Source organism: Eubalaena glacialis, chromosome 17 (genome assembly GCF_028564815.1).
Source record: "Eubalaena glacialis isolate mEubGla1 chromosome 17, mEubGla1.1.hap2.+ XY, whole genome shotgun sequence".
NCBI lineage: Eukaryota > Metazoa > Chordata > Mammalia > Artiodactyla > Balaenidae > Eubalaena > Eubalaena glacialis.
This window is the reverse complement of record NC_083732.1, coordinates 5,676,936-5,749,024: the sequence shown is the minus strand read 5'-3', so window position 1 is coordinate 5,749,024 and position 72,089 is coordinate 5,676,936. Positions and strand designations below refer to the sequence as shown.

Below are 72,089 nucleotides of genomic sequence, written 5' to 3'. Positions count from 1 at the left end.
GTGAGGCCTGTAAAGCTCTGGAAGGAGCACTAGAGAGAAGTAAAAGTACGGCTCTGGCCCATCCCCCCGCCCTTTCTTTCCTGGTGTCATGCAAAGAGGGTAGCCCGTGGTGCCATCATTATATATATATTTTTTACTTTCATCATTTTATTTACATTTCCCATCATTATAATTCTCTAAGCGTGTCTGAGGTACATAGATAATACCACATTTGCCCAATCCATCACAGCACTTTATGATCAAAGTGCAACCTCAGAAGGAAGCCTGGCTTGCTGCAAACTTTCCATGGAAAATTCCAATGTAAGAAACCTGGGGGTGGAAAGCACAAGATTCTTGATTTCAAGGCAGTGAACCTAGAAGGCTGGTAAGCAGAGTAAACTTGATGGGTGGGGCTGGTATTCAGATCTGGATATTGCCATCTATATATCCCTCCGGTATTTTAACAATGACATTGCCAAGCTACATAGGCTACGTCTCTCTGAGGCCTAGAGGGACAGGCTCATTTTAAATAGCAAAAGGAGACTTGATAGATTATGATGGGTGATAAAGTCATATTTTCACGTGCAGTCTTTCTTCTGCTCTGATACTAGGTTTCCTGGCTTAGGGCCCACATTAAATTTCAGTGGAGCCTCTCTGTGAGTTCTTTCCTGGGAAGGGGCTGGGTCCAGATGGGAGGGTAGGACACTGTGAGGGCAGACTTGGAGGCAGAAGCTGGACCAGCATCTGAGTGAAAGCTAAGGGCTCAGGAAGACTAGTAAACATGAACAGGGCGACAAGGTGGCACAGACTGCCAGCAGGTATGTGTCGAGGGTGGAGCGCTCTGCCGGTCCTAAAGGTCACACCAGCCAGGGGTCCAGAGACCAGCCATCAGCCAGGCTCGAAGGATCAGAAATAGCATCAAGGCACCTGGGGAAACAGAACAGGCAGAAAGGACCAGAATGAAACAAGAGGCCAAGAATGCATAGAGATGGTTCAGAAAACACATACAGGGCACTAACAAGAAGGAAACCTTGACAAGAAATCATCCCTAGCTCAGAAGCCCCCACGCACTTTCTACGAAGACAAGAACCAAACCCTGAACCCAAGGAGCCTGGGGCTGACAGGTAGAGATGAGTGAGTGCAAACACCTGGCTGGGATAAAAAGGTGAGTTACCGTGGGCACAGCACTCATTCATTCCTTTTTTCATTCAACAAGCAAAACACAGCACTTATTACGTGCCACAAGGTGTTCTAGGTGATGAGGATACTGCAGAACAAAACGGACATTTCCCATGAGGAACCTACATTTTTTTTGAGATAGATAATAAGCAAGTGACAAATATAATGCAAAGCATAACTTCAAGGAGTGATAAGTGCTAAAAAGAAAACTGAATAAGAATCAGAGGATGGAGGGAATGGAAAGGAAGCCACTTTGAATATACTTACCATATTAGAGGGACAGCCTCTCCGGAAGGAAGTAAGCTGAGGAGAGGACAGAGTAAAGTCAGGGAACTTGCTCTGTGAAGGTCCCATGGAGGAGTGTTCCAGGGAGAACAGAAAGTGCAAAGGTCCTGTGGCAGATCTGAGTCTGACACGTTTGGGAAGCAGCAAGCAGATCACCGTGCCTGAAACAGATTGAGCACGAAGACTGGTGAGTGATGAATTTGGAGAGAGAGGCAGTGCGCAGAGTTTGGAGGGCCTTCCAGGCCCCGGTTAGGAGTTTGGATTTTACTGTTGAGTTGTTTTTCTCATCCACTCTCTCTTCAAATTAAAGGCCACCATTTCTTGGTTGCCACAGATTTTCACTCTCAGCCTTGTAACTTTTCATTGTTGTCACAGGCAGCATAGCTGCACCACGCAAATGGTCAAAATCAGCATCCCTCACCCTGTGGGGCTCTTGGCAACAAGTCCATTTAGCTCTCTCCACACCCCACAGGGGTTCCCAAGTGACAACACCGGAGCCCAGCATGAAGCAGCTAATGCTACGTTCCAGATGCAGCTACAAAACACAGATCCAGTCTAGATAATCAAGTGGGCCCAAGGGGAGCATCCCTCAGATGTCGACAAGCACACGATTCCCGCAGCCCATTTTGTATTCTCAAGTGCATTCCTCTGAATTTAAAAAGAAAAAGAAAAAAGTGAAATTGTTTTGGTATCCCAGAGTCTTTCTGTTTAAATCTATGGGGACAAAAAACTGATTTATATGTTCTCCTGCTGGATATAAAATATAACCAGAAAAGTAAAGCAAAAGCAAAATCAATTACCTGCCAGGAAAGGAAATTCAGAATTTACACATCCTACGAGGAAAGTTGGGTCGTAATTAATAAACAAACATTGTTAGATTTGACTAGCAGTTGTGTTCTGGTTTTGCTTTGGAATGTCTGGCTGTGGAGACATTCTGGACCTGACACTATTTGGCCACCATTTTTATACACTCAGCTGCTGTCGAGAACTTCTACCTTGAAAAAAGTATTTCAAATTCTAGTATTCTTTTGCTTTCTTATCAGAATAATGACTATTTACCAAGTGGTGCTCAAGGGATTGGGCACAGTTCTCCAGAGAATCAAGGGTAGACGTAGAAATAGGTGTGAAGAACAGGATTTGTGGAAGCAGATAAACCAGCTTGAACTCTCTCCTATTGTGGTCTTTGTTGTCATTTTACATTCCAAATCCTTAGTTTACTCACCTGAAAAACAGGGATAAAAGCTATCCACATCATAGAGTTTTGTTGTGAGGACTAAGTGAGATAAGATGGGAAAAGCATTGGAACCTAACACGGAGTAAGGACTTTACCAATGGTAGTCATTGTATAGAGTCACGGGAAGGTGCAAAAAGGGCGTGGAGAGGTCCCCGGGCCTTCCCCCAGTTTCCCTCAATGGCTCCATCTCACGTAGTTTGATAGGAAATTGACATGGGTCCAGTGCGCTTGTAGAGTTCTGTGTCACTTTATCACATGTGTGCATTCATATGACCCCACCACGACGATCAAGACACAGAACTGCCCCATCACCCGAAGGTCTCCCTCATGCCACCTCCAGCCCTCACCATCTCTAACCCCTGAAAAACCTCTCCTAGTCTATTTTCTGTCTCTATAATCTTGTCACTACAAGAATATTTTTTATAAATGGGATAATACAGTATGTGACCTCCTGAGACTGCCTTTTTCTCACTCAGCGTAATGCTCTGAGGTCTACCCAAGTCGTTTCATGTATCCATAGTTTCTTTCTTTTTATCCCCGAGCAGAATTCCACAGTATGGAGATAACCATTCATTTAACCATTCAGCTTTTGAGGGACATTTTGGTTGTCTCCAGTTTGGGGCTATTACAAATAAAGCTACTTATGGACAATCCCAAACAGGGTACTGTCTGGATAAAAAATTTTCATTTTTCTGAGATAAATGCCCAGGGATGTGATTGCTGGGTTTTGGGAACTTTTATAACAATTTCTCCATTCTGTTATGATTATGAGCCACAAATTTGCAATTGTTGCAATGCAAGAGATTATCAATAAACCCCAGGGAAGACAAGGAGAGGAAGTTGAATAAAATCCTTGGGTAGGACTGCCAAATTATATTAGGATAATTAATGACAGTCTCTCTAATAACCATCCTGCAATCTCAGTAGCTCAAAACAATACCAGTTTATTTCTTGCTTGATCAATATCCCATGTGTATCAGGCTGTTCTTCTAGGTGGAGTGCTTTCTATTCCGTGACGCCTATTGTAGGGCTACAGCATCTCTGCCATCTTTGCTTTTAGCTGGGTAGATGGGAGAGGGAAGGAGAGGCTATGAAAGATAACTGGATATTGTAGGCATCAGGCCTGCATGAGACTCCATTGCTTTTGTCTACACTCCTTTGACCAAAACTGGTTACATAGTCTCTACCTACCTGCAAGGGAGCTTAGGAAATGCAGTCTTCCAAGAAGAGGTGATGGGACTTCCCTGGGGGCGCAGTGGTTAAGAATCCACCTAACAATGCAGGGGACATGGGTTCGAGCCCTGGTCCGGGAAGATCCCACATGTCGTGGAGCAACTAAGCCCGTGCGCCACAACTCCTGAGCCTGCGCTCTAGAGCCCACGAGCCACAACTACTGAGCCCGCATGCCACAACTACTGAAGCCCGTGCCCCTAGAGCCCGTGCTCTGCAACAAGAGAAGCCACCGCAATGAGAAGCCCATGCACCGCAACGAAGAGTAGCCCCTGCTCGCCGCAACTAGAGAAAGCCCGCGCACAGCAACAAAGACCCAACACAGCCAAAATTAAATTAATTAATTAATTAATTTTTAAAAAAAAAGAAGAGGTGATGGAGCATCTATGAATAGTGAGAGGTGTCTGTGAGAAGATGGAAAGATAGAACACTTCCTTTCTGCTATCAAAGCATTGCATGTTGAACTAAGTCCGGCTTGAGGAAAGCTCAGCAGCAATTGCTGAATCACTTCCTATGACGGCAAGAGACAGAGTTAAAGGAAAGGCATTGACACTTGCACCAGTGAACCCTTAACTGGTAGTTATAAACATCAAAGCAGTTGATGTGAGACAGGCTGGGACCTGGGACCCTTTGCTGCAGTGCCTGCACCTGGACACATCTCTCCTCCAGGAACAAAATACAAAGAAGCTATAAGAGACTAAAAATAACTGCATGCATGGGCAGGGGCAAACTCTGAACAAGATACAAAGAGACCAAAAAGCCTAACTGCCACTTCTGAAGAGCCCGGAGCAAAAGCAGGGGGTCTGGAGGAAAAAGCATGCCCCCTGCACACAGCGCTACCTAAGGGGTGGGCAAGCCACCCCTCCAGCCGGACCCCTGGACACACTCCTGCCCTCACCCCCTATAAGGAGCCAGCTTGCCGCCCCTCAGCAAGTGAGCAAGCAAGGGAACCTGTGGTTTGTTTGCCCTCCCCCAGGCGCCCCAGTGAAGCCTTGCCTGAATTTCTTGTTGGGCCTCTGATCAATTTCTACTGATTAAGGAGACCAAGAACCCTGGCCGGTAACAGGTACACACTGCATATATTAAACTCTCCTGCCTGGAAGCAAGTAATCTTTGGGAAGTACAGGAGTGGGGAGGGGATGCAGAAAGAAGAGAAGCAGGCATGCCAACCTCGCCTGCTGGCTCTCAAGGGCTGTGCTCGTTAAACATGCCACGGCCGAGCTGAAGTCAGGAGAAGCCAGTATCAGCAGGGCACGGCCCACGGACCACGCCCCGGCCTCTGCCTGCTTTTGTATGGCCTGTGTGCTAAGGATGAGACGTGTATGTTTAAATGATTGGGGAAAAAAATCAAAGGATAGTATACTATTTTGTGACGCTGGAAATTATATAAAATTCAATTGCATTGTTTGTAAATAAAGTTTTCTCACAACACAACTTCCTCATTTGTTTATGTCTTGCCTGGCTGACCTCACACTACAGTGAAAGAGTTAAAGAGTTACAGCGAAGATGGTCCAAGACCTACAAAGCCTAAAATATTTACTCTCTGGCCCCAGTTTGCCAACCCCAAGTAGAAACCAGCTGGACCTAATAGTTTTTCAATGGTTTTGAAAATATTAAGTTCATGGAAAACTGTGCCCTTTTCAAGCCAACTTCCTTTAATGACTTTTTCACATTGGAAAAGTAGCATTGTCATTTTTAAAAAATCCACTTTTAACAGACCTGCACCATCTACTTGTGACAAGAGCAACCATCCAAGAATTAACAATCCTATAGCTGAGCCTGAGGGGATAAGGTATCATCCGTGAAATCCATCAGCGTTGACCCTTGAGTCTTCGGTCTGGAAAAAGAGATGCAACGTGTCCAGCTTTGGAGACTCCTAAAGTCTTACATAACTGTAGCACAGTCTTATCAGATGACTGCAAACCTTAAGCATGAAAAAAATTTTCCTCAGGCATAGAGTGTACAAGTTTTTAACTGTCATCTGTAAGCTGAAATCTTCAGCTTTTTATTTGTTCCCCTGCGAGCAGCCAAGTTCAAAAGAGTGTCAGCAAAACACAAAGTTTTCTTTTAAAAAAGTTCCCATATTGTCCATGTTGTGAAACACTTCATCTTTTAAAATAACCTGCAGAGATGAAGCATTAGCATCACAATTTACAGAAATGAACAAATGGCACTTGGATTATTTTGATATCCAAGGAAAAGCACGTGCATCTTTTCTCCTAACACCTTGGGAAAATTACCACATTTCATGCCTTCTTAACAACTCGCTAGATTTTTTTTTTTTCTCTACATCTGATTCTGCTTTTTTAAAGTGTGTCTTTGATAAGCGCACCGGCTTAAAACTCAGACTGCCCAGGATCCAAATTCTCCTTTGGTACTTAAATTGTGTGACTTTAAGTAAACTACCTGAGACTCAGTCTCAGTTTCCTTATCCGTAAAATGACTTCAGAGATTATTGTGCGAATAAACGGAACATCGCATGGGAAGTGCTTAGCCCAGTGCCTGGCACCAGAAAATGGTCCATATTTTCTATGTCCTTCATTGTCTATGATTAAGGATTGTTATTGTCACTGGAATATCTCACTGGACCAATGAGAGTCTTTCATTTTGATGTCATAGCAAACACTGTGGCTGCAGGGTTAGAACATGTAGAAACAGTGTCAGAGACAAATAGTGTCATTGTCAACAAAATCATCTGTCAATGGATTAAGCAGATTCAAACAGAGAGAGTCTCTCCTGTTTATCAAGGCACAGAAGAAAGTATATTAATTATGTGAACAGAAATATCACAGGTATTAACTTGAGTCAACATATTTATTTTGCATTTAGCTCTCTTCAACTCCTAGGAAATCTTAGTATTTATCCAGTTCAGCCACCTGTCTGATTAAGTCTTTCTGCCCCTATTTAAATCCTTCCCATGGTGAGGAAGACATCATCCCTTGAGACAACCTATATCAGTGTGAGACTCTTCCTTAGATTGAGTTGAAAATGATGTCCTTGGTGCTTACAGCCTTTGGACCAAGTTCCATGCCCTGGGGCCAAATCTGCTATCTCTCACCCTTGAGAGCTCTCAGGATATTTGATGAGGACCTCTACACTTCTGAGCTCACTTCTCCGGTTCCTTCAACTCTGCACCACATGACAGGATTTGTGGGGTCTTCACCATCCTGGCAGCACATCCTGTTGTGCTTTACATACAACACAAGTGCTTTCTTTTGAAAGCAGCTCACCTCTCCTGGACTCTGCCCTCTGGCAAATGTACAATCGTATAAATTCACCAGGCCATGGAGCTAGATGAAAGTGTTCTGAATATGTGCTCAGGCCCGCTTCTCATGTTTAAGAGCAAATTTCACAGCAAAATTATTTGAGGTCTTCCCTGGGTTGTGTTCTACACGTCAGAATCCCATAGCAGTAACACGGAAAGGCAGCATGAGAAACCAGAACCTCAGGAGGTAGCATCTAGAGAATTGAAAACTGGGCATCTGGTTTATTCAGTTCTCCATGCCTCTGAAGGGTGTCGGATCAATAGAGAACCCAGCAATTAAATGACTGTGCGCTTCTTTCCAAAGTTAAGCCAAGAATGGTGAAAGGCGTGAGGGTTAACTCTACCTGCAAGAGCTAACACGTGCGCTGGCCACAGTGTCGCGTGGATGCTGCCGGAAGACATGAGCCTCCTGGGTCAGAGACGAAGGAGCTTGTTGTCCAAGGCTCAGCAAGCAGCCTTCAGGATCCTGTTGTTTCCACATCCCACGGGGAGAGGTAGAATGAGAAGATGCTGAGAACTCAGCGTGTTTGCATCACAGCTGAGAAATTCTGAGCTTAAAAGTCCCTCATTCTTTCCTAATGGGCCATATCAAATTTTTACCCTGAGAGAGATATTATCTTTACTACATGGGACAGCAAACAAACCTGCCCTCTGCTCCAGTGGGGTCACTAACTCCATTTTCCAAGGAGGTTCACTGTACAAACATCCTTGAAAAGGGAATCTAGAATAAAAGCTGTTAGAGCCTCTGCTCGTAAGACATGCAAAGCACAAGACACCCATGATGAGAGACTTCCAGGACACTGTACGACTCTATTAGGGGAATACTCAATTTCTCCAGAACAGTAAACCAATCAATAAGTATTTATGGAATGACCACTGTGTGCGCAGGACTTCCCTAGGTATGGTGGATGATGTAAAGTCCATGGTCTCTAGATTCAAGGAACTTAGAGTTGATCAGGGACTACTTGGCCCCAAACCATAGGGAACAATACAAGATAAGCTACAGTTAAATTAGGAATGATTCTTTCATCCACACAAATAAATATTAAATGTTTAGTATAAACACTAACTTTACTTAGTGGTGATTATATTAACAGGTACTAATCTAAGCCCATTACATATATTAAAACAAGCATATGAAGTAAATCCTAGTATTAGCCCCATCTCACAGATGTGGAAATAGAGACGAAGCGTGTAAAGGTGTTCATCCATAGTCACACAGCTGGAAGCTCGTCATTGTGCTGAGACAGTGGCTCCAGAGACTGAAGTCTTCCTCCCAACACTACGTGGCCAACCCTGGCACAGACACTGATAAAAGCTGGAGCTCCAGAGTCAGGGCAGGGACAATCCCTGTCCCCATAAGGCTTATAATCTTCTAAGTGGGACACACTTTGATAAAGGCATGGGGCATTTTTGACAAGGAGACCAACTCGGAAGGAATCACAATAATGCAGGTGAGAAATGATGACAGCCTGACCTAGCAGGGGCAGAGAAAATCGAGAGGAGAAGCAGAAGAGATAAGATACGATGGAAATATAATTAATGAGATAAGGACCAATTGGAGGTCAGAGGTGAAGGTGGGAGAAGTGTCTGTGATGAACCCCAGTGTCTGGATTGGGGGCTACTGGCCAAGGTCAGTGAAAGCAGGAGGAGGAGGAGGGTTGTGGGAAAGGACATTGATTCCATGTCAGACATGCCAAGTTGAAGGTAACAACTGTTCCATGTCCAGACAAGATGCCAAGCAGACCCAGAACACGATGGTAGTTGCCACCAGAGATGTGGGTGATTTGGCCCAAGGTAAGTGTGGAGCCTGAGAAGAATACAGAGCCCAACTGGACAACAGAAACACAGTCTAGGGACAAGCAGAAAAGAGGAGGGGGTGTTCAAAGGAAGGAGAAATCAAGCAAGGTCCGGAGAAGCTTGGGGATCAGGGCTGTGAGTGAGCACTGACACTGACACTTAGACAGCCCGAGGGTGATGGGAGGAGCCCGTGTGGCCAGAGCTCGCATGATGCTGTCATTATTTATAATTCTGAGTCCTGGTAACTGGAGGGTCCTCGTTTCCTCAGTGCCCAGAGGGTGGAGGCATGCAGGTTTGAAGGTAGAAGCTAGCTGATTGTCAGGGATGGAGGGATGTCACATAGAGTGTGTCCCAAGACAGGAAGCAGGGAGGAGAGCGATGGCAGCGTGGGTTTGAGGAGTGTGCCCCAGTATACATTGCTCGTCTCCCTCACGTATCTCCCTTATAAAACACACATGTGTTTCTAATGCTGAACTCTTTTGGGGTAGTACAGGATGCAAACCGTGGCTGCAGATGGGAGCGCCAGCTTCTGGTCATGCTATGAGTCTCTTGTCTGGGAGCCTTGGATTACATCCTGGGTCCCATCACCATCCTGGTCCCCAGCCAGGCATCCTCGTGACTGTCAACGTGCTGGACCTCACTACAGGGAAGCAGACTTACACGGAGGAGATGTGACCATCCTTACACTGTCGCCCCAAAGGCAGAGTGAGGTTATGGTAACTGAGAGCCCTCATCCAGGCCACACTGTGCTCTCAAAGCCCATGTTTTCCCCATCCAACCACCTGGTACAGGGCAGGAATTAGTGACACAGTGTCGTGGGGAGGGCATGTCTGTAAATCACAGTGGATGCCTGAGAGTGGGGAGGGAGAGGATGGGTCAGAGCCCAGGGCACCCAGCAGGGGCACCAGGAGGAAGGAGGGCGAGAAGGAAGCTGGCAGGTGGCGATACTGAGACTTCCAGCCTCTGGCTGACACAGGCTCTGTCCCCCTAGCTTCCCTTCCTGCTCTTCTGCCCTCGGAGAGCCGAGTTAAAGGACATTCAAGTTCACATTAAGGTCATACTTTTATCCAAGCAGGGATATTGACATCTTCAAATACCTAAAAATCCCTCTTCCGGGTCACAGGCAATGACAGTGACAAGACAGAACTGAGGACCCTCGACTCCCAGGGTCATATACCCACCTCCAACCACATTTCCCCTGAAGGTTCTAAAGGGTCATCATTCATCAGAACAGTAAACTCACTGAGGGTAATTTGTTATATCGTTCCCCAAGCCAGAGGCCAAGTGTGTTAATATTTTTTTAAAAAATTGAAATATAGTTAATTTACAATGTTGTGTTAGTTTCAGGTGTATATCAAAGTGGTTCAGTTATATACACATATATTTTCAGATTCTCTTCCATTATAAGTTATTACAAGATACTGAGCATAGTTCCCTGTGCTATACAGTAGGTCCTTGTTGTTTATCTATTTTATATATAGTAGTGTGTATCTGGTTTTCTTTTTAATATTTATCTATTTATTTTATTTTTTGGTTGCACCAGGTCTTAGTTGAGGCATGCAGGATCTTTCGTTGCAGCACACAGGCTCTATTGTTGTGGTGCACAGGCTCAGTAGATGCGGTGCGTAGGCTTAGTTGCCCCGAGGCATGTGGGATCTTAGTTCCCCGATCAAGGATCGAACCAGTGTCCCCTGCAATGCAAGACGGATTCTCAACCACTGGACCACCAGGGAAGTCCCAGTATCTGTTAATCCCAAGCTCCTAATTTATACCTCCACCCCACTCTTTCCCCTTTGGTAACCATAAGTTGGTTTTCTATGTCTGTGAGTCTATTTCTGTTTTGTAAATAAGTTCATTAGTACCATTTTTTTAGATTCCACATATAAGTGATATATGATATTTGCCTTTCTCTGTCTGGCTTACTTCACTTAGTATGATACTCTGTAGGTCCATCCATGTTGCTGCAAATATTTTTTTCAAGGCTGAATAAATCCCTGTTGGCTTTTTGAAGTGAAGATAAGAATGCAAACCCAGTAGTGAGGGAAAATTTAAGACTGAGGCAATATTAATAAATCTTAATTGCTTTATTATTCATATTGACAAAGCCAGCGAAGGCCATAAAGAAAAATACTGCAGGAGCCATTGTGTTGTTTTGTGCCAGTCTGCGTAAAAGCTGTCGCTGTGGGTTTTCTGGTCGCTTTCAATGTTTAGCTACACATCCGTGATGTCTCAACAAAACCAATGTCTGCCTCAGACTTAGTCGGGCTTTAAAGTGATTTTCCAGGTTATTCCAATGTGTCTCTTAGGGGGAGTGCAATGGTGCCTAATCCGAGGTTTTCCTTCAGTTCATCACTGCAAGTTTTTAAATTCAATTCCTCTCTCCCCTTCACTCCCCACCCCACGAACTCCTGACCAGTGATTTCAAAATATATAGGATTTTTCCTGGAGGAGAAGCAACATTCTTGGAATGTAAATGAGAACAAAATGTCAAGTTTTAAAAATGAAAGTATGTCTTCTCAAATATGAAACAAGGGGCATATCCAACAGAACATTTTTCTTCTCCTGACCTTTAGTTCCACGACCTACTGGAGGTCATTTCATTTAAAGCCCTTGGAAGTGAAAGTGGCTGCATTTTTACAGACCTGCATGCCCAGGAGCTAGAGAGGGAAACAGGCAACACACCTAATCTTTTCCTCAAAAACTGCTCCAAATAGCTCTTGAATGATTGTGAAGACAACTTAACAGTAGATTATGCTTAAAGAATGTGTATATATGTATAATTGAATCACTTTCCTGCACAGCAGTAATTTACATGACATTGTAAATCAACTCTACATCAATAAAAAAATTAAACAGTAGATTATGCTTCCTTACAATGGAGTACAGTAATAACTGCTCAATTCTTAGAATTCCAATCCTCATATTTTTCCTGAAGGAGAGCATACAAAATACAAAAATGAGGAATAATGATGCATTTTAAATAAATAATCAAATAGATCTCTCTCCTAATTTGACTACTTAAAATTATAAATTGGATATTATATGTAATCACAAGAGAAAATGTATACTACTTGGTGTTAGTTTTGTCATATTTTATGACAAAATTTCATTGTCAGTCACTCACTTGGCATTTTGTCCTGACTAATTAAAGCAATCACTTCATTAAAGAATATACTGTTAAAGAAACAAATGATAAGGGCAGGGTGGTCATTTTTCTAGTGTTTATTCTTGATTAAATCTACTAGTTTTACTGAGTGAGCCACTTAAAATGACCAAAAGAGAGAAGCAGTATTTATTTTACCAACTACTGGTAGATCATTTGATTTTTAAAAGATACTCGTTAAAAGATGTATATGGTGTATGTGCATGTGTGTGCTCATAGGTAGATGTGTGTGTGTGTGTTTGCATGTGTGTGTATACACAACTTGGGGGTACTGTCTGATTAGTGGTTGCACTTCTAAATATAGGAAGCTCTCCAAGTTCTCCTGGGACCCTTCTAGTCTCCACAGACAGAGAGATTGCTTACCGCTTGGCCAAAACCAGGAATGAGAATGATTTGCTCTACAGTGGACAAATGATCTGCAGTAAAATAAAAATAACAGTATTGACTATTAAGACAGTTGTCATAGGTCATGCTTTATATTTAAAAGTTAGTTTCTGGCCACATACTAATAGCAGTAATATTAGCTACTCACCCAGAGTGAACATATTTCAATAAACAGCAGTGATGATAAGACAGTATCATAATCATGTACAAGGAATTAATGGGTGAACAGGGCAGCTAAAATCCTGCACTCTTATTTGTTGTAAGTTCTCTGAAAATAAGGACGGGGTTGGTCTCAACTCCGGGCCGAGTCTCAACTCCTACCCAAAGCTGAAGTACCAAAACATTTTGGTAGTAGTAGAAGATCATTGGTTATTTTTAAGGAAATGTTAACTCCTTGCAAGATACAATTCCTTACAATGTCTGAGAGCACATTCCAGAAGGCTATGATTGTAAGAGTGTCTCTTTATGACCAAGACCACCTTAGCTGTCATCACAGCTATTTCTGTGAAGGTCTGAGTGTGGGCTGTGTCCGGTGGTGGTCAAGGGCTCCTGTGGGCTTTACTGAGCATGTAAGTCGCTCACACTATCTTCCCGCACTTGGCAATGGGAAAAGAACATCTCAGATGTCCTCTTCTGCCACAACTCTACTACCTGACTGTTCCACAAACTGCCAAGAGGACGTGTAATTACCCAAGATTAGCAGATGCTGACTGATGGCAAAAAGGACAGGAGCCCATCTCAGACAATGTTGGCTTAGCTGCTACTCTGCTATCTTATACCAAGAACACTTCATAATTTTTTCCCTATCCTTCTCTTTGTTTGCGTAACCCAGTTTTGTTCTAACTGTTGTAACTTGACAGGAAGCAGGAAGAGAGCTACCGCAAAGACTACAACAGAACAGAAATGTGAACGTTTTGGTCTTCGTCCCAGAGAAAGAGTAACTGCATAGATTCACTTGTTGCCTCTACAGAGAAACGACTTATTTCACTGCTATGAAATGTGAGTAACCGTAACTAACACAGTATTAACCTGGCTACTACAGAACTGCAGAACTGAAATGCAGAACTGCAGTTCAGGTGTGGTTTGTTATACAGCAAAAGCTAATTGATAAAAGCAGTAGCATTTTCTTCAAGTAAAAGGCTTGAAAGTAAATATACTGCCATATCCTAAATTATATTCTTCATAAACTGCTTAACTTCTCACTAATGTAACTGGTTCATAAAGTTTAGTAATAAACTTTCCGGAGAATATAGAATATATGCATGTTAAATGTGAAGAGGGCAGAAAATTGAGAATTAAGATGAGATGCATTTTTGAAAAGCCAACATGATAAGATACATCCAACAAGTTGAAATTTATTAATATAAAATATGATGTCCTATATCTTTGGCTATATTTACAGCACAGGTATAACATGTCTTCTTGTGTCTTGACTGAAGCATTTGAGGATAAACATTTAGGGCAATTTTTCCCCTCAGTGCAGAGGAGATAAGGGAAAAACACAAGGACATGCCAAGATCACCTTGAGGACACCATTGGATATTATATTGGTGAAAGCTGGCTAACTGGGCAAGGCTGGGAAGGTAAGCAGACTGACAGAGTGGCCCTCTTCCATACAATCCGTAGGGAATCCAGGCTGATGCAACTCTGTCATCTCCAGCATGTGGCACCATTATCCCTTGCCCCTAACATCCAATTCAGTCCTACATCCCTTGTCTATTTCACCGGGCTAGAGGGGGAAGGAGCGTGAAGGATCTTGTGTAGCAGATACTCATGTAGCTTTGAAATAGCTCAGTCAACAGCTTGTACTCAGTTACATGGCTATCCAACTTTAAGGGAGGCTGGGAACTCTAGTCTGACTATGTGTTAGGAAGAAGGAAACATGGAACTTGTCAAGTAGTCAGCCTTTCCCACCACAGCATCTCATAAGTGTGCACTCTTGCCCAGCACTCCTTCCCATCCTCATCTTCTGAGGACCCACTGCTTTCCCTGCTCCAATCTTTCACTTTGAGTGAGTCACTGCCATTAACGTGCAGGAGGCTGCATTACTCAGTTGCAGAGAAAACTGTTGCAGAGAAAAAATTAACTCAGAAAGCTTTATTCAGTACAAATCAATAGTGGATATGACTGCAAACAAGCAAAAAAAATTCATTGATATCAACATGACAACCAGAATGAGAGAGATGTGACACTTGTTCTTCACCGGTTATCTCAAACATAAAATATTTCATTCAGTTGTTTTTATCACACTTGCAAAGGGATAAGGTGGGTCACAGAACAAAGCCATAGAAGAAGAGATAAAAGAACTGGAGTTATTCAGGTAGAAGAGCAAAGAAGGATTAAGGAAGAGGCTATCATTGCCTTTAAATACATATTCTCAAAACTCATCTTTTTCCGACTACAAAACTACCAAAGTGAAAAGAGAAACTTCATCCATATTCCCACCACCCCAAGACAAACACTATTAACATAACTTTTTATATTAATCCTTCTGGACTATTTTCCATGCATAATCTCTTAAGATATTCTTGCATTTTATCTATTTCTCTAACTTTCGTGTGCTTTGGTCATTTATATGGGCATAGCGTTTGCCCATGTTTTTAAAAGGTCTTCACAAACACGTTTTCTAAGAACACATACTGTTTCACTGTGAAGATATTTTATAGCCACTCACTGCTGAAGATTTAGATTGCTTCCAAGTTTTCACTATTTTAAATATCACCTGGACGCATCTTTGTGTGCGTCCTTTTTCCAATTCATTTAATCAAAGTACTGTCTACAAAATCTCTTCCTACATATGCTATATTGTTTTTTAATATTTTTCTCCCACTGGTAAATGGGAGGCTAGGAATCCATATTTCATCAAACCTTCTCTAGCATTTGGTATTGTCTAAAAAAATATTTTCCGATGGAGAGAGAAAATTCATATCTTATTTTGTTTAATCTGCCCGGGTCCCTGCATCCCCTCCACAGCTTGATGAATGCTCGTGGGACTGAGTATATGCTTGTAAACTTCCCCAAAAGAGCTCCCTTGTAACATGGTACTGTGTTGCTTTCTTCCACTAACACTCCCTACCTGGTGCCCAGCGTGAGGCAAACACAACTTGTCTTGGTTGTGGACCCTCCCAAGGTGGAGGAGGTGGGAGACATCCCCACTGAGGATGGTGACAAGTTATCTGGATGGGGCTGGCTTGTTGAGAGCCATGAGATGTATGTGGCCTTAAGTCCATAGATGGTGGAAGCCCTGGTAAGGGATCCAAAGTCCCCTGCAATTCTATCCCCTGCAATTCTATCCCTTGACTTGACTCCAGAGTTGGTAAATCCTTCTGAGCCCTAAGGATAAAAAGAGAAAAAAGAATTTCCATACTATCCCCAGGCGGTCTTTGGAGTGGCTGTAGCAGTCTAACCCCTTAGACCTGAAGCCTTATGTTATGCAGTGTAACCCAAGGACCTTCTGCGGGAAAACAAGTATAAGTAGAGTGTGACAACACATAGAAAGAGAGCTGCACTCCTCTGAGTGTATTATACCCAATACCTGGAGGAATTAAAGATAGTTCGTTTTAATGATGAAGTACTTAGATCAATGCAGTTGATGGAGACCCCATATTAGAAAATAGGAGATGATTAATGCAGGACCCTCAGTTGCTGAAAGAATTTTCTAAACTGACTAACAAAATAATTAGGGGCTCTGGGGAATCGTGTTCACATTATCAATCCAAGGATACTTCTCCAAGAGTTTAGGATAACAAACCCACAGAAATCTCAGGAGTTTAGCATGTAAATTTTAATCATTTGCAGTTCACTGGGAGCCCATTAGCTCTTTAGGGAAGCTGCTTTTTAAGCAGTGACACAGGGATCCAGGCTGATTTTACCTGAGGCTGTAGCTTCTCAACTGTGGCCAAGCCAATCAACGTGGAAGGGAAAGTGGGAGATAGAGGAGGCACAGGGCTCTCTGACATTTAATGGCCAGGATGTGACATAGTTCACTTCCTCCCATTTCCCGCTTGCCAGTATCAACTCGTGGTACCATCCCAACTGCAAAGGAGACTAGGAAATGGAGGCCAGTCCTGAGTGTGTAATAAGCATTAAATGTCTCTGCTGTAACACTTTTATAGGTTGGGAGAAGCTAGAAGAGATACTCTGCCATAAGAAAGTCAAATTTGGTAATGTTAGACTTGGGTACCTAACACCCATATTCTGTGCAACATTAATCCGGGATACAGAAGAAAAGAAGATGGAGCTGTTTACATATCAGTAGCTAGAATTATGACCTTTTGACAGCTGCTATCTAAGCTCAGTTACATCCATTTATGTCTCCTGTTATAAATGATAAATTTTATTGGTTTTCCTAATCTCCCTTATTTTATGTAGAGAGCTTTAACAGTCATTAAGGCTGATTATAAACGTACTTGTTAATGTTTTCAATCCAATTCAAGCATGAAGTGGGGTTTATGATATTTCTACCACAAATCTCATTATTAAGTGATTGTTTCTTCCATCCAACATTCTTGTTTTCCTTGTTAGTTTTAATTAAAAACCCATTTGAGCCACAACCATAGCCTGACTAATATAATATGTCAAAAGCTCTACACTCCATGAGAAATGCAAGAATCAACTCTCCAGAGAGTCTCATGCTCCCATCATAACGCTGTGCCTTTTATGAGCAGTACTTAAGAATTCAGGGAGAAGATTCATGGAGCTCATTCATCAATTCACATTGAATCATATCGTTATAATTTTAGAAGTGTGTATGTCGTTCATAAAGTGGGTGATGAGCTTTCAGTGAAACTTATTTGGGCTACTTTCAAGACAAATTGTGAATATAAAGCAATGACCCTTAAACAACACCCAACTGGCATGATAACAAATTAATACTATGTCAAGTAAATGATACAATTAACTATTACTTGCTTTCTTTTCTCTGAGAAACTTTTCTCAACTGTACTTGAAGAGCTTTTAGTTTGCTCAAACTTAAACAGAAAACTCTTCAAGAATAAGAGCATTTCTAACAACCTATCTGGGAATGGTTGTGAAGCACTCCATATATACATGTATATATAATGCCCCTCGAAATAGAAAGTCATATTTTGGTATCTGTAAGAAAAGCAATAGACTTAATATATTTAGCCCAGTTGTAAATCGCAGGGTATTTCAAGGTCATGTAGTTGACCCTCCTACTCACTTTGTCATTCCTTCTATGTTGCCACCAGGTAGTCACCTGGCTTCTGCTGGACCGCCTTTAACCAACAGGGGTCCATGATGCCTCTAAGCTACGCACTGTTAGAGATAATTGTTGGACAGAAGCTCACCTTCTTTTGAACAAAAACTTACCTTTATATAACTTCTTCCCAACTGATCTTAATTGTACTCTAATACAGTAGTAATATTATATTATACATATAATATTCTATAGTAATATAGGGGGCTTCCCTGGTGGCACAGTGGTTGAGAATCTGCCTGCCAATGCAGGGGACACGGGTTCGAGCCCTGGTCTGGGAAGATCCCACATGCCGCGGAGCAACTAGGCCCGTGAGCCACAACTACTGAGCCTGCGCGTCTGGAGCCTGTGCTCCGCAACAAGAGAGGCCGCGGTAGTGAGAGGCCCGCGCACCGCGATGAAGAGTGGCCCCTGCTTGCCACAACTAGAGAAAGCCCTCAAACAGAAACGAAGACCCAACACAGCCATAAATAAATAAATAAATATAGTAATATAATATCTCTCCCCCTGACAGCTATGATGTCTGCCTTTAATCTTCATCTAGTCTGAAGCCCGAATATAATTAAATCCCCGAAACATTAACATGAGATGGTCTGGCCACTCCCACATAAACAGACTGTCCTCTGCATTAGTGACCCGCAGCTGGTGATGGGTATACACACCGGTTGGGGTGGGGAGAGGACTCGGGGTTGCCTGAGAGGTGAGGAGGGTTTTTTCCCCGCATGGTTCCCTCCCTCCAAGATTTCTCCCTGAGGAGAAATGCCCTTTCTTCTGTCCAGGAATGACTGCTGAGTGAATCCCCATAATTAATGGAGTTGGGGGAAAAGATTTCCTTAAAATGTACTCTGCGACTTGTTCATACACTCTTCTAATATAATGTCCAGATTTTAGTACAGAACTCCAGGTGTAGTTTGATCATTACAAAATATAATAAAGCTACTCTCTCCCACATTATTAAGTTTCTACCTGTAGTAATTTAGCTATGACCTGAGTTTTCTCAGGCTTTACAAACCTATACATATAAATGGTTTCTTATTCATAGTAAAAATACACTGTACTCAGTACTCTGTAATGACCTATACGGGAAAAGAATCTAAAAAAGAGGGAATATGTGTATATGTAGAACAGATTCACTTTGCTGTACAGCAGAAACTAACACAACATTGTAAATCAACTATACTCCAATAAAAATTTTTTAAAAATAAAATGAATAAGTTCTGGAAAAAATAGTAAAAATATAATTTCTATTGACTTTTTTTTTTCCTCTCTTTTTTTTTAAATTATTTAATTATTTAATTATTTATTTATGGCTGTGTTGGGTCTTCGTTTCTGTGCAAGGGCTTTCTCTAGTTGCGGCAAGTGGGGGCCACTCTTCATCGCGGTGCGCGGGCCTCTCACTATCGCGGCCTCTCTTGTTGCGGAGCACAGGCTCCAGACACGCAGGCTCAGTAATTGTGGCTCACGGGCCCAGCCGCTCCGCAGCATGTGGGATCCTCCCAGAGCAGGGCTCGAACCCGTGTCCCCTGCATTAACAGGCAGACTCTCAACCACTGCGCCACCAGGGAAGCCCCTCTATTGACTTTTGATCTCTACCTTCTTACTCAGCTATTTAGTGCCTCCCCTCCCCACCCCCTGACTCTCGGACACACACCATGTATTTCTTGGAGTCTCACACATGCAAGGAAAGCCTTCAGTCAGGTGGAGTGCTGGCTTTTTAAAAGTCTATTCCATCATTTAATTCCCTGCTCTGTGGGTAGTATCTTTACAAAGCAAAAAAAAAATGACGGAGAGAGGTTATAAGTCATTTGCTAAGTTTCCAGGTCTCCTAAATGGTGTGTTGCTGTATAACTGTGTAAATAATTACAAGGAGTTATTATGCAATAGGACCACAGACAGTACAATTATTTAGCACAAGGGCTTTAAATTATTTTGTCTGAAATTCCTAGCAACATGGATGACCATTTCGAATCATTGTTGTTTCCATGTCCTGCATTTTCATGGAACTGCAGACTCTCCATGGTTCCCTCTGTGTTGTCCTCAAGTTCAAGGCTATGGTCAGTGTCGTTTCCCAGGGTGGAGGACTTCAGCACCCAAGTTCCTTCAACGCCCTCATAACTGCCTCAATGTCCTCAAACATCACCCAAATTTCACGTCAAGCTGAGCGCAGTCTCTAACCTGCCAGATCACTGGCTCCTACTCTTTCTGTTTCCAAGAGGTCATTGCCACTGCAGGTGGAGGGTGACAGCCACGGACATTTCCTGTCTGGGCTTCCATGACACACAAGCAGGTCCAACTGATACTAATGGTGGGGAAAACGCTTCAGTGTTTAAATTTGAATACGCTCCTCACGATTGCTTTCTAAATCCCCCCTCATGCCCAAGCAGCTTATGACTGAAGTCTCTGAAAAGTCAGACAAAATGTCCTAATTTTTGGAATTAAAACCACCTAAGGAACAAGGCCAGTTGAATGACTGGTCATGAGCCACCCCAGGAACATCCTGAGTCCTTTGCCTTGAGCTTCAGTCTAAAAGTGTCTCATCGGGGAATTCCCTGGCGGTCCAATGGTTAGGACTCCACACTTCCACAAGAGGGGGCACGGCGCAGGTTCAATCCCTGGTCCAGAAACTAAGATCCCACACGCTGCATGGTGCGGCCAAAAAAAAAGGAGAAAAAGAAAAATTTATGGGCTTCCCTGGTGGCGCAGTGGTTAAGAATCCGCCTGCCAATGCAGGGACACGGGTTCAAGCCCTGGTCCGGGAAGATCCCACATGCCGCGGAGCCACAACTACTGAGCCCACGTGCCACAACTCCTGAAGCCTGGGCGCCTGGAGCCCGTGCTCTGCAACAAGAGAAGCCACTGCAATGAGAAGCCCGTGCACCGCAACGAAGAGCAGCCCTCGCTCACCACAACTAGAGAAAGCCCGCGCACAGCAACGAAGACCCAACACAGCCAAAAATAGATAAATAAAATTTAAAAAATTTTTAAAGTAAATTAGAAAAATAAAATTGTCTCATTGATGGAAGCTTCTACTTCATGTAAGAAGACATTCCTCCAACCTTCTGGACTAATTTCTCTTTTTGGACTAGATTTCTGCTTTATAGATATTACATTTCTTTTTTCTTTTCAACAAGCTTACTTCTATACCATTATTAATGCTTCACTTTATGCAATTAGAAAAAAATCATATCTGGATAAGACCCCATTTGCAGTAGTAAAAATAATAATTGTATTAATAATAGACTACCTAGGCATAACTTGGCATGTCTAATACCTAGATGAGGAAAATTTTAAAACAATCCTGAAACACAGAAAAATAGGCTTGAGCAATAGAGTGATACATGCCTTGTTTGGGAAAAGAAAGTTCAATATTATCAGTATGCTGATTCTCCCTAAATCAGTTTATAAATGTAATGCACTAACGACAAAAATACCCTCATGTTTTCCAAAGCAGGCTGAGTTGACTCCAACAAGCGAGAAGAGTTGAAAAAGAAATCTTTTAAAGAGGAGAAATGAGAGGAGGTCAAGGAAGTTAGCAACGTATCTAGAAATTACTCCATAGCATTCGGTAAAGGTATCATCTAATATTAACACATATGACATTAAAGAGGGTCAGATGAATGCTTTCTGAGGGCTTTGAGGGGGCCGCCTGGGGGACTCAGGGAGGAAAAAACACACATGTAGATCATTCTTGGGACAGGCCGACAAAATGAAAGGTTTTACTTCCAACCCGCCGCACTTTTTATGAGTTGGATTATAATTCTCTCTCCAAAGCTCTCTCTGAAGATTCCTTGGTGTCCCGTGTGTGTGTGTGTGTGTGTGTGTGTGTGTGTGTTTGCCCACCTAGATAAGAGAGGTCAAGTATCTTGCCTAAGATCATACAGACAGTAAATGGTGGAACCTGGATTCCCACTCAGACAGACGGCCACAGAGCCAGGCTCTTAATCCCTCTTCTAGAGACTGGTTTTATTGACTCCAAGATAAGGGCCATGATATCTGGGATCCATTTTACAACAGCAGCTAACATCTAACAGGTAAGCACTGTGCAAAGTGCTTTATATAAATGAACTCTCTTAATCCCATAGAAAACTCAACTATGACCTTGTGATTCCATACGAGAATTATTCCAAGAGGCTGAGCAATTTGTCCAGGGTCTCAGTAGTAGCAGAGCTGGATGATGTGTCTAATTCCGTCTGTCCCCAGCATCTCTCCTTTCACCTGCCTAAGGAAACTGTCTCTTCCTGGAAAGGTGCTTTATGAAAAGTCTTTTATTTCTGAGACATCCTTTTCAGTTCTTAAACTTACACTGCCTGCTTTTTTGTCTCATTAAGTGGATGAAGAAAATTTAATAAAATATTTTAAAACATAAAGTTCCTTCAGTAGGTAATACGCAAACTGGAAGGAACCTTCTTAATGAAATATGAGTGAATATTGAGAGTTAAGAATTGGTAGTCTAGATTGAATCTCGGAATCTCAGAATTGGTAGACTAGATCAAAAGGCACTTAAGCAAGAAGTCAAGGAGTTGTATTTCAAGTAAAAAGCCTACTGGTGGGACAAGGGTGAAGGTTTTGGTCCCTAGTACAGGGGCCAAGATGGAGGCCAAGAAGTCCAGATGTTAGGATCTTGGTATTGAACTTTCCAAGGCCAGCTCTTGTAGGAATAGCCAAGAAGACATATGGGAGCAGCTTCTATCACTTGATAGCATGAGGGCTTCTGCATCAAGCAACTCTGGTCTCCTAGACTGACATTCACAAGCTCTCTGATGATGTGTTCTGTTTAAAGCACACTGTCTGGACTTAAACCAGCTTCCCTTTCTGCATCAGTGACCCTGAAAGAAATAAATCTCTGGGTTCATCCTGATCTCTGGGTGTTGTCCTACTGAGGAGCGTCCTTCCCAGAAAGCCTGCCATATACCAATGTTACTAGAAGCCAATTTACCAGAGCAAATATGGCATCAAAAATATGTTCCTGGGCTTCCCTGGTGGTGCAGTGGTTAAGAATTCACCTGGCAATGCAGGGGACACAGGTTCGAGCCCTGGTCCAGGAAAATCCCACATACTGCGGAGCAACGAAACCCGTGTGCCACAAATACCGAGCCTGTGCTCTAGAGCCCATGGCACAACTATTGAGCCTGCACGCCACAACTACTGAAGCCTGCGCGCCTAGAGCCCACGGTCCGCAACAAGAGAAGCCAAGACAGTGAGAAGCCTGCGCCCTGCAACGAAGAACAGCCCCCTCTCGCCGCAACTAAAAAAAGCCCATGCACAGCAACGAAGACCCAACAGAGCCAAAAATAAATAAATAAAGTAAATTTTTAAAAAAATAAAAGCTGTATAATGAAAATGCGTATAGTGAGGTACAATACTTAAAAAGAAAAAAAAATTCCTATATTGAGAATAAATACATTTTAAAAATAGGTAAAGCTACCTGAAAATTTTAGAAACTTATTTATGAGAAATGCATAAATACCCCAACAAATAAAAAGATGAGGACAGAGAACTTGAAAGGGCCTGTCTCCCGGCCATGAAGAAGACAAAACCATTCTCCACGTGGGAGATTTATGTGCTAATCAGGTGTTTCATTTTAGCCAGGATTATACTCTATTGTGTTTGTTAATCTTATGATCAGTAGTGGACTATCCAGAAGAAAAAGAAAAAGGCCCTGAACTTTCTGTATTATTTTGTAAAGTTCAAAATATTTTTACTTTTCCCTGTTGCCCTGGACCTGTCACACTCACTTGCCTCTTTCTTCCAGCCACAGACGTCACGTTTCTTCCATGGAGTCCTGGTGTTATGGATGCACTTGGGATGCCTCTGGAAATGTCTTCTGTATCAAGGTGAACTACTTAGCTTCACCAAAGCAGTTGTGTTTAAAAATTGCAAAACCAGGTCCACAAATAACTGACTTCGGTAGAGATTACAGTTAGATCCTGCCCGTCTTCAGTTACAATCATGTGAAATGGGCCTGCTGAGAAGCATCATTATAATAAATGGTGAGGCTCAAACCGTTAGCTGAGCCCAAAAGCGTTAGCTATAACTCTCACCTTCCTACCCACTTCAGTCTCCCTTTCTTCCCCTCTCCCCCTCTGTTTTGCCTTTCTTCCTTTTCTCCATATGGTCTCTATCGATGTAAATGAAACATGGTGCACATGTAAACCTATATATTTAAAAATTTTTAAATATGTTTGAAATGCATGCCGGCCAAATAGCTCCTCCGTATGTGGATGAACTAGAAAATGTGCATCCAAGGAAGTGCTTCTTGAATGAGGTTAACCTCTCCAGTCCCCTGAGTCATGCCGGCTCCCCTGGGGGACCTCAGGTGGACTTCATTCTCCGACCACTCTCTTGGGGCAGAGGGAGGAAAAGCAGTGACATAGAGCAGCGTTTATATGATGGTGTCCTGATCTGGCGCTGCTGCCTCTGGGTGATGGAAGCCCAGATTCTGGCTCCGTCTCTCCTGGGACACTTTTGTGGGTTCTCTGAAGCTTCCCATCCCCCCCCCAGCAGGGGACCTTCAATCGATGTGTTCCTTGCTGAGCGTGACATGCTCTCCAGCCCCTGCCTGGGAAGCTTCATCTCCCAGAGGCCCTCTGTCATGGTCACTGTGGCCTGACAAGCAGGCAGGCCTCACGGACAGTCTCACCTCCAGTCAGCCCTGGCCTGGCCGCTTTCTGGGCAACCACGTGGTCTAGGGCAGAAAACCGGCCCCTCGCCTGCCTGACTCCATGAGCTCAGGCTGCTCTGGGCAGGCCTCACTCTCAGCCCTGGTGTCCCAGGTCTCACCACCAACCTCCCATCTTTAGATGTTTCTCCTCCCTGGGCCCTCACACTCTAGAGCACAAATGTTTTTTCTCTCTGAAAGGTTCCATCCAAACTCCTACCATTCTGTCTAAGGCAGAGGTGGTAGAAGGACAGCCTCCAGCAGAGAGCTTAAAGGAATCTTCACCATCCCCTCCTCCGATCGTGCTCCTGGTCCGTGTGAAAGGGAAGGTCAGTCTGGTTCCCTGGGGACCCTGGCAGTAGGTCTGGGGTGGGGATGAGCTGACCAGCCTCTTTCTTGAAACCATATGGGCGCTTCATTCCCATTGTTCTCAGCTTTGGAATCCGTCAAAACTCCCAGACAGTGAGAAAACTTACGTCTCACCTCCTGTTGCATGTGGTCAATGCCGTGGGACACTGCCCCCTCTTTTTTTCCAGGCACCAGGCATCATGTCGTCAACTGACAATCACTGTTGACCTGGCCAGGTCTGGGCCTGGTCTTGAGGAAGTTAGAAAGGAAGATGAGCTTACAAGCCTTTGAGAACTAACTGTCGACTGAAAAAAAAAAAACAATGCACAACCTAAAAGTTGAAAGTTACGTTTTATTCACCGGACATTCTGAGGACTTCAAGTCCCTGACGCAGCATCTCAGATAACTCTGAAAGACTCCTCAGAAGAGGCAAGGTGGTGGGGGGAGGGTGGAGCCAAGAGATATAGGAGTTTTTGCAACAAAGACCAGGTAGTTGGAACATCTAAAGATTACTGTTAATTAAGGAAAACCAGATATCTCAAGTTAAGGAATTTAGCGCTTTTTTATGTATGAGAAGATGCAAAGTCTGGGCTCACTGAAATCGTTCCTTTGACATGCACCTCAGCTCTCTGGGGCCAGTATCCTGTGCTTTCTCAACCTGAGTTTCCTCAGGGCTCACCATAGGGAGTGGCTGCAGTCTGATGGCTGCTAGATGGCAGGTGTTCTTTCCTTCCTGAGTTTACTCAGAGCTCACCATTGGGGCGGCTGTAATGTGACGGCTTGATGGCTGCAACATCCTTTGTTTACTGATATGGCAGGCAACATTTTTCATTCACATAATCATCCCAATAAATAAAACAAATGGCTTTGATTTAAAATACATTTGGTCAACAGCAGACCTATGCCAGCTGGCACAGCCCGATTAGGCTGGTCAGACCAGGCACAGGAAAGCAGGGGTGAGGAGCTGCCTCCGAGGCCAGAGCCCCTGGAGGGGATTTGGTGGGAGCTGATGTCAACCCCTCCTCGAGTCTTCCTCAGCAGCCACAGGACAGTGGCCTAAGGCCAGAGTCTTGGAAAGGGAGAGGGCATGGGGAGGGAAGGGTCTCGGAAAGGGAGAGGGCATGGGCAGCTGGCCCTGTCCCACAGGGGAGCCTGGAGAGTGCAAACACAGGGACCTCCCTGTGTCAGCCAGTTCAGGGGCCGGGGGGCCCAGCTGCCCCACCCAGGGTTCCCAGTCCTCAGTGAAGGAACTTCCTTAGCCAGAAACAGCCCAGGAAGTCGATGTCTGCCAAGCGCCTGTAGCAAGTGGATGGAAGCAGAGTAAAACGTGGTCTTCACAGTGTTGAGAAATGCAGGTAAAGAATGAGAATTCTTGGTGGCCAGAGTGTGTTTCTTTGATTGCATGAGACTGCATCATGTTGGTGGAGAGTTATGACTATTATGCATAATTAGGAAGACAACGCAGTTCTAAAGTGAGCGGTAAAGGTGAGGCACACCATAGAAATTCAGAGAATGGGCTGACGGAGGAGGCTGGAGGGGGATGAGGGTCACCTGTATGGGTCCGGGGGGCTGCTGGGAATTGGGGCACAGCGGAAGGGAAAATAGCTTCAGCAACTGAAAGAAACACCCCCTGTAACAATCTCATCCTGTTATTCCACGGAAACAAAACACTGTGCTTTTCTTTTGCATCTTTGTTCCCTCTAGTCTCAGCCCCAGGAGCCCTTTCCCCGACATCGCAGCTTTGGCTGAAGTCACATTAAGCACTCGGTTAGGATGCCAGGGGAGCACCTTTCCCAATTCTGGAGTGAGCATTTGTCCCCTCCTTCTATGTGGCCATAGCCTTGCTGGGATTAATGTAGACAATTGGCTTCACTTTTAAATGCTGCCCTAGTTTTTCTTATCCAGGTTCATCTCTGTAGGACCCCAGGTCACAAATCCACCAGATGGGGGGACTTTATCACCAGCATGATTGATACTCATTTGCCATGTGCCCCTTTGAAAGGAATACGGGGTGACCCATTCCCCAGTCATCTGCATTCTTGGTTGACTAAAGGAAGGGTTGTCTTTTCTCTCTCGATTATTCTGTGTTTATTTCGACCTTCACAAGTCAGTGGGGAGAATGAGCTTGCAGATTGTGCAAGACAGGAATTGAAGATATTCTTGCCCTCTTAAAACATTCCACCAGAGCAATCTTGTTGGGACATGCAGTATGGCATGCCCATGACCATGGCAGAAATGCCGATGTCAGCTCTACCCCCGCCCTACTTTGTCTCGAAAGGGTTACATTGGCATAATACGCACCATCTATTTCTTGACTTGGCCTGTTGGTCCTTCCTTCCTTCTTCCCTCCCTCCTTCCTTTCTTGCAAAAAATCAGTTTTATAATGTATAATTTATATACCATAAAATTCATTAATTTTAAGAGTTTGATTTGCTGAATTTTAACACATGTATAGAATCAGGTAACCACTCCCACAATTAGAGAACACTTCTGTCACCTAGGGGTCTCTTGCAGTCAACTTCCTCCTGCTAGCCCGCCCCCGGATGTGAGCGGTGTAAAAAGAGCATGGCGGCATAAGGTCCCCTAGGGCTTCCTATTCTTTATCTACAGTAATTGCATTTTGCCAGTCATTTCCTAATTGGTATCCCGGAGAATCAGGAATCCTGAAAATCTGTCTACCTTTCGCCCACTTCTTCAGAGGCACCCGCTGAACTCACCACTTTCATTGACTTGCCGCATGTATATCAAAGATAAGTTTGCTCCATGTTTCCAAAGGTATGTCGCTCCAACTGACATCTCTTCAGAGGCTGAAAGAGAGCAATCTGAGCTTAAAGAGAAAGAGATGCACATCTGAAACGAAATCAAGTAAACTCTACCTCCTCCCTTGCTTCCTATTACCCTTTGGCCTGATTTGGATAAGGTTTTATATCTGAGAGATGGTTACCCTTATTCTACTAACCTACGGGAAGAGGAACAGATAAGAGTTGAGAACAAGGCCCAGTGAAGAATCGGGGGACAGGTAATGGCCGCGAAAATGTTGGCGTGGGGAGGTGAACAAAACACATAATAAATTCTTTGTTGAGTATGCGTTAAGTGCAGTGCTGGGTTCTGGGACACCAACCCACCCCGAATAGGCTGTGGGTCTTGCCCACAAGGAGCTAACAGTCCAGGAGGGGAGGCAGCCAGGTCACCAGGCAGTGATGATATGATGAAATGCACGAAATGACAGAGGCACCCCGTTTGCTATGGGAGCGAGCGCACAGGGCATGAAGTCCAGGGACGCCTCCTGGGCACTGTGATAGCTAAGACCAGGCTTGAAGAACATGCAGAGTATAAAACCCGAGAATTTGTTTTTCAGGGTTGTTCATGGTAGTAAGTGACTCATAGTGTAGAAATTGGAAAATATTTAAAATTAAATGGTATCATTCAGAAGCACTCAAGAAGTGACAAAAAATTTTAAGTGCAATCTGAATCAGATGATATGCAAATCTAAAGTGATTTAATTAAATTCTAAAAGACATGGCGGGTGGGGCAGAGGGAGATCCTGCCCTGTAACGGAGCAGGCGCGGTGGCAGGGGCTGAGAACCCAGGCCCTGCATTTGACGGGCTGAGGCTCTTGCTGCCTTCCCAAGGAGGGAAGAACTTGTAACTTCGTAATGACATATGAGGATGTTAAAATGTTACTTGAGGGACTGTAGCAGATGGGTCACGATGGCTATAGCTGTCCATGGCCCTCCGCAAAGGGAAGCATCGGGCCGTTGTTTTTCAACTAACTATGGCTTTTACCAAGTGCGGGGATGTCAAATGAAAGTAATCTTGCTACCTTGGCTAAAATGACTCAACTAGTGCCAAGTACACCCACGTAGATGCATTACAGAACTACACCATGAGAAATAACTTGGCATGAAACACTGCTAGTATGAGTGACCCTTTCAGGCTGGTGTGAACATGATGCAGGCAAGAAAAAGCAGATCACTGGAGCTGCCTTTGTATTCTACATGACTGTGAGTCATCCTTGAAGTACTCTGTGATCTGCTGAATATTCCAGTTTTACAAGTACTGAGACACAGAATGACTCTAAGTTGCTGAGAGGGTCCTGGGGTTCCTCGACTGCAGATATTCTTACATAAACCCTTATCACCTAGAGCAATCTGGTGTGTCTCACCTTTTCTAACTACAAAAGCCTTGAGGACAGGCAGGGTGAATGGGGCTCTAGGGTAAAGACAGATGAGCAAGAGACTTAGTTCTGCTAATACGATAGGTGCTTCTGGAAGACACTTTGTAGCAGAATATAGTATCATTAGTAAGTTTGTGCTGCAGAAAAATTTTCTATTTGCTTTGGGACTTAGATGAAGAAATCAAGTTGTGAAAATTGGCTTTATGACTTAATTGACGATGTGGGGATATTGACTGTCAAAAGCGGTGAAGGGTCTGAGATTTCACCCTACTGGCAGCTAGTAAGTTAGCCTGCCAGTTTCATGGAAGCTGGCGGAGAACACGACACTCCTGGCTCAGAGACAAAGCAATTGCGGCATTCAGAGTGTCAGCATTCCCACTTGTTTCTCAAGCCCCAGTTCCCACGGGATGACACTTCGAGGGTCAAGACTCCTGCATGCATGCACGGTGGCTTGCCTAACAGGAGAGGAACTTTGAATTTAGGGACCCTGAATCTTTTATAATTGGTAGTAAGCGTGCCTGCCATTTTTTTTTGTAGAGGAAACAAATAATAATGTACAGGAAACAAATGTGTCCTTCTCCCTGGAGCGAGAGTCCATCTCTGTCTTTCCAAGCTCTTTGCTGTATAATCATCCTTGCAAAGATAAATCCTTGAAAAGGGAGTCAGTGCCTCTGCTGGAAGGACAAACAGAAAACACAGAGACTCACAGAGAACTGTCTCCCAACCGTGACCCATGAAGAGAATCATAAAATCGATTTAGAGGGTTTAAAACCACAGAAGCATATTTCAGGTCATAGGGTAAGCACTGTTTAGTGAAGCTTTCTTTTGTTATAGCTATAAAGTGAAAAAAAATTTTTTTTAACCTTTTTTTCATTGGCAAAAAGTTTGAGACACATAGGCTAAGATATTAAATTATAGAGTTCTTATATTCTGGGTGACATGACTTGGCTAATTATACTATTATACTAATCTGTGCAATAGTAATGTGTATTACGTTGGGGTTCTTCTGTAATATAAATTTTGAACACAGTTCCATAGACTATATATTCTAATCATATTTGATAAACACATTCAAATGCTATTTTTTGCAAATCAGAACATTCCAGATACGATGTATTTTTTAAACTAAATGGGTGGGTTTTTTTCTTAGATTTTTTTGATGTGGACCATTTTTAAAGTCTTTATTGAATTTGTTACAATATTGCTTCCTTTTATGTTTTGGTTTTTTGGCCACAAGGCATGTGGGATCTTAGCTGCCCGACCAGGGATCGATCCCACACCCCCTGCATTGGAAGGTGAAGTCTTAAGCACTGGACCGACAGGGGAGTCCCAACTAAATGGAGTTTTAAGAAGATAATTTTACCTTATTTAGGTTTTGGGTTGATAATGGGCAAAATGCATAATATGAGTTCAGACTACCTACAGAAGAAAATATAATGTTGGAAATTTTACGTTATGAACTGAACTGATGCTTTGCCAAGCACTGGATTTAATAAAGAACACACATAAAAATTAACAAATATTTGACTTCTCAACAGCTCCAAAGCTAATATTTATTTCAGCTTACTTGTATGCTTGTGAAACAAATGTTTTGAACAGACAGAATGAATGCTGGGTCTTTAATGCATTTGCTAAATTCAATATTTTTAAAAAAAAACACTTTACACAATAGACAAAATATTGTTAAAAATCCAGTTTCATAAATATTTACTGAGTTCATACATGCAAAAGATCTGAGTTAGGTCAACAGATATAAAGATATGTAAGATACCTACCTGGCTTCATGTTGATCATATGGATTAGCGTGATTATAATTTCAAAGGGTAGAAATTATATCCAGTTTTCTATTGTACATACCTACAACATTGCCTCTATTTTAAATAAGTTTTAACTATTATTATTGCTAAGGTCAGGGCCACAGTAAGGGTTATAATGCTAACATATTACTTTATATGAAGTGAAAAACTTACTCATTTAGTTGAGTATTTCTAAATCTTGGGGGAAATCAGTTTTAAGAATGGACATAGATCCATGTTTTAGAAACTGACCATCCACAATCTTAACATATGCAAGACATTGTCCCAAGAAGAGTATGATTTACCAAAGAGAGAACTTTAGTGGCAGAAGCAAACACCATATCACTGGATCTACTAAAAAACAGAATTATTGATTTTATAAGATCGAATCATTTAAGGGAAGAATATACAAATAATACTCTTTTTGGAAGTTTAATACTTAAACATGAAGAAATGCCATCAGTTTGTTGTTTTGTTTTGCTTTCTATTAAATTTCATACTAATTTTCATTAGTATGTATGCAGTTTTTCAAGCTTCTAGCAACTTGTTACTGAAAACGCAAGTTTCTTTCAATCAAATTCCTATGAAGTTTCAACAGAGGAATGGGTAAAGAAGATGTGGTACATATATATAATGGAATATTACTCAGCCATAAAAAAGAATGAAATAATGCCATTTGCAGCAACATGGATGGACCTCGAGATTGTCATACTAAGTAAGTCAGACAGAGAAAGACAAATATCATATATCGCTTACATGTGGCATGTAGAAAAAAAGGGTACAAATGAACTTATCTACAAAACCGAAATAGAGTTACAGATGTAGAAAATAAACTTATGGTTACCAGGGGGTAAGGGGGGTGGAGGGATAAATTGGAAGATTGGGATTGACATATACACACTACTATATATATAATAGATAAATAATAAGGACCTACTGTAGAGCACAGGGAACTCTACTCAATACTCTGTAATGACCTATATGGGAAAAGAATCTTAAAAAGAGTGGCTATATGTATATGTATAACTGATTCACTTTGCTGTACCCCTGAAACTGACACAACATTGTAGATCAACTATACTCCAATAAAAATGCTTTTAAAAATTCCTATGAAGGTTCTAAGACAATATCGCTGTCCCACATGTAAATTGGTCTTCTTGTCATAAAGTTTCTCTTAAGGATTACATGCTGTCTTTTATCCATATCTATTAGCTATTATCAGTTGTTACCTGAATACTAAAGCACTTGGAACTACGATCTTTAAACTCACTTTCGTTCTTTGCATGTCCCTTGTCATCTTCCCTCTCAAGTCTTAATGCCTTTCCTGCAGTATAAATGCCTCAGAGCTTTTAATATCTCTCTCTGTGTCTCACTAAGGCTTTGTATAGTGCCACAGTGAGCATAGCCCAGTATTCCTTTCCACTATCCTTGGAATATACTATTGATTATTTGTACAAACCTCAGCCAGACTTTCCAATAATGCTTTTCATATTTTCAATAACTACTACGCAACTCACATCTTTTGCTGATCTCATGATGCAGTTTGAGGTGATTCGGTTGAGCTGAAGCCTTCACTTCAACCCTGGTTTTTATATTTATCCCTGGATTTGGTAACCATAATTACCCTGTGTGATCTTCACTTTCAGATTTCTTTGGAAAGCAGCATTGCTTAATTGTGAAGTTGCTCCCCAACGCTGACAAAGACAGTGCCAGTTCCTTAAGATTTGGTGCCGTCAACACTCCAGAAACTGTTCCTACATTGATTTGTATTTGTACGTGTCTTTGTGCTGTGATTATAAGTGAGGAAACCAAGCAATCAATAGTCTTTGTTTATTGTATCTGTATAACCACAAGCAAATTCTACAGGTGCTCTGAACTCAAAGGAAGTGGTAAGAGTCAGCTGTCTCTAACAACTTGCTCAGCAATAAATGTTCATAATCCATTCTGTATACCTAAAGTTTTTAAGGTCGTTAATATTAAAGGTCATTTAAAACCAATGACTTTTGGCTGTGAACAGTAAAACTGGCTGCATTTTAAGTTGATTTTGTGTAAATATTCTAACATTTAAAATGATACTGCTCACCTTAATGTTTATTCACTTTCAAGATGGAGGATAAACTTACTAACGCTTATTATAATACTTACTAAAATGTAGTAAGCACTCATATTATTGCTAAAATCAGTGTTGTAGTAGAAGGCAGTTACTTCTGTTAAATGCTTCTGCAAGTACATTTGAAGGGCCTATACTGACCCAGCGATTACATACTCTAGATTGACGGGCCACCCTGAGACAACCTTTATATCGCAGGCCATTCCTCTGCCCCCTCAGCCTCTGGAAGGTACTGTATGGGTAAGGTGGACGTGGCAGTGAGGCAAGCCGGGAGTGTTTTCTCACATCGTGAAAGCCCAGAATCAAGGTAAGTTCTTCACCTGCCTAGAGGATGGTTTATTCTGGCGGGTGAAGGTAAAGGGAAAAATCTATGCAGACAGATATAAATGCATAAACGTTTAGACTGGGGTGCCGAAAGAATAAAGAGCCAAGTAAAATTCCTCCCATCCCCGCCCAACTCCCGCTCCGCCTGGAAGAGCGCCGAGAGGCGATTTAAAGCTGCAGGCTCTGCCTACACAAGGGCCGACGGAAAAAAAGCATAGGTTTCTCTTTAAATGGATTGCAACGTCCTCCGTTCCTCAATAATCAGAGTGATGGGACGTCTAGACTGTCCCTATGGCTCTATTTCAGCCATTCGCTGTCGTTCAAAGAGAGATTTAATTTAAATTTCCACACGGCACTCAGCATCCTTCCGTGCCTGGGAAGTAGCTCCGCCATATCCCGGAGTGATCTGAAAACCCAAATACCGCCGTCCGACCGGAATAACTAAGCCGCCGCCGTCCAGCACGGCCCGGAGCTACCGGCCGGCCGCCCCGCCTCCGGTCGCCCCGCCCAGGGGGAGGGGCCTGGTTCACCCCGCCCCTCACCCGCGCCCCGCCCCCTTGCGTAACCCGGATACACACCCACGCTCCCCTTTCACCTCACGGCCGTTGGCTAACGTGTAAGCCAGGCGCGCCGGCCGGCTGAGTAACTGGGAGCGCGCCGCCCGGGGGAGTCGGGCGCGCGGAAAGGCAGCGAGGGGCTTCTCGGCGCGGCTCGGCCTTTCCCGGGAGCGAGCGATGGGGCGCGCGGGCGCCGGGGAGCGGGCGCCGGTGTAGTCCGCGCGCTGCCCGACCCGGGAGCGCGGGCAGGCCTGTGAGGGCTGCCGCCCCGAGCGCCCGGCCTCCCGCCATGGCCCCCATGGGCATCCGCCTGTCCCCGCTGGGGGTGGCCGTGTTCTGCTTGCTGGGGCTCGGCGTGCTCTACCACCTCTACTCGGGCTTCCTGGCCGGCCGCTTCAGCCTCTTCGGCCTGGGCGGCGAGCCGAGCGGCGGGGCGGCGGGGCCCGCGGCCTCGGCCGACGGGGGCACGGTGGACCTGCGCGAGATGCTGGCCGTGTCGGTGCTGGCGGCCGTGCGCGGCGGCGACGAAGTGCGGCGCGTCCGCGAGAGCAACGTCCTCCACGAGAAGTCCAAGGGGAAGACGCGCGAGGGGGCCGACGACAAGATGACCAGCGGGGACGTGCTGTCCAACCGCAAGATGTTCTACCTGCTCAAGACCGCCTTCCCCAACGTGCAGGTGGGCGTCGCGAGCCGGCGCTGGGGCGGAGGGCGGAGCGGGGTCCTGGGCGCGGGTCCCGGCGCGTCGACTCCTGCAGCAGCCCCAGGCGTTCCGGCTCTGGCTCCGATTTTGCAGATCCGGAGATGGGGACGCACAGGTTTAGGTGCTCAAGGTCATAACAGAGTTTGTGGAAGAGCTGGATGAGGTCGCGGGGCGTCCGACTCGGGCCGCGTGACCTTCTGGCCCCTCCCCAGGTGTGCGCGCCCGCTTGGCACCTGGGATCTGGAGCTTTGGCTTCTGGGTGGGCCCTGCTCTCCAAAGGCAGAGAAAGTTAACTTCGCTCCCTGCCGCAGGCTCTTCTGTCCAATGAAAGGGTTGGACTAGCACCCCCAAGGCCCTCTAGCCTCCTTTCATTTAATTGCTGGAAGGGTCGTGACTGTAAAATACACGTTTTCTGACGGACCTGCCAGGAACCGGCTCAAGGCCACGGTAGACGTCTTGCTGCAGAGCTCTGGGTGTGCAGGACATTTGTGGCTGGTGTGCCCACGGTTTACTTTAGCTGTGGTCTCATCAGGACCCTCTTAATGGCATATGTTTGGGGGGCCCTTCAAGGAAGTATTTCGAAGTATATTTCCCAGCAACTTCAGCCTTCTATCCCTTACTTACTCCAAAGAGTAAAGGATTGGAGAACGTTTCTGGGGAAGGAATTGACGTTTTCTGAGGGAAATCCAGACATTTTGGATTTGTTGTTAATACTTTAAACTTCATCATTTCAGCGCAGCTGCTGTTGAATGAATAAAGCTTTTTAAAATGTCTTACAATCCAGAGGAAGAGCTACCATAGTGTGGCGGTACTTTCTATGTTTTAACTCACCTAACAGTAGATTTTGGCGACGGGGAAGAAAAATTGTTTCCAGTGGAATTTTATTGATTAGATAAACAGTGAAATGTAAACCCCAGCTTCTTTGGAAGGTATCTGACCTTTTACTGTTCTTATAAGACTTAGGAGTATTGTCATTGTAGAATTACATATCTTGTTTAACCCTCTCTCCAGTCTGTCGTATTACTGCTCTTTCTTTTTTTTGGTCTTTTTTTCTTACTTTTTTTTTTTTTTTGGCTTTCCTTTTTAGAAATTTTTATGCAGTGGGAAGGAACTTTGGCTCTCATATCACGAGCTGCTGGATACCTGATGTAATTGACATGATAGTTCTCAAACGAAACATAGAACATTTCAGGTTTTTCTTTTGCCCTACTGTGCTTTATCATCACAAATAATACTTATCTTGTGTTTGCATCTGGTTGTAAGATGTGCTTGTAAAATTTGTTTTTCACTTCTCCGAAGCACATGGTGTTCCCTAAGAGTTTGTGGGAAAAAACGGGAATTTCAGAGAAGTTGATATATGCTAGTTATAACAATAGTACTAGTAACCATTTATTGAGTGTATTTTAGGTGTCCAGATCCTGGCTACATAGGACTTGACTTGATCCGCACAGCAACTTTAAGAAGTAAATTTTATTTTCTCACTTTCCATGTGGGAGACCTGAGACTCATGACACTCCACTCCACAGTTTATATGAACTACCTTTAGGAGGCTACTTAAAACTTGTAGTATGATTTTCTGGGGAAAATGTAAAATTGTAGAAGCTTAAAGGCAATAATAGTGAAATATAGCAGCAGAGTTGACTTTTTAAAAAAGGCCAGTACAAAAATATTCTCAGATATTGAAAATGTATATCCATATGTACATGTGTGTTCAGATGTGAACTCCACCCCACCGCACATCCATCAGAACTTTTGCCTTGGGTAACTTCCACAGGACTCTGCATTTGTTTCCTCCCTTCTTCACAAACGCTGGGGGAATAGCTGCCAAGGGTGATGAGCTGCATTTTGTTAAAACACAAAAACTAAGCTTTTTACAGATGTTGAAGTCTGCCTTTATGTAAAATAACTTTTTGTGTTCTCGTGACTGAATGTTTGCATGTACGTCTTTTGCGTGCCTTTTGTGGTCGCGCTGGATGGTGATTAGTGGAATAGAGGAGGTTATGTTCGTTTACACAATGTCACAGTAGGATGGTGTCATGGTGAGCCGTCTCCTTTTGTCAGTAAGTTGTTAGACTAGAGGCCAGATGTTACTGCCATCTAGGTGGTGACTCAGCCCTACATTCTTTCCTGTCTCCTTCCCTTCCTCCAACACCCAGAAGTACAGTCTTAAATGTCTAGTTGTTTTTGAAGCTGCACCTGAAATTTTTTGGTGAGGGTCTTAAGTCGAATCCCACTCAGTTTATGTCCCCATGGAAAATTAGCATTGAGAAACCACAGATCCTCTTTTCTTTTATCCTGGTGCCCTATGCAAATGGAGAGAGGTCCCCTTCTCCCATGACTTCCCTGTCTGGAGTCAGAGGCTTGAGCTCGCCTATCTTAATTGTTCACTCCTTAGTAAGAGGATATTGCAGGTGTCACTCACTCTCAACTGGACAGTTTTGCCCCCAGGGGACATTTGGCAATGTCTGGAGATTTTTGGTTGTCACAACTAGGGGCAGAATGCTATTGGCATCTAGTAGATAGAGGATAAACATCCCGTAATGCACAGGACAGTCCCCCTTAATAAAGAATTATCTGGCCTAATTTTTCAATTGGTGCCGAGGTTGAGAAGCCCTACTCTAAAGCAGTGCATGTTGGACTCCTCTGGCGGTCCAGTGGTTAAGACTCCCCTCTTCCAGTGCTTCTACTGCAGGGAGCCCAGGTTCGACCCCAGGTGGGGAACTAAGATCCCACATGCTGCCCTACGCGGCAAAAAAAAAAAGATGCATGCTGTCCTAAGAAAACTCGGGTTTGGCCTAGGATCTCTGGATTCCCTTTTGTCTTCAGTCTTTCTCACGTTTGGGATCTTGGGAGAGTTCTCAGGGCAGCCTTTCTCCTCTTCCTAAACACATTGGCAATGGTTGATTTCATAGTGTGAAAATAATAGTAACTGCAGCCATTTGTATGACACTGTCTCTCATTGTATGCTTGTGGATAATGATGAAAATGAAGGCTGAAGATAGTTTTTTGGAGTGGATTTGCACTACGGAACACATTTAGATTTATAGTTTTGATTTAATGTACAGGGAACTCTCTTTTTAAGGGGCTCCTGTCTTCAATTTGTTAAAAGTTTTTGACAATAATTTATTTGAAGATAAAGCATGATACTCCAAGCTGGTAGGAGTCTTGGGTCTGTGCCTTCCTTGACCTCTGGGATGAGAAACTTTTCTCTCTCAACAGGAGTACTCACTGGAAAAGTTTGAGAAGTGCTAATATAGTGCAAAGAACACTTGCCTTAACGTCTTGTGCTGTCACCAGGCTAGGTGATCCTGGCCAGTCATTTAACTTCTTTGGACTACAGTTTCCTCTTCTATAAAATTGAGATAACTAGTAATTTGATAATCAGTACAGACATAAGCATCACAGACAGAGAAAAACCAAGTTCAAAGGAGCAGGCGGTATAGAGGTGGTAGTGTCGTAAATTCAAGTAGCCTGATGAGCTTGAATCAGTTGCACATCGGAGACTTACTGTGGAAGAAATTAGGAAGGTAGGCAGAGGCTAGATCCTATGCTAATCTCAAAGAAGTTTGAACCTGATCTTTAGTTTAATCCTAGAGTACTAAAAGAAGGCCAGATTTACCTGACTTTTCTTGAAGCCTACATGATGCCATACTTTGTTTGGGCTTTGGGCATTGAGAGGTGAGTGAGACCAGTTAGGAGACTGTTGAAATAGACTTTGTGAGAGATGAGGACCCAAACGCAGCCAATGGGAAAGCTATACTCAGCTTGTTTTACTAGCCAACATTTATTTAGTCCTCAGTAAATGGCAAGCCCTGAATTAAGCTTTTTCTTACCATTATTAATTTACTCTTGACAACAACATAGGAGGTTAAGTGCTGTTACCTCCATTTTGCAGGTAAATAAATTGAGGCTTGGAGAGGCTAAATAATTTGCCAAAGGTTACACTGGTGGAAAATCATCTTAGGCTCACAGAGCTTCACTTAATGGTCTGGGTATTATCTCAGGTCTGTATAATTCTGTATATAAGGCAGCATAGGAGTAGTAAATAAAGTGTACTCTTAACTACAGTTTTTTAAAGGTTGGAAGAGCTCATGGTGTAGATGCTTAGAGAATGGTTTGGAGGGGGTAGACCAGTTAGGAGGCTTTCTCAAGTGAGAGATGATGCATTTTGAATTGGGGGTCATGGTTGTAGAGAGGATATATGTGGAAGGATACGAGAGAATTTCTAGGGATGTGTGTCAGGAATGACTTCTGTTTCTGGCTTTCACAGTTGGTGTTTTGCTGGTGGTGAAGGGCAGTGGAGGATGACAGGTACAGGAGGGCACGTTATGAATGCCATCTTAGGCTTGTTAAGTTAGAGTTGCCTTTGAAAGGTCCAAGGGGACTTGTTAAAGTGGTAGTTGAATATATGGGTCTTAAGCTCTGAAGAGACATTTGAATTAGAAATATAAATTTGTGAGTCATCAGTGTTGTAATATTAATTGAAACCAGTTTTGGACAGGGGTGCTTCGGGAGAGAATATAGTGTGAAAGGGAAGATCAGGGCCTAGGACCAAGGATAACAAAAACTGAAAATAATCATTTAGTAAGAATACTAGCAGCCAGCTTTTATTAAGTGCTTCCTCTGTGTTAAGCACTATACCGTTTGTTTGTTTTGCCCATTGTATTTCATTGATTCACCCAAAGAACCCTATAGGAAGGTACATTTATCACCCACTTTTAGCAATAAGGTAACTGCAGCTCAGAAAGATTAAGTGACTAGCCTAGGTAAGTCACATACCCAGTAAAATGAGGAGCTGGAATTTAAGCCAGGCAATCTGATGTAGAACACATACTCTTTATAACGGTTCTGTATGCAGGTCATTGGTAAATTTTGTGAGAGTTCTCTTGGTGTCTTGATGAGAAGGAAGCAAAATTTACAAAGATGGGAAGTCAGGAAATAGAGACATTAAGTAGAGACAAGTCTTTCAAGAAATTGGGCTCTAAAGAACTTGGCTAGGGTATTATGTGGGACTAAGAGAAGGTTCTGTGGATTTTTTGTTTCATATGTTTGTTTTTAAAGTGTGAGACACCAGAGCATGTTTATTTATAGGGGTATATTTGAGAGGTAATAGTTGGCAGTAAAAGGCTTCTATAGGTAAAAGGAGAAGAAGACAGCTAGAGAGCTATATATATCTATTCAGAAAATAGTTATTGAATGCCTACTGAAAGCACAGTGTGAGGCATTATATCTAAAAACTTACTAGGATATAATGATTTAGGGAGAAATGCAGTAAATGCTACCTTCTTAAGGCATTAACCAAAAGTTTCTTTGACCCCAGAGTAACTGAACTGTCATATGAGTGGCACTAATTGTATTTTAGGGTCTTGATTTCTTATTCTTCAATTCCTTGGTGAGGACTGAGACAGATAGGCAGTAGTGATGAGAGTAGATTGAGCGGAAGGTCTTACAGGGAAGAAATGAAACTGCATTGATGAAGAATAATGTTGTCAATCAAGAAGTATTTATGTAGCACCTACTGAGCCAGGCCCTGGTTTGGGCACTGGGGATAGAGCTATAGTAATGAAGGAAACCGTGTCCTTGAACTCACAGAACTTACGTTCTAGTGAGTCAAGATGGATAGTAAACATGTAAACACATACGTCAGGTACTAATGAGGGCTTTGAAGAAGAATGAGATCGTGTGGGGAGAGGGGTGGGGGTGGGGTGGGGCCCTGCTCTGGCCATGGTGCTCAGGGAAGGCCACTCTGGGGCCCTGTCATAGGGGCTGAGAACTGAGTGACGAGAAGCAGGCAGACCATCATGCAGAGGTTTGGGGAGAGTGTAGATGAACAGAAGAGTACAAGTACAAAGGCCCTGAGGCCAGAGGATCAGAAGAGGACAAGTGAGTCTGGAGTGTAGTAAATAAGGGCGCAAATAGAGAAAGGTTACTGGAGCCAGATCATCCCGGACTTAACCTTGTAGGTGATGGTAAGGAGTCTGGATTTTATCTCGATGTAATGAGAAACCATTGGAAGGTTTTAAGCAAGGAGTGACATGATGTGATTTAGGAAGATGGCAGGTTGCTGGGTTGAGAAGTGAAGCTTCAGAAAGGCAGTAATTGATCTGTTTTGTTCACTATTATATTCCACTGCCCAAAGCAGTTTAGAATATGTAGTCATTAAATTGTTGTTGAATGAATGAATGAATCCGTGAATGCACGATTGGAGGCAAGAGCAATCAAAGGCTATTTCTGGAATCCAAGTGAGAGATAGAGGGTGGTTCAAACTAGGATATATTTCTTGGTATACATAGTGACAGATGTTTAGAATCAAGAGCTAGAATTTTCAGGGCTTACTGGCTGGTGGAATGTGGAAAATAATTGAGGAAGACTTACTGGTTTTGACTTTAACAACTGTTGGTAAGGCTGTTTACAATGGTGGGAGTGTTTATTAAATTTGTAGGTGTGAAGTGGTAGTAGCAGGTAACAAATAGCTGTTGTGCAAAAACAGATCAGGTAATTGTGCTGATGTTCCTATTCTCTTACTCTGTTTGTTTCTCCCTTACCTGACTCTCAGTGAAAATCTTTTCAAATAAAGTTCTGTAACTTGTTAGCACATACTCAGTTGAAAGAATATGAAGAAACTGATGAACTCCAAGCAAAAATCTTAATCGTTAAGGCACAGTGATAGGGCTTCCCTGGTGGTCCAGTGGTTAAGAATCCACCTTCCGATGCACGGGACGCGGGTTCGATCCCTGGTCAGGGACTAAGATCCCACATGCCACAAGGACACTAAGCCCACGCGCTGCAACTACTGAGCCTGCGTGCCACAACTAGAGAAGCCCGTGTGCTGCAGCTACAGAGCCTGCATGCTCTGGAGCCTGCGTGCCACAACTAGAGAGAAACCCATGCATCGCAACAAAGAGCCCATGTGCCGCAATGAAAGATCCTGTGTGCCACAACTAAGACCCGACACAGCCAAAAATAAATAAATAAATTAAAAAAAAAAAAAAAAGGCACAGTGGTTGCCACTCAGACTTGGCACTACCATTTTTGTAAAACTAGAGTGATCAAGACCCAGGAACTGCTTCTGTTTTCCTGGTGTCACATCCATTATTTGTTTTAAGTTTATTCTGGTTTTTGCATGTTCTTGCTGCTGCATTCATTCATTGAGGTGGCCTAACATTGTCATTAAGAACGTGGGCTCTATAACCAAAATACTTTAGAGTGATATTTGCAAGATGGTAGTATAGGAATTCTCTATTGTCATTCCCTTATAGAACATTGATTTTGTCAGTCACCCACGGACAAGAGTTTCTTTGTGGGAGTCTGGGAGTCCAGCGGAGAAGTTTCAGCATATTACTGAGGCAAAAAAATCCAAAAATAGATGCATTGAAGAGAGTAAAAGGAACATTTTCACTTTTCTTACGTTGCCCCTCTGTCAAGGTAGCACAGCTCAGTGCCAGGAGAGAGAGACCCCTTCAGCCTGTGATTTCACCCACAGGAGTGTGTGAGTGAGTGCCTGGCTTTTCTAGCCATGCAAGACACTGGCCAAAAGGCCTACTTTTTTTTCACCTCACCTAGATTACTGAGGTGATCTGCAGGTCTGAGGGGTTGGGAGAAACTGTGGGAGCACCTAAGTCAGGACTCAGAACTCATCAAACGGATGCTACTAACCTCTTTGCAAACGCCGTCAGGAAGCCTGCCCATAAGCCACTGGGGACTCCTTACCTGCAAACCCCCCCAAGTGGCCTGTGAGCACCCCCAACAGTACACGCCTCACCCACACCACCCACCCACTTTGGCCTGATTTTGGCACATGCTCCCACAGACCATGAGATTAAGCCTTTGCAGATGGCTAGTGAACAAATGCAGAAAGTCACCGTGACTCTGGGATGGGGAAAAGGCTCACAGACGTGAGCATTTCAGGGCACCACCCTAGAGAAAACAAATGAGAGGCTCTCGGCACTTGGCCTGGCTTTAGGGGATTGAGATAAAGCAAACTATAACAAGGGACGAAGAAGGTCAACTGTAATGATAAAAGGGTCATTTCATTAGGAGGATATAACAGTTGTAAATACCTGTGCACACAACATCGGAGCATCTGAATATATTAAGCAAATACAGATCTGAAGCTAGAAAGAGAGCAATGCAACAATAGTAGAGACTTCAGTACCCCACTTTCAGTTATAGATCATCCAAACAGATCATCAAGAAAGAAATAATAGACTTGCACCATAGATTGAATGGACCTACATATATATATATATATATATATATATATATGTATGTGTATATATATATATATACAGAACATTTCATCAGCAGCAGAATAATACACATTCTTCTCAAACTCACGTAGGATATTCTCCAGGATAGATCACATATTAGGCCAGAAAACAAGTCTTAACAAATTGAAGAATATTGAAATCATATCAAGCATCTTTTCTGACCACAATGATGTAAAACTAGAAGTCAGTAACAGAAGGAAAGCTGGAAAATTTACAAATATGTGAAAACTAAACAACACTCAGAAAAAGTCAAAAGGGGAATGAAAAAAATATCTTGAAGTAAACAGAAATGGAAGCACAACATACCAAAGCTTATGGGATGTAGCAAAAGCCGTTCCAAGGGGGAAATTTATACAAAACAAAAAAAAAAGCCTACATTAAGAAAAAAGAAAAATTTCAAACAACCTAACTCACACCTCAAGGAACTCGGAAAAGAAGAACAAACTAAGCCCAAAATTAGCAGCAGGAAGGAAATAATAAAGATCGGAGCAGAAATAAGAGACTAGAAAAGCAATGGAAAATATGAACTAAGATCTGGTTTTTTGAAAAGGTAAAATTGACAAACCTTTAGCGAGACTGAGATAAGAGAATACTCAAATATATAAAATCAGTAATGAAAGCATAGACATTACACCTGATACTGCAAAATACAAAGGATCATAACAGACTACTATGAACAGTTACATGCCAACAAATTGGATAACCTAGAAGAAATGGATAAATACCTTAAAACAAAAACCTACCAAGACTGAACTAGGAAAAAATAGACTATCTGAACAGATCTGTAATTAGTAAGATTAAATCATTAGTCAAAAGTCTCCCAACAAAGAAAATCCAAGGACCAGATGACTTCTTCAGTGAATTCAACCAAACATTTAATGAAGAATTAATTCCAGTCCTTCCCAAATTCTTCCAAAAAATTGAAGAGGTAGCAACACTCCCAAACTCTCTTTATGAAACCAGCATTACCCTGATACCAAAGTCATACAAAGACACTACAAGAAAAGAGCATTACAGGCCAACATCCCTGATGAATATACATGTAAAAATTCTCAACAAAATACTAGCAAACTGAATTCAACAGCACATTTAAAGAATTAAACACCATGATCAAGTAGAATTTACCCCTGGGATGTAAGGACAGTTTAACATATGCAAATTAGTCAAGGTGATACACCACTTGAACAGAATGAAAGATAAAAATCGTATGATTCAACATACTTTCATGATAAAAACTCTCAACAGATTAAGTATAGGAGGACTATACCTCAACATAATAAAGGCCATGTATAACAAGACCACAGCTAATGTACTCAGTGGTGAAAAGCTTTTAGTTTTTCCTCTAAGATCAGAAACAAGACAAAGATGCTCGCTTTTATAACATCCATTCAACATAGTACTGGAAGTCCTAGCCAGAGCAATTAGGTAAGTAAAACAAATAAAATGCATCTAAATCAGAAAGGAAGAAGTAAAATTGTCTCTGCAGATGAGCCAATCTAACATATAGAAAACCCATAAGACTCCACCAAAATACTTTTGAAGTAATAAACAAATTCAGTAAAGTTGCAGGATACAAAATCAATATACAAAAATCAGTTATATTTCTGTACACTAACAACAATGAACTATCTGAAAGAGAAATTAGGAAAACAATCCCATTTACAATAACATCAAAAACAATAAAATACGAATAAATTTAACCAAGGCAGTGAAAGACCCGTATACTGAAAACTGAAAGACATTGATGAACGAAATTGAAGAAGATACAAATAAATGGAAAGATATTGCTTGTTCTTGGATTGGGAAAATTAATATTGTTAAAATATCTGTGCTCCCCAAAGCAATCTTCAGATTCAGTGCAATCCTTATCAAAATTCCAATGGCATTTTTCAGAGAACTAGAACAAACAATCCTAAAATTCATATGGAACCACAAAAGACCTGAGTAGCCAAGCAAGAACAAAGCTGGAGACATCACACTTTCTGATTTCAAATTATATTACAAAGCTATAGTAATCAAAACAATATGATAGTGGCATAAAACATACACATAGACCAATGGAATTTAATATAGAGTTCAGAAATAATCCAATGCATATACGTCCAGCTAATCTTTGACAAGGTGCCAAGAACACACCATGGGGAAAAGATAGTCTCGTCAATAAATGGTGCTGGGAATACTGGTTATCCATATGCAAAAGAATGAAACTGAACCTTTATCTTACACCACGCAACAAAAATTAACTCAAAATACACTAAGGATTTAAGTGTGATACCTAAAACCTAAAATTCCTTAGCATGGTCTTAGCAATGATTTTTTTTGGAGAAGGCACCAAAAAGCATGGAAAACAAAAGCAAAGATAAGTGGGACAGCATCAAACTAAAAAGCTTTTTGCACAGCAAAGGAGACAGTCAACTAAATGAAAAGGCAGCCTATAGAATGGCAGAAAATATTTGCAAACCATATATATGATAAGGGGTTAATGTCTAAAACATGTAAGGAAGTCACTCAGCTCAGTAGCAAAAGAATAAGTCAATTAAAAAATGGGCAAAGGACCCAAGTAGACATTTTTCCAAAGAAGACATCTAATTAGCCATCTGATGTATGAAAAGGTGCTCAACATCGCTAATCATTAGGAAAATACAAATCAAAACCACAATGAGATATGAATTCACACCTGTTAGGATTGCTTTTATCAAATAGACAAGAGATAAGTGTTGGCAAGGATGTGGAGAAAAGGGAACTCTTACCTTTTATACTGTTGGTGGGAATGTAAATTGGTACAGTCATTATGGAAAACAGTGTGGAGGTTCTTCAAAAAAAAATTAAAATAGAACTGCTATATGATCCAGCAGTCTCACTTCTGGATATATATCTGAATGAAATGAAATCAGTATCTGGAGGAAATATCTGTACTCGCAAGTTCATTGTAACAATATTCGTCATAGTTAAGATATGGAAACAACGGATAGATACGTGTCCATCTATGCATGAATGAATAAAGAAAATGTGATGCACGCACACACATACACATAAAGTGGAATGCTATTCAAACTTTAAAAAGAAGGACGTCTTGCCATTTGGGACAACATAGATGAACCTGGAGGGCACTCTGCTAAGTGAAATAAACCAGACAGAGAAAGTAAAATGTTGTATGGTATCACATTTACATGTGGAATCTTAAAAGAAAAAAGAAAAAAAAAGTCAAAATCATAGAAACAGTGAGCAGAATGGTGGTTGCCAGAGTCTAGGGGATGGGGTAAAAAGGGGAGATGTTGGTCAAGTGTATAAACTTTCAATTAGGGACTTCCCTGGTGGCGCAGTGGTTAAGAATCTGCCTGCCAATGCAGGGGACATGGGTTCGAGCCCTGGTCCGGGAAGATCCCACATGCCGCAGAGCAGCTAAGCCTGTGCACCACAGTTACTGAGCCTGAGCTCTAGAGCCCACGAGCCACAAGTAATGAAGCCCGCGTGCCACAGCTACTGAAGCCCGCACGCCTGGAGCCCACGCTCCGCAACAAGAAAAGCCACCGCAGTGAGAAGCCCGCGCACCGCAATGAAGACCCAGCACAGCCAAACTTAAATAAATAAATAAATAAATTTATTTAAAAAAAAAAAAAAACTTTGAATTATAACTAAGATGAATAAGTTCTGAGGATCTAATGTGCAGCAAGGTGACTGTGGTTTATATTACTGAATTATATACATGAAATTTGCTTCCAGAGTAGATCTTAAGTGTTTTCACCACAAAAGAAAAAACTAAATACGTGATGTGGTAGATACGTCAATTTACTTAATTGTGGTTCTTACTCCACAATGTATGTGTATATCATCTCGTCATGTTGTACACTTTAAATACATTCAGCTTTGTCAATTATACCTCAGTGAAGCTGGGGGAAAAAGCCAAAATATGTCAAGGAAAGTCACCCTGCCATGATATTTATATATATATATATATATATATATATATATATATATATATCTCACATATATATCATGATATATCATATATATATTTTTTTTCCCTTTCCGCAAAATGGCTTGTTCTGTTTCCAAGAAGGGGTTAAAAAAAGTGTAGGGATTTTGATTGAAGTTGCTTTAAATCTACAGTTTACAGATGGGAGAATTGACATCTTTATCATTGTTTTTAAGTCATATTGTTTTTAAGGCATAATTTTAAGTCCATTGTCACTTTTCTCTTTCTGACTCTTATAGTTACTTGTGTTCAGTGTTCCATAATATTGTCGGTCCATTTTCACACTTTTAGATCTATTATTTTTCCTAAATATTATTAATTTTTAAATAGCTTGTTTTCTTGATGTTTAGTTTCTTTTTATATTTCTCTATATTTAGATTCTCTGTCCTGCTTACACAACAAGCTAATTTCGAAAATTAGATTGGAAAGCACTGGAAGACAATGTCGCTGGAATTTCTTACGTATTTTCATTTTGCAGTGGCATTCCTTGAAATAAAAATATTTATCTACTTTCAATTTATGGGATTTTGTCTGAATTGTTTTTCTCTATTGTGTTTTTTCCAGGTAGTGATTTTTTTCTAACTTTAAAACTTTTTTAACTGTCCACTATTTTTACTGCAGATAAATACTGAGGAACATGTGGATGCAACTGATCAGGAGGTTATCTTATGGGATCATAAGATTCCTGAGGACATCCTAAAGGAAATAGCCACTCCTCAGGAAGTACCAGCAGAGAGTGTTACTGTCTGGATTGACCCACTTGATGCTACACAGGAATATACGGGTAATTTTAAATTAAAATTGATCTCAGACTTTATGTTGCCATTATGTATCGGAGAACCAGAACAAGGGCAGGTGGTGTATTCCTGGTGGTAAGTACTTTACCAATCTGACACAACTTTTCCAATTAGATTTTAAGACGGAGAGCTGGATTAAAGCACTGTGATATGCAACTTCTGGAGTGGATCAGTTATTCTCAACCTTTTTTTTTTTTCCCTCAGACCACTGTATTATGGCATCCTCCTCTCACTATGTCACTGATTCTTTAGTGAAGGGAAGTTTCTAGCAGTCACAACAACAAAATAGTTCCTGTCGGACCCCAATTTATTGAAGTGTTTATTTACATATTGATTTATTTATTGAGGTGCTCATTATTGAGGTATTTATTTATATAGCCAGAATACAATATTCACTTGTGATTTTTGGAATTTAGGTTTTATTGCATATGCATCTGTTCTTGGAATTCAAGATAGTAAATCCTAGGCACCCAGGGAGCAAGTAAACAGCAAAACAGAATTACTTCTCCCACCTCCTATTGCTGTTCTTTTCACCTAGTCCTAGCTCCTATTTCATTTCTGTGGATCTTCTCCTAGTCCTTATTTCTTACACAGAGATATATAATTTTCTGTGTTTGCTTTGTTCTCTTGGTACATAAAAGTTGATTGCTTATATATCTGTTCTTCTAAATGGTACGTTCTCTGAATGTGGAGGCTTCTTCTTTTTCACCTTTGCACTCTAGCGCTTAAGCACGGAACTTGTCCCAAAACAGACACTCAGTAGAGAACTATTTGGAAAACAGGGAGAAGACACTAGGTGTGTATATCTGATAGTAACTGAAATTATAAAACAATATTTTGCAGAAATAGTAGAAATATGGAATATTGAGGGGTTTGTTTGTAAAAAGTTTTTCCTAGACTGCAATTGATTTGATGATATAATAGTGTTGATATTTAGTGAGCACATCCCTTGTACAGGGACTATTCTAAATGCTTGAAACTGATTTTTAAATTCAATCCTAAAATTATTTTAATAATAGTTTTTATTATTGGATTTTTTTTTTTTTTTTCTTGTAGAGGATCTTCGAAAGTATGTTACTACTATGGTGTGTGTGGCTGTAAATGGTAAACCTGTGCTAGGAGTAATACATAAGCCATTTTCTGAATATACAGGTAAGAAATATGCTAGAGCTTCCAAGAGTTAACGTTATTAAACCATTTGTCTGTAGTATTTACTGTCCTGTTGGAATCTGAGCTGTAGCTCAGTAGTTGTTAAAGTCAGTCCCCTACCCTACCTCACCCCCTCCCTGGATACAGTGAGGATTTTATTGTTGGTACTAATAATATATGACAAAGCAGAGCTTTCTAAACTTTGTTTAGAGAATAGAAACTGTGTTAAATGAAGATGAACGATTCTTAGTGTGTTGGGGAATACAACTGGGCATGGACTCCCCAGCAGCTGAGCTCCTCTCTGCTTCTATCATGCTCTTGCTGGGGATAAGGTCCAGGGCTCTTACACATTGGATTCTGTGTACATTCTGAGATCCACCGTGAAGTGGACTTAGCCCAACCTGTTGTCATATCAGGAAATGAGCTTGATATTTTGGTGGTTAAGGGCAGTGCCAGTCTCAGCATTACAGTTGGGTGGTATCACTGTGAAGGTCTTAATAATCAGGCCAGTCCCTCTGTAGGCCTGGACTCCCTTCTGAGCTCCTTTAGACCCTTGCTTCCCCACCTTCTTGATGCAGCAATGTTTGTTAGCTTCCTGCAGGTGGCAGGTCAGATCCATGACAGTCGTGTTGGGAGTGGGAATATGGAAGGCCATGCCAAAGAGCTTGCCATTCAGCTCAGGAATGACCTTGCCCAAAGCCTTGCCAGAGCTAATGAATCCTGGGATGACATTTTGGGATCTGCAGTTTGCCAGAGAGGCTAGTCATGGTCTTCCAGATATCAGTGATGGTGTGCACTCTGGGTTACAAGTCCACGATGACACCATGAATTTTCAGGGTGGTGAAGTGGAGGGAAACAGTTAGTGGTATAAGCAGTATTGCTGACAGTCTGAAGGGAATCCTCATACTTTTAATTGGTAACTCCCGTCAAAAACTTGAGGCTAGGCTTATGGCCCTTTTGACTCCAGTGTTCTCGAAGGTGATGAAGTTCTTGATGGGGACAGTAGCTACTTTGCCAGTGTTGAAAGCAGCCCTGCTGACCGGTCACAGTAGGCTGAATAATGTCTCCTGCAAATTCACATCCATCCCTGTATTCGTTTGCTAGAGCTGCCATTAAAAATCCCATAAACAGTGTGTCTTTAAACAGCAGATATATAGTCTGTCACAGATTTGGAGGCTAGAAGTCCAAAATCAAGGTGTTGGCAGAGCCGTACTGTCTGAAACCTACAGGGAAAAATCCTTCCATATCTTTCTCTTAGCTTCTGGTAGTTTGCTAGCAATCCCCGGGGTTTCTTGGTGTAAATCCAGTCTCTGCCTCTGTCATTGGTGTGTCTTGTGTCTCCCTGTGTGTCTGTGTCTGTGTGTCTTTTCTTATAAAGACACCAGTCATGGTAGATTAAGAGCCTACCCTACTCCAGCATGACTTCATCTTAACTAATTACATCTGCTAGTAACTTATGATCCTATTTTCAAATAGAGGCAGATTCTGATGTGCTGGGGGTCAGGACTTCAACATATCTTTCGGGGGAAAACAGTTCAACTCATAACAACCCAGAACTTCAGAATGTGACCTTTTTTGGAAATAAGGTCCCGGCAGATGTAATTGAGGTAAATATCAACATGAGCTCATCCTGCATTAGGGTGGGCCCTTAAACCAACGAGAGCATCCTTAGAAGAAACAGAGAGCACGCAGACATACCAGGGGTCAGACGATGTGATAGGAGGCAGGGCCTGGAGGGATGCGTGCAGGCCGCGGGACACCAAAGGCTGCTGGCAGCCACGAGAAGCGAGGAGAGAAGCACGGAGCAGAGCCTCCCTTCGAGCTTCCAGAAGGAACAAACGCTGCCAGCATCGCGATTTTGGACTTGCTGGCCTCCAGACTGTGAGAAAATAAATTTCTCTCATTGTAAGCCACCAAGTTTGTGGTAACGTGTTACGGCAGCCCTAGGAGACTAACACATCGGCAACCGTATGGTTTTATCGTTTACTCCAGCCTCATCCATCGTGTCTCATTGGTGTAGCTGACACTGCATAAAAATGCTGTCTGTCAAGTGGAGAGAAATAGAGACAAAGTTAACTTTTTATTACTCTAGATGATTTGTTTTGCAGAATACCTTGTACCCGAATTCTAGCTGCTCTGAGATAGGCTAAACATATACATGAGGATTGGCTCTGCATTTCAAAACGAAATCTGCTTTGTGTTACGTGACCTTTTAACTCCTTTTCGTAATTCAGGTAGTTTTTTTTCAGTTGACAGTTTGATGAGCTACAAAAGCTTCATGCCGTTACTGTGGTAGTGTGCCTTAAGGTTAGTTATATAGTTGCTTAATGGTTTATGGATTGCTTTCACATATTTCGTGTAATCCTTACCAAATTAGTTATTATACAGGTTAGACTTCTAGTTGAAGCTGTGTAATAATCTGCACCAAAATACAGGAGATTGAACAAAACAGTTTATTTCTCTCTTCTCCAGCAGCCTGTATGTAAGCAGACCAGGGCGGCCATGGCAGCTCCCTGGTACCAAATTCTCACACAAATTCTCTTGCTGTTTTGCTGTACTAAAGTTAGTTGCCCTCATCTGCATGACTGAGGATGGCTCACTGCTTCATCCACTTTCCAGCAGTGGAGAGGGCTAGAAGGCAGACGCAGAAGATGTTTCCCACTAAGGGTTTGACCTGTAAGTTGTACACATCACTTCAGCTCACATCCATTGATCACAACATAGCTGGAATCCAGCCACAAGGGAGGTGAAGAAATGTAGTCTTTATTTTCAGTGGCCATCCAAGCTGAAATTCAGGGGCTCTGTCCCTCAGGGAACACAGGGAGAGTGGATATTGGAGTGTAATGTAGCAGTACTGCTACACTTTGTCCGGCTCCTGAGGGAGGGACACGGTTACTACTAGCATCGCACTTACAGGTGAGAAAATGAGACTCAGAAATTTGATATGTTCCTCAGGATCATCCAGCTAAAGTAGAGGAGTCAACCCCAGACATTTCATGCAAATGGTGTATCACACCACTTTTGTAACTGTAACTCCATGATTCCTAACATGTGTATAGTGTTTACAAATTTATGTTATCTCATTTGAACCTTTGGATAACTCTGGGTGACAAGGAAAAATGTTGTCTTTTTTGTAGATGAGAAAAGGGCCTTAGCAGCTCTCGTCGAGAAAACCATACAGTTTAAAATGTTACTGTAAGAGCTAACCACTCCTTATTACATTGTATCTTACAAATGTACAAATGTATCTTACATTTGTTTAGTATTTTCACAGTTAGTGAAGTGTATTGACATAAATTCATTTCAGTCTCAAAGTAACTCTGGAAAGAATATAAAATAGGAAATAGGTGACTTTCTTTTAATAAAAAAGAGAAAACAGGCACATAAAGGTTATGTACAGGGCTTAAGTCTTTGAGATCCTCTCTCATTCTTCTGACAATGTCCCTCATGCCTGTTTCTGTCGGTTAGGACTGCCTTTAGCGGCGTATAAAATAAATTGTGGTTGCAGTGGTTAAACAGGTAAGGGCTTTATTTTTCTCACCTAATAAGATGGCCACAGGGTAGGAGTGATTCAGTGGCTTTCTGATTCTCTAAAATGCCTGACTCCTCTTTTTGCTTTTTTTTCTTAGAAGGTGGCATTTTGTTTGCATGCTCACAAAAATGGGCGACTCCGGTTACCATGGCTCTATTCTAGGCAGGAAGAAAGGGCAAAGAAGAGGGACAAAAGATCTATCTTAGATATTCTTTCTATTTGGAAAGACTGACTTGAAGCCCTCCGCTTCATCTCATTGGCCAAATGTCACGTGGCACGCTTAGCTGCCAACAGAGCCTGCTGCCCAAAGAGAATTAGAACTGGGATAGAGAAAATGCAGAGAAAGTTGATGTCAGAGAGGCCGATAGGTCCTGGTCTCCACATCTGTTCATGTTAGGAGGGAGAATGGCGATAATAAAACCTCCATTTTTAAAAACCTTTATTCCATCAGAATATATAATATGCCCCCCTCATACGCTTAGGAACATAAGGTGCTTGCTAGTCAGCAAACATTCCAAAAGAATCAATACGCCCTTAATTAGGTGTGGGTTGACCTTCCATTCCTGGATCGAAGGTTTGTTTGGCTTGTGCCCTCTTTGGGACTATTGTTTTCACTTCCAGACTGTATATTGATGTTGGCAGAGTACAAACCGTCAAGTATTGTGTATTTACCAGAATTTAGCTACACTTGACTATAATGGGAGCTAGATATTATTGTTGCTGGCAACAGTTAGAACAAAGCTGATCAAAATTCTTATCAGACTTAATTAGAATTAATTCACTGAGTGAAATACTTAAAAGCAAGAGATACTTGAATAGTACATATTTTAATGAAGTAATATATACGTAGGTGTAGTATATCCACTCAGTGGAAATTTGTAGCTATTAAAAATAAGTTGTAATGTCTGAAGTATGTGTAGAAAAGTACCAACCACTTTTTATTTCCTACTGGACTTGTTGTTAGCATGTCTTATAGATAGACTAAACATATTCTGTTGACTGCTATTTTAGCTTATCACTACTACCTTATCAACATCAATCATTTATATTTATTTAAGTACCTACTGTATTTTTTTAAGGGGCTTGAAATAATTCTGTCCATATAAGTGTTATGACTGAATGTCTTGAGTTTATGTGATCTGAAATATATATTTTTAATATTAAATTAGTAATTCTTATCTAAAATTACTCTGGTACTATCTACTGAGATATAGTCTTTATTCTCTTACACAATACTGACCTCTAGAGATACAGCATTGTAAATTCACTTCTTAATAAAACTTTTTTTGATCATCTCTAGAAAGAATTTAGAGGATTTTTTTGCTTCTCATTTCTTATTTTACTTTTATTATGAATAATTTAAAAAACCAATTATAATGAATTTTCATGTACTCCATCCAGATTTAACAGTTGATAACATTTTTATATATTTGCTTTTATTTATTTATTCATTTATTTGCCTACGTACTTTAGAAAAAATTATAAGGATCATGACATTTTACCCCTTTATATTTCAATATGCATGTCTAAAAAGAACATGTTTCTAAACAAGAACAGTACTATTAATATAATAAAATTAAGAATTATTCCATAATTGATCCAATAGTCACATTTCCCCCAGTTGTTCCTCAATTGGATTTTACAAGCTGTTACCTCAGACCAAAATCCAGTCAAGGGACAAGCATTTCTTTTGGTTGTTAGGTTGCTGTGTTAAATTCTTCTAATCTAGACCCTAGAACAGCCCCCAGTCCCCTTTATCCCCAGGCATTGACTTGTTGAGGAGATCAGGTCCCTTGTCATAGAATGTCCTGCCTTTTGGATTCTTCTGATTATTTTCCCAGGCTGTTATTTAACTTGTTTATTTTTCATCTTCTTTTTCTTATAAAGTGTAACGGATCTGGAGGCTTGATTGGATTAAGGTTAAATATTTTTCTCAAGAACACATTTTAGGTACTCTTCATGTACTTCCTACTGCATCACATTACGTGACATACGTCTCATCTCGCTATTAATGATGTTAATAAGATGGTTAAGGTGTTCATGACCAGACTTCTCAGTTATAAAATTATGGTGATTCTCTTGCTATCAGCAGGTAATCTAGAGAGAGATTTTGGCATCATTTGAAATCAGGATTCCATTAAACCTTCCATATAATAGTTTTAAGATCTATTTAAGATGTAAAATGAGATTTTCTATTCTGTTGTTTTTTTCTACATATGTTAGCTGAAGTTCTGTAGAGAAAGTTCTCCATCAACTTGGGGTTATTTATTTACCGTAAAACGTGGTTTCTACTCAAAGACACCGTACTCTTTTCCTTTACCAATTTTCAAGTTAGGGTTAGGGTAAAAACCACCTTCGGTGCAAACAGATGTTATTCTGGGGCAAGAGTAGGCATTCTCTCTCTCTCTCTTTAATATCCTTATCTCCTGGAATTTTATATATTCAATGTGATTCAAACTACAGTTATTATTTTTTAAGTTTAATTTGTTCTTTTGTTGTTGCATTTTTTACTAACACTTTAATATATACTTTTCTCTTTAAATACCACTATATAGTCATCTTCTTCAGGTATTACCTGTTGGTTCTCTCCTAGCAGCAGCAATTAAATTAGCTTAGTTTAGCCTTCTTGACCAACTATCCCATTTTAGTCAATCATATTTTTTGATGTTTATCTTTCTACTCCACTATTCAAATCTTCAGATTTAAATGGTGTCCTTCAACTCTCAGTAATCAACTATGAGGTAACATTTCTACACCTTTTTCCTATCTTTGTCTTTCTCTTAAATCCACAGTTACACGTATTCAGTGCTTACCAGCAGTACTTTCGCTGAGAGTTCCTCAGTCATCCTTTGGTTGGATAAAGCCTGTCCTCTAATAGATTACTTTAGAAGAGCTAGCTCCTGAATGCCAAATTACCTGAGTTCTTACATGGGAAAAGCTTTTTCTATAGTGTTGATACTTGGAAGACCACTTGGCTAGTTATAAAATATATGTATTTTAAAACTGTATTTGTTTCCTAGGGCAGTTATAACAAATTACCACAGACTGGGTGGCTTAAAACAATAGAACTGTATTCTCATATTTCTGGAGGCCGGAAGTCTGATATCAAGTGGTTGACAGTGTCACGCTCAAGAGAAGACTCCTTCCTTGCCTCTTCCAGCTTCTGGTGGCTCCAGGCATTCCTTGGCGTGCCTTGGTTTGTAGACACTTCCTCCAATTCATGTCTCCTTCTTCACATTCTCTTTCACATTCTCTCTGTATTTCTTCATTTCCTCTTCTTATAAGGATACCAGTCATTAAATTTAGGGTCCACTCTAATCCATTATGACCTCAGCTTTACATCTGCAAAGACCCTATTTCCAAATGAGGTCACATTCTGATGGCTCAGGGTAGACCTGAACTTTGGTAGGACATTATTCAATCCACTATACACCGTTTTTTCTTGGTTAAATGGTATAAACTCTTGAACTGGTGTGACATCTGTGTAAGCATGTGTTGAATCTTGACAAAAAGGCTTATAACCTGATTTTCTATTCTTTGTAAGTAGCTTGGTCTTTTTGCCTGGAATGCCAAAGAACATTATCTTTAGAGTCTCATAAAAGAACTATGACTTATCTCAGATTCAGAGTTGGCATTCTGGGCAGTTGTCTCCATATTATGTCTCAATGTGGACATGTAGGTTCTCTTTATTTCAAGGACATTTTCTTGAATCATAATTTTAAAGATTAGTTCTGTTTCATCATTTTGTTTTTCTGTTTCATGGACTCCTAATATATGTATGCTGACTCTTCTTTCATTGGCTTCCATATGGATCACTTTTACTCTGGTCCCTTTTATGTGTTTACTTGTTTCATTTATTTTTTGTTTTTCGTATTGCTTTCTGTGCTTTTGGGCAATTCTATTGTCCCTTGTGTATCCTGTGATTTATTACTAAGCCTTTAATGATTTTGTCCTTTTTTTATTCTTCAGTTTCTTTCCTGTGTTATATGAGTTCCCATTTCATATCTTCCTATTGTTTATTTATCTCTTCTGATTTGTTTTTTTATTTGTTCCATAGCATTCTTTTTATTTTTTTTGTTGCTTGTTTATTTTTAACCATGTTGCAGTGTTGCATTATAGTCTTAACTCTGCTTTGTAGAAATGTTCAAGTAGCCTGAAATGTTTTAATCGTCATTCCTTATGTTTTCTTCTTTTTCAATAGACATTGCAGTTCTATATTTCTTATTTCTATTTGATCCAGTTTCTGTGGAATTGAGGGAAGGGTGGTAGCAGGACAGGGGTTGGGGTAGTTCTCGGTTCACGAGCTTTCTTTTCTGTTAGTGTGAGGAAGGCATTGTCTTTATTAGTAGGCATCTTTTTTTGTTTTCACATTTTTTCTTTCTTGTTTGACCCTTTCTTGTTTCAATAGGGCCCTTACCTTCAACCCCTTCCTTCTTTTTAGTCCTCTTTGCCGTCTTCCAAATTGTCTCTCTTAGAGAAACGTCCTAAAAGATGTTGTACTTCATCCAGTATGCTCTGAGACGTCACTTTTGTTTCCATGTCTTCTCCAAGCCTCCTTTACTCACTGCTTTGTTGCCGAGTCTCAGGCCTCCTTTCAGTAGTTCTCATTTTAGATGGGACCTTTCCTTCTGGGGAGAGATTCTGGCTGTTGCTGTCTGAGTTTGCCACCACTGACGTCTTGGGACTTCCGTGAAGCTCCTGCCATATTCCCTATACAGGGTCAGCTACAGTACTTACTCTGCTGATCTTTGGTATTTACTCCCCTTCTTTCTGATAAATTTGTGTTTATAGCTATCCTCTGTCTCCTACTTATTCTTTAGGTATTAGTTAACTGTGTTTTTGTTCTCTTTGTTGCTGTGTGTGGTTTTGGAAAGACGTGTGAGAAGAATCTGAGAGACTGCCATCAGCTTGGGGAACTCAGAAACCTAGACTCTGTTCGTTTTTTAAATTTTTTTCTGCAGCCAGGAGTAAGTGGTGACGTAGCTGCCGACATTGCTAGCTGTAGTGGACTATATTTTATCTCCCAGTGAGTGACTACTAGAACAGTAATCTCATTGGGATATTTCTGAGTAAGTTTGTTTTCTTGTATAGTTTGGTAGTCAGTAAAGAAAACTTCAAACCAAGAAAAACATTTCAAGCCATCTCTGCAATCTCCTCACCTTCTTAAAAATTTCTGGTCTATTTTGAAATCTAGTGCTTTTTCTTTTTATACTCTCTGATGTAGCAGATGTGTAAACCTAACTCACGTACCTCTTTGACTGTTTTATATTTATAAAGCTCATTAGGAAATTGAGCCAATATACAAATAATTGAAACCGTGAATATATCAGACAAAAAGGTAGTATAGAAGAAAAGTCGTTTTTTAATTTTGAATTATGTCGTAGGTTGCCGCAGGTTGGGTTGCCCAGGAATCAGACTTTGGGGTGGAGATTAGAGTGCAGGATGTTTACTAGAGAGTGCTCTTGGGATCAGATTTGTGGAAGGGAGGGAAGGAAGTGGGAGAAGTTGAGTTGCAGCATGGTCCCAGTGAAGACTCGGCAGCTACCCTACAGGGAGCTCCGGAGCCTGGGCTTTCTTAAATCAAGAAGTTAATAGTCACTGTTTCTGGTTGGGCAGGATTGCATAGCCTCTTTTAGTTTTGTCTTAATATGTGACTATTGTAAAAAAAATAAACATATTACTCTTGTACTCAGAAAACAGAAGCTTCCTGTTTTGGAAAAAAGTATGAGTAATTCTTCGGAAGAAGTTTTTTTTCAGTCACTCTTGGTACTTTGAGTTCTGGTTTTAAAAGCTTCAGTGCCATTACTGGCTATTACATTTTCTTTCCAGCTTGGGCGATGGTAGACCGTGGGTCAAATGTGAAAGCCCGCACCTCTTACAATGAGAAGACCCCGAGGATCGTTGTGTCTCGCTCACATTCAGGAATGGTCAAGCAGGTTGCTCTTCAGACTTTCGGAAACCAGACTACAATCATCCCGGCGGGTGGTGCTGGTATGTTCCTACTCCCCTGCGGTGCCTGTGCAGTGCTCCCTGCGTGACCAAGGCCATGTCAGGAGGCAGATTTGGTTGTCCCATCCTTGGGAAGAAAGTGAGAATGGACAGTGGGCTTTCAAGACAGGCGTGGTCTCCTACTTGGTGATCTCGAGAGCGGGATTTCAGTCACACGTGCCTCCTTGGTAGAGACAGTCTCACAATAGAAACAGTCTCACAATGGTGATTTCTGTTCCTCGAATACTACAAAAGCCTATTTCTGACATTGATGGTTGTTACATATATGATCTGATTGTGAAATAATTGTGCTATTAGTTTAACTGTAAGAATAGCAAGGAGAGAAAGAAAGATCCAGCACGTCACAACGCTTTATTTAGCAGCAGGCTGCCAGGAATCATCAGAAGTGTTATTAGAATGGCTAACCCCTTGGTCACTGTTAACGCCCCTGAACTCCTCAGCTTTCGTGCCTGGGAGGAGCCACAGAGTCTAGTGCCCGTCCAGCTTAATGTAGATTCTGTATTATTGCATTCCCTATGTTCTAGCTCAGGGTCAGCTGACTTCTTCTGAAAGGCCCGATAGTAAATATTTTAGGCTTTGTGAGTCACATATGATCTCTTTTGCATACTATTATTTGATTTTTTTTTTAACCGCGCTTTAAAAATACAAAAAAAAAAAATCTATAGCTTGAGGGCTGTACAAAAGCAGGCCATGGCCCAGATTTAGCTCATGGGTCATTTGCCCACCCTTGTTTTGAGTGTTGTTTAATATGACAGAAGTGTTTTAATTCAAACAGATAGCAAATTATAGTCAGAAACATTTGTGTTTGAAAACCTTTTCAGCACAGTAATAAAGGGAAAAGTAGTCCTTTTAACCTTTAAGCCTAACAGTTTTAGTTTACTGCTGACCTATACGTGTCTTTCTTAACATGGCTTTATTGTTTTCTTACAGGCTCTTAGGTTGGTTAGGAAAGGTGATATCCAAAATGCCCAGTAGGAATGGGATAAACTAGATTTTAGACCCAGTTTCTTCTGGGTTTGTTTTATTTTATTATTTTATTTTTAAAATTCTGCCTCATTACAAAAAAGACTTAAGATAGTAGCATTATTTTGTGCTTTCTTCTTTCAAATCCAGCCTTCCTGGAGACTCAAGGGAAACCTGTGGGTGTTTAGCTTTAGTGGAATAGTCCATAGGAAACGATTCATGTTGAAGGTATCACCCTGTAGAAGACAAGCACAAAGTAGATTTAAATTTAAAAAATTATAGGCATATATTTGTTTATATTTGAGAACAGCTTAATAAATTACTTTGCAGTATTTTTTTTTTTTGCTCATTTGGGTTTAATGTCTGCACTATTACTTTAAAAAAAACCTATTTTTTAAAATAAGTTTAGACTTAGCAGTTGCAAAGATAGTACAGAGAGCTCCTGCACACCCTGTGCTGTTATTTTAACAATGTACTCAAAACAGTAAGCTCCTTTCTTCAAATCTTTCAGACAGTAACCTAAATTCTGTGTTTATCTTGTAGGTTATAAAGTTTTAGCACTCTTGGATGTGCCTGATAAGAGTCAAGAAAAAGCTGATCTATATATCCATGTGACATATATCAAAAAGTGGGATATATGTGCTGGCAACGCCATCTTAAAAGCCCTTGGGGGGCATATGACTACGCTGAGTGGGGAAGAAATCAGTTACACGGGTTCCGACGGCATTGAAGGGGGGCTCCTCGCCAGCATCAGAATGAACCACCAAGCTCTGGTCAGAAAACTCCCCAATCTAGAGAAGACGGGACATAAATAAGCCACGCTGGTTACAGGTCACAGCTCCTCCAGAGCTGAACGGTCAGCGTCAGCCTGAAACGCTGGAGGCTTCAAAGCATCGGTGGAGACTGCATGGTGAAGGCCGTCCTGAACCTTTTAAAGTATTTATGACGCATCAGAGACTTATTTTCCCTGTAATAGGATGCAAGATCAGGGAGAATGGGTTGCTTCCTGTCTCAAGTATTGTCTTTATTTTTGAGACTATTTTCGTACAGTTGTCATACACAAGGCGCATATATATATATTTGTGAATTAAAAATCTATAGTCGAGTCTACATTGTTATGAGTCACCATTTTCACACAATATCATGAATCTTTACTGTTTGTTAGTACTTTCATATAGAATTGGGCTGAAGAAAGGATTGATTTTGTGTAGATGTTTAATATTACTTTACAATTATATCTCATTGAAAATAAAATAATTGGGGGTTTTTACCCCTAGTTCAGATGGAAAGCACAAGAAGCTACAAATTCATTAATATGCAACAAATTCTCTATTTATCGCTTACCGAATATTTCTTATGGATTAAAATAGAAAAAGCTTAAATTGTTTTTTTTTCTTTGAAATTTTAATAACAGGTTCACCAGCTAGTAGAGAATATAGATATATGATGGTTGCGTTGTAACTGTAATTTCTGTGTGTGTGTGTGTTTTGTTTTGTTTTTATAAAGAAAAGTGTGTTTGTACCTCTGGGTTCAACATTTCTGCCATCTTGCTGGTAATTTTCATTTGCCCTATGGACGGTGCATGGTTCCATCCTTTCCCTCTTGATCAGCATTTAGTCTTTAACTTGTAAGGTTTGGATTAAGGTTTCAGGGTTAGCATTAGAATTTGGGATATTTTATCATTAGGGATAAAATATGCTGTATAAGGCATTATAAAAATATAAATGATCCTCTTATAAACTGAAAGTTATTTGACATTACGTGAATTGAGCTAGCTTTTATTATTTTCAAAAGCCTTGTTATAGTACTTTTTTAAAAATTTGCCAGGTTTGTATATAGAGATTCTCTCATCATCAAGAATAAGTTAAGGTTGCTTTTGCCGTGGTTAGTTTTACCATTAATAAATGGATCTAACCTAAACAAACAAAGTATTAACTTTTGAGATACTTGGTATCTTCTCTTCATATTAAAAAAAATGAAGATTGAAGTTACTTTTTGATGAATTTTTTTCCAGTTGAAGTGTGCAGAATCTGGTTGGAAGAAAGGTTGTGACATATTCACTGTGTCACTGTAATTTGAACCTTGCTTTGTAGGATATCTTTCATTGGGATGTCTGATTTCTCTCAGTGTGATAGCTGGAAATTTCAGGTAAACAGTAGCATTATTTCACGTGACTTTGCTATGGTTTTATTCTATAACACACTGATAAGGAGAGGGATTTCTTATGGTTTCATGGTTTCTTTTCTTTATATCTTTCTTCCTTTCTCTCTCTTTCTCTCTCTCTTTCTTTTTCTCTTTAAATTTTTTAACCCTAAATCAACTTTCCATTTATTTTCCTATCTTGGAGGTAAAGTTGACCAGAAGATGGGCATCCTCACCTGGTGGAATGTGCTTACAACTTTAGGTTTGCAAATGACACTGTCCAAGGTCCTAATTCCTCATTGGGGAATTGGACCTAGTGTGATACACACATTACCACCCGGTCTCTAGCAAGTGGTCACCAATCTGGTAGGGTAATGGGCCTTGATAGGTAGGGTTTTGTTCATGAAAGTTCATTCAAAGTTTTGGTAGTTGGAACACTTGATATTTAAACAGGACTTAGGAATTCTGAGCAGAATATTAGAGACTGCATCTTTTTCTGCAACGAGATGAGGAAATCCTTTTTCTCAGGAGGGATGGCAAAGGAATATGCTGTTTCCAGGGTCCTGCGGTACAAGCATTTGTTTTCATTGTAATGTGTCAAACTTAGGGAAAAGGGACTAGTGTATTAGGAAATGGGGCTAGTTCTTATTAGCAAGCGTGGTGCTTTGGTTTCATTTTTAATTTTATTAAACCACATGTAGATAATGACTTTGTGAAGGGCTTGTGTTGTGTGCAAAAATTAAGATATTGGCCGACAGTTAAATGCGTTATTTTTGTGATTTGTTGGGTATAGTATAGTACTAATGATTTTTAAGTGCTTTTATAAAAATTTCATTTTAAAACATTTTGTTTCTAAAAGTCAGTATACATTATAGAACTAATGTAAGTACAAAGAACAGTATTTATATTTATTTATGTAAGACATTATTGTGCCAGGACATACCAGTAAAACACCTTCATGAATAAGTGAGACAGATAATATCTCCCAAGAATGACATAAATACAATTATTTCTAAAATGTTTACTTTTAGTGATCCTCACCTCCCCAATTCCTGGTCTCCCTTCCCCTCATCTTGACATTGATAACCTCAGGATCCATCAACTGTCCCCTTCCTCAGCCCCTCTTTGTCTCTACCTTGTTCCCTATCACCCTAGCCTGTTGATTAATGTTCTCCTTTTATTTCTGTTTCTCTTTCTTCACCAGTATACTCTTCCCCAGCACTTAATCCACGAATTCTCTCGTAGACCTACATCCCACGATTGGTTGCTGAAAGCTTAGGGCAGAACGGAGACTCTAGTAAAGTTCCGATGGAGAGAGTAGTCCTGGCAGAGTCCTAGCTGACTATTACTTTTCAAAGACTCCTCAAAAAGTAAAGGAAAATCACCTTCAAAACCACAAAGTAACTGTCAAGTATAACCCAAGTCCTCTGTCTTTACAAAGCGTTTCTTCTGACCCATCCTTCAAAGAATGCAAATGCAGAAAATTCAGGAGTTGGCTGGCTATGCCTGCTGGAGAAAACTTGCTTTTTCTATTTTCATACTGTATCCCTATTTCAGTTGAGAGTATCAGAGCCTACAAGATGGGTCATATTTGTCTTTGTTATTCAATTGTCCCCTTTCCCCAATTTTAGAGTTTTTCTTTGATTCTAAATATTGAATTGTTTATGGCTGTATAATGAAGTAACAAGCGTCTTGGTCTGTGTGTTTTAAGTAGTAATTGTGCAAATTCTTCCTGTTTTCTGGGTGCTTCCTTTGAATATTGTGCAAATTGAGTCAGAGGCAGTGGGAGGGGCAGTGGCTAAGAAAAGACTAGGGAAGAAGAAAGCCCAGGGGAAGGGTAGCCAAGGGAGGCCGCCAAGCAAGCATCTGCCCTGTCTCAGATGTTTAATTCAAAAGTTGGATTTTACTCGGGCTTTGAAGGTGACAGCTGTCTCTCATAGCTTAAACATAAGTAAAGAAAGCTGGAGTGCCACCCCCTATTCCTCAGAAAAGAAAATATCCAGCTTGCCTCTCCTTGATAACAGCTTGAAAATGGCCTTCTGGAGACAAGCTCTGGCAGGTTTAAAACAGGGACAGTTTGGAATCTAGTTGCAACTACTTATCTTGGCTATGTGTTGACTGCTTGTGGATAGAAGCAGTGATTTTTCAGTTTAGATCTTGGTTGAATTTAAGACTTATTTAATTATTCTCAGCATATGCCTACAAAAGTCTGCCTTGTAACTGTTGTGTAAAATAAACCTATGGTTTCATTTTTATCCTAAAAAAAGTTGTGCCTTAACAACAGGGCATTGTATGTTAATAAGGGAAAACAAAATTTTTTTTAATAGATGGGGAAAACAGGAACTTTTGCCATTAAAATTTAAGTTCTTTTAATGTTTTTAATGTTAGAGTTGGGGAAAATTCATTAAAGTTAAATAAAATTAATATAAAATTATTTTTGCATATACAACTAAAGTGCATTTTTATAAGAACTGGCAAGTTGATGTATATAGGTCTGAAATGATACTTCATCCTTTGGTTTTTAATTTGAATTAATAAGACCATGATAGATTTTTTTAAATTTTACTCTTAAACCATTTCAGTGTGCTATTATATCTATTCTAGTACTCTGAGTCACTTTGGTTCTAACAACTATTTATGGTATCATGTCAAGAATTTCTTAATGTTAAAAAATACTGTATGTATGTGACATAAACCAGAATGGTTCCTAGATCGGAGAGGGTTCGGATTAGCATTTACTAAGAGGGCAAGAAGAACTGAACTTTGTACTTCAAAAGGAGGTTTTGGTTTTATGAGGTGCTGGTCATAATAAGTTGTTTATTTTTATTTCATCAAAGCCTAGCAGGTGTTTGCATTCCAGTTTACCATTGATAAAGGCTCACAGGGAAGCTTCTTTTTTAAAAATTATTTTTAAAAATGAGTGATGAATTAATTCTGTGGGAAAATGAGATTTATAAATATTAGTTTTCCTTTAAGATAATATAACCCAAACTTTCAGAAGTTAAGGATGATGAATAATATTACAACTTGTTGTGTATTGTGTTTGTAAGGGTTCCCTAAAGTATTAAAATGCAGGTAATTTGTGTAAATTGCAAAAGCAGAAACTGTGATGTTTGATTAGTAGTATGTTGCATTAGAATTCTTTTTGAGGTGTATGTTATACATATAGTAAACTATTATTCAGACTTGTTCATCCTGTATTTTTTTAAAATAGGAGATACAGCACCCCAAGTCATCTTTAGGTCAGCCTGCAAAGAGTTCATCTATCTCCCCAAATTATCTCTTCTAAGCCCTCTTCGTCATCTATGTTCCGTTAAGTTGGAAATGTTTATAGACTTTAATTTGTGTGTAAAATATGGACTTCAATTTCCATTGTGCCCTTGCATCCACCCTTGGCAGTAGCCAAAACTAGCTTTATAGTCTAACAGGAGAGACTGTGTTCTGCCGTGATGAACTGTGGTGTTGCCAGTGGGTTTTTTTCCTCTTTTGATGGTTTTACTTAAGCTACTAAATGGATATACACAAGCAGTTGAGTTTACACTAACACTATGAAATGGTATTTCCCGTCTGTGTCCCTGCCTCTTCAAACTTGGATGTGGTGTTTTTTTTTTTTAATCATTTTTCACTTCCTAGTCAATCTCTTATAATGGGCTAATGATGAGAGGAATTAAAATAAAACTAAATACCTTTGAATACCCCTTCCCCTCTCACACACTGAAGGCTGTGGAGGAACTAGACCATTTCCTGTTGCCAAGATATGCTTAGACACCAGAGTTTTCTTTGCTGGGCATGCTATCCCCTGCCTCACCCACACCACCTAATTTAAGAGGGTCCCGACTTCAGCCTCTACTGAGAAGTAAAGATAAACTCTCCTCCCTCCAGGTTTTTGAGCAGGCTTTTTGGCGCCTCACCTGTAGCCCTCACTTCTGCATGTGCTGTTGTAAACTTCTTAAGGACACGGATGACGTCTTGGTGATTTTTGTACTTCCACCTCAGCCTCGGCAGCTACCCCAGTGTCTGGTACAAATTAGGTGCTTAATGTCTGTCGAACTAAATGGAATAAAGGGTTTCTACTAGCATCAGCATTTCTCATGCCTCAGTTGTGTAAGCTGGTTGTTTGGTTTCCTCTGCGAATATTTATGTTTTATCACCCACACACCCTAAATTATTTTTTAAAGTTTTGTTTTCTTTCCTTCAGATACTACCCCATGGCCAAATAGCTCTAGAAAATGTGGTTGCCTCCGATGAAATGATCATCCCAAACTCGGCCCCCGGATACACTTTGCCAAACTGAAATTTGAATTTTCTGAATAAATTGGTCATGTCTGAAAGATGGTGTGCTGCATCTACTTTTTTTTCCTTTTTTTAAAAAATTTTTACTATGGTAAAATATACATAACAAATTTACCATTTCAACCATGTTTAAGTGTACAGTTGGGTGGCATTTACATTCACAGTGTTGTGCAAATATCACCACTATCCACTTGAAGAACCTGTTCAGCCAAACAGAAACCCCGTGCCCTTTGGACAGCCGCTCCCCATCCCCCAGTACTGGTGACAACTGTACTGCTTTCTGTCCCTGAGTGCTGCTGCTTTTTTCAAACATCTTTATTGGAGTATAATTGCTTTACAATGATGTGTTAGTTGCTGCTGTATAACAAAGTGAATCAGTTATATGTATACATACATCCCCATATCCCCTCCCTCTTGCGTCTCTCTCCCACCTTCCCTATCCCACCCCTCTAGGTGGTCACAAAGCACGGAGCTGATCTCCCTGTGCGATGCGGCTGCTTCCCCACTAGCTATCTATTTTACATTTGGTAGTGTATATATGTCCATGCCACTCTCTCGCTTCGTCCCAGCTTACCCTCCCCCCTCCCCGTGTCCTCAAGTCCATTCTCTCCGTCTGCGTCTTTAGTGCTGTCCTGCCCCTAGGTTCTTCAGAACCATTTTTCTTTTGATTCCGTATATATGTGTTAGCATACGGTATTTGTTTTTCTCTTTCTGACTTACTTCACTCTGTATGACAGACTCTAGGTCCATCCACCTCACTACAAATAACTCAATTTCGTTTCTTTTTATGGCTGAGTAATATTCCATTGTGTATATGTGACTGGATGGGTTTTAATGCACCTGCAGTATTATTTGATTTTGCTGATGCTCTGCAAGTTCTCTTATCCCCTCAGATGTCAACCTATCCTCAGCCAGGGCCATGTAGAAACAGGAGGTAGGGATTTGTTTGGGGCAAGCGCTTCTCTGGCCTCGTAAGTTTGCTGTTTTAGGGCAGTGGTTGCCAAGCAGGGCATCAGGATCCGCTGGGAACTTAGGTATGCATCAGAAGCAGTGGTGGTGGAGTGGTCCAGCAATCTGTGTTTCATGCTGATGCCTGCTCACATCTGAGAAACACCGGTTTGGAGTCCAGGTTAAATATAAACCCCTAGGTTATCTTTTTTTTCTTTAATAGAACAGCTTCATTGAGATACTACTTACATACCATACAGACCGCCCATTTAGAGTACATAATGCAGTGGATTTTAGTATATCCACATAGCTGTACAACCATCAATAAAATCGCCTTTAAAACACTACCATCACCCCCAAAAGAAACCCTCTAGTGGTTCCTCCCCCATTTTCCCTTCAACCCCCAGATCTCTCAGCTCGAGGCAATGGCACTGATTTTTTAATCTCTGTAGATTTGCCTATTCTGAACATTTCATATAAATGAGATCATACAATTCGCAGTCTTTTGTGATTAGCTTTTTTTCACTTAGCATAATGCTTTCAAGATCTATCCATGCTGTGGATGTATCAGTAATTCATTCCTTCTTACGACTGAATAGTATTCCATTGTATGGATATGCCACATTTTCGTTATCCATTCCTCAGCTGATGCATATTTGGGTTTTAATTTGGTTTAATATTAAAACTCTGTAGTGCAAACTCTTCCTCTCCTCATGGAAAAATATCTACATGTGACAATTTTGTATGTACACACATTAGTATTCTGAATTAATATTTCAGTACCAAGTGGACCACTTGGTACTATTTATGAAGGTCCTAATTACACAGTTTTCTCCCCTGATGGATTTAGAGTTTGTAAGGCTATTCTTAACCTTACTATCACTGTCACCAAAATAAAAATGAATTGAATGTGTGGGATTTAATCTGATGCTTGTTTTCTGAGTTTTCCACTGTGGCCGTCAGCAGGGGTAGCCCCATGGGTGCTGGGGGCTGGTGTCCAGCTGCTACTCAGCTCTGGGTCCTGGGCCAGTGCTCACGTATGGAGAGCTTGCATGTCACCTTTCCAGGCCTTGGGATTCCTGATCTTTCACGACACACTGGAAGTTCTTGAGACATTGTGGCCCCAAATGTTTGACTCAAATAGTGCAATAAGATCATGCCCGCCTCCCCTGTTCAGTAGCGTGTCAACAAGGGGATTTGAAGATTGTGGGCAGGAGACGTATGTGCCTTACAGGTGGACAGGGAATTCTGAACTAAGACATATACACCTGAAGGGGATGCCAGATGTCAGGGAGAAAATATTCAGAGGACTTTCCTCTCTCAGCAATGCATGGCTGCCATATGAAACTGATACGAAGCCAGGTGACTAGTCTCTCCACAGGTTGACATTATCCACAAAAAAGGCCACAAAGGTATCTCTCCAACTGAAAAAAGTATTAATTTCTAAGCAACGGATAATAAAGGATGCCTCCAAGAATTTATTGGTTATGGACATGAAACTCAATGTAATATGTTTTTGCATTTTGGAGATTTATGTTCTTAGAAACAGCTGATACAGAAGTCAAAGACATTAAGCAAATTCATAATTGGATTTTTTTTTAATAAATTTATTTATTTATTTTAGGCTGCGTCGGGTCTTCGTTGCTGCACACAGGCTTTCTCTAGTTGAGGAGCACAGGCTCTAGGCACATGGGCTTCAGTAGTTGTGGCACGTGGGATTAGTAGTTGTGGTGCATGGGCTTAGTTGCTCCACGGCATGTGGGATCTTCCCAGACCAGGGCTCGAACCCGTGTCCCCTAGCATTGGTAGGTGGATTCTTAACCACTGTGCCACCAGGGAAGTCCTCTTACCTTCTTTTTTTTTTTGAATTTTTGAATTTTATTTTATTTATTTTTTTATACAGCAGGTTCTTATTAGTTATCCCTTTTATACATATTAGTGTATATATGTCAATCCCAATCTCCAATTCATCACACCACCACCACCCTTCATAATTGAATTTTTTAAAATGCTTTTTATTTGTTCATATAAGTAAATAATAGAGAACTCTATTCTACATCCTAATTTAAAAATTGGGATGTAGACCTTTTTTTTTTAATATTTTTACTAATTTTTGGCCATGGTATTCTATTTATTTATTTTTATTTTTGGCTGTGTTGGGTCTTCGTTTCTGTGGGAGGGCTTTCTCTAGTTGTGGCAAGCGGGGGCCACTCTTCATCGTGGTGTGCGGGCCTCTCGCTATCGCGGCCTCTCTTGTTGCGGAGCACAGGCTCCAGACGCGCAGGCTCAGTAGTTGTGGCTCACGGGCCCAGTTGCTCCGCGGCATGTGGGATCTTCCCAGACCAGGGCTCGAACCCGTGTCCCCTGCATTAGCAGGCAGATTCTCAACCACTGTGCCACCAGGGAAGCCCTAGACCATTATTTTTTTTAAAACTTCTAGAATTTGAGTATTTTGAAAGCACAGAACCATTTTTTAAAGTCTCAGCTGCTTAATAACGGCAAGGACTATTTTCTTCCTCCCTTTTAAGTCTCTTGGGTGGCTCTTGTCAAGAATATCATTTCAGAGTTTCCAAAGTGCTTCAACATGGATTCAAGTTTTCCTGAAAGAGGGGTGATGCTGTGACCACGTGACATTTCAGAGGTCACATCTGATTTTTTATTTTTTGCCACTTGCACAAATATGAATTTGTCTTGCTGGAACAGTTTGAAGCTTGGAGCAAATAGAGAGGAAACATGATTCACAGTGAATTCACTGGTGGAGTCCAGTACCTCACGTGGTCTCCATCTACTCTCTAGAACTTCTGGGCCTTCCTCCCAGCCAGTGCTGTTTGCCCGCCAATCATGCCTTGGGGATTAACATGAGAACATCAGGAAACAGTGGACCACATCTTGTTGAACAGAGAGCAGAGTGGTTTCTTTCCCAAATCAGATTTCCGATCGTGAAACAAGATTTCCACAGCTCTGACAGGAGATCTTCCCAGATATGTCCTGGGTCACATCTTATTTCACAGTAGGAATGCAAACAGCTCACATTTGAAAGTTTTTCTGTTTTCAGTGAATTCAGTTCTCTAGCTGGATTAAGATCTTTGGTTACATCCAATCTCCAACTGGCAGAGGACCAGACCTAATTTTTCAAAGAGAACATTGTCATGGAAAATGTTTTCAATAGTGGATATAGTTTTTCCCAAAGCCGCTCTTGGTAGGTAAGCAGTGGAGTGCCATGGGACAGAAGGCAAACGATCTTTCTCTGATACACTTTTTATTCTCTGGGGAAGAGATAAAACATTCTTCAAACAGTTGTTTTGGACCGCAAGCCAAATAGTCTTGGAAACCTCAGAAGATTAAATACATCAACAAGAGGAAACACTGAAAATGGGAAGGTCTGTCAGACAACAAAAGGATACCGCACTAACAGCAAGAGGTGAATTTCCAGTAGTGACAGGTCACCCTCAGCCCTGGACTCCTGGAGAGTGGCAGGGTGGATGTACTAAACCAGTGGTCTGTGTTTAATGCAAAAGTTCAAGAATAGTTGACCATCGAGGCAAGTCAGAGACAGGAGTTAGGAATCTCCAGAGAGGAGGGTGATGAGTATGAAAGTTCGCCCCCAGAACTCGGGTGCAGCAGTGCCTGCATTTGAATACCCTTCCGCTTATTAGCTGCGTGATTTTGGGCAAGTTACCAAGCATGGGGTTGTGATGAGGATGAAATGAGATAAAATATGGGAGGATCTTAGAACAGTCACACAGCCCCTAAGGATGCACATCTCCTCTCTGAGCCCCTGTTTATGTTTGTCTGATCCGAAGGCTTTTACTCCATGCTGTATTTATTAGACAGGACTCTCTTGCTTTCTAGAGACAGAAATTAACTCAAATTCACCTAAACAGAAAACAATTCATTGCTGCAAGGGCCCAAGAAAGAAGGTTAGGGCTGAGAAGGTCAGCTGTTGAAATGATGTGGTCATATCTCTCTCTCTCTCTCTCTCTCTCTCTCTCCCTCCCTCTCCCCTTCACCCCCTCTTCCTCTCTGCTGGTGTGCTGTTTCCTTCTCTCCTTTGATAGACCTTCTTTCTCCACAAAATGGGGAGCCCAGACCCACATTCTTCCAGCAGTGCCCACATGCATGGAACAACCTTCCACACTCACTGTACAGAAAGTCCTGGAAAGAAATGTGAATGATTTGGTTGGGTCATATGGCCTCACCTGTCCCAAACTCTGCTGTCCAAGGGGCAAGACAGGATCTGTGAAGAAAAGAAGGAAGGAGGTTGGGCAGGGGAAACCATAGCTACTAAAATCCAGTCAATAAGGACTTCCCTGGCGGTCCAGTGGTTAAGACTCTGCACTTCCACTGCAGGGGGCTTGGGTTCGATCCCTGGTCGGGGAACTAAGATGGACCAAAAAAAAAAAAAAAAAATCCAATCAACAAGATTTATCTGCGAGAATGGGGGGAGGGGACCCATCCCAGGTCAGTGCTCGGCTGTCAAGGGCACTGACAACTGTCGTGTCCTCGGGTTTCTCACTGTTCTGTCCTGATCGGGGGCCCGGGTCTCAACAAGACGGAGCTTGGCAGCCGCAGGCACCTCGCACATTGCCTGAAGCCCAGCCGGCCACTCTTCCCGGCACCTTGCTCTTCTGGGGGGTGTTGGGTCGGGGAGGGGCAGGTGGGCCACAGATTGGACTGCACCCTGTTTTGATGCTTAAAACTTATATCCCTATCCAGTTCCCTGATCCTTCTTCTTCTGTAGATTTCCAGGAGTCCAGGCAAAGCCATCACTGCTCTGGTAGTGTGAGGAGCAGATGGTCTGCTCCCTCCTGGGAGTCCTTGGTATTTAAAAAGCTTCTGTGGACTTCCCTGGTGGCCTGGGAAGAATCTGCCTGCCAACGCAGGGGACAAGGGTTCGAGCCCTGGTCCGGGAAGATCCCACATGCCGCGGAGCAACTAAGCCCGTGAGCCATGACTACTGAGCCTGTGCTCTACAGCCCGCGAGCCACAACTACTGAGCCCGTGTGCCACAACTACTGAAGCCTGCACGCCTAGAGCCTGCGCACTGCAACGAAGAGTAGCCCCTGCTCGCTGCAACTAGAGAAAGCCTGAATGCAGCAACAAAGACCCAAAAACAGCCAAAAATAAAAATAAATAAATAAATAAATAAATTTTAAAAAAAAATTAAAAAATAAAAAGCTTCTGTGCTTTCAGAGTACTAACATTTAGAAATGATTTTTTTTTTTTTAAGTTATGATACTTCTCATGTCAATACTTTTTTTTTTATGGCTGTGTTGGGTCTTTGTTTCTGTGCGAGGGCTTTCTCTAGTTGTGGCGAGCGGGGGCCACTCTTCATCGCGGTGCGCGGGCCTCTCGCTATCGTGGCCTCTCTTGTTGCGGAGCACAGGCTCCAGACGCGCAGGCTCAGTAGTTGTGGCTCACGGGCTTAGTTGCTCCGCGGCATGTGGGATCTTCCCAGACCAGGGCTCGAACCCGTGTCCCCTGCACTGGCAGGCGGATTCTCAACCACTGCGCCACCAGGGAAGCCCTAGAAATGATTTTTTTTTTTTAATGGTCTAATCCTAAGAATTCTCTGTTATAATGAGCAAGTAAAAAAGCATTTT

General features: G+C 41.5%; 1 protein-coding gene across 1 annotated transcript; it reads left to right on the top strand.

Moving 5' to 3' along the window:
* Positions 1–33,749: 33,749 nt before the first annotated feature.
* On the top strand, positions 33,750–65,576 carry BPNT2 (3'(2'), 5'-bisphosphate nucleotidase 2). The gene is made up of 5 exons (XM_061171463.1): positions 33,750–34,383; positions 47,275–47,437; positions 48,507–48,602; positions 57,961–58,122; positions 59,647–65,576. Exons 1-5 carry the CDS (start codon positions 33,997–33,999, stop codon positions 59,916–59,918), a joined length of 1,080 nt encoding a protein of 359 aa, XP_061027446.1. The 5' UTR covers positions 33,750–33,996; the 3' UTR covers positions 59,919–65,576.
* The last annotated feature ends 6,513 nt before the right edge of the window (positions 65,577–72,089 follow it).

Coding starts and splice junctions, on each gene's coding strand:
- BPNT2 (XM_061171463.1), top strand. CDS start 33,997: ATGGCCCCCATGGGCATCCGCCTGTCCCCGCTGGGGGTGGCCGTGTTC. Junction 47,438..48,506: donor TGCTACACAGGAATATACGG/GTAATTTTAAAT, acceptor TTTTTCTTGTAG/AGGATCTTCGAAAGTATGTT. Junction 58,123..59,646: donor CATCCCGGCGGGTGGTGCTG/GTATGTTCCTAC, acceptor TTTATCTTGTAG/GTTATAAAGTTTTAGCACTC.